The sequence below is a fragment of the Vigna unguiculata genome, chromosome 8 (assembly GCF_004118075.2).
Source record: "Vigna unguiculata cultivar IT97K-499-35 chromosome 8, ASM411807v1, whole genome shotgun sequence".
In the NCBI taxonomy this organism is placed as follows: Eukaryota; Viridiplantae; Streptophyta; class Magnoliopsida; order Fabales; family Fabaceae; genus Vigna; species Vigna unguiculata.
The window spans coordinates 9,000,882-9,072,970 of record NC_040286.1 but is presented as its reverse complement, the minus strand read 5'-3'; the positions used below and the strand labels follow the sequence as shown (position 1 = coordinate 9,072,970).

General features: G+C 32.3%; 4 protein-coding genes across 5 annotated transcripts in view; 3 read left to right on the top strand and 1 right to left on the bottom strand.

Moving 5' to 3' along the window:
* The window catches only part of LOC114194081 (rust resistance kinase Lr10-like), a 5,699-nt gene extending 4,177 nt beyond the window's left edge, over positions 1-1,522 (top strand). The window contains exon 2 of the mRNA XM_028084131.1: positions 297-1,522. Coding sequence (XP_027939932.1) covers positions 297-1,395 — 1,099 coding nt within the window. The 3' untranslated portion in view covers positions 1,396-1,522. The remainder of the gene's footprint in view (positions 1-296) is intronic.
* A 22,715-nt stretch (positions 1,523-24,237) lies between these two features.
* Positions 24,238-24,673, top strand: LOC114195624. Its single transcript, XM_028086152.1, has one exon. It carries the CDS (start codon positions 24,306-24,308, stop codon positions 24,510-24,512), a length of 207 nt encoding a protein of 68 aa, XP_027941953.1. The 5' UTR covers positions 24,238-24,305; the 3' UTR covers positions 24,513-24,673.
* Positions 24,674-28,595: 3,922 nt separating this feature from the next.
* Positions 28,596-44,003, top strand: LOC114193460 (pentatricopeptide repeat-containing protein At5g10690). 2 transcript variants are annotated; one of them, XM_028083270.1, is made up of 12 exons: positions 28,596-28,877; positions 28,974-29,156; positions 30,360-30,492; positions 30,753-30,850; positions 30,976-31,137; positions 31,228-31,296; positions 31,601-31,736; positions 36,181-36,413; positions 37,358-37,435; positions 37,803-37,871; positions 38,005-38,181; positions 43,728-44,003. In XM_028083270.1, exons 1-12 carry the CDS (start codon positions 28,680-28,682, stop codon positions 43,974-43,976), a joined length of 1,785 nt encoding a protein of 594 aa, XP_027939071.1. In that variant the 5' UTR covers positions 28,596-28,679; the 3' UTR covers positions 43,977-44,003. The 2 variants fall into 2 exon arrangements, with proteins under 2 accessions (XP_027939071.1, XP_027939072.1); XM_028083271.1 differs by lacking the exon at positions 37,358-37,435.
* Positions 44,004-45,334: 1,331 nt separating this feature from the next.
* Positions 45,335-48,614, bottom strand: LOC114193915 (general transcriptional corepressor trfA-like). Its single transcript, XM_028083903.1, has 2 exons — positions 48,495-48,614; positions 45,335-46,909 (listed from the first exon to the last, which is right to left on the bottom strand). Exon 2 carries the CDS (start codon positions 46,860-46,862, stop codon positions 45,597-45,599), a length of 1,266 nt encoding a protein of 421 aa, XP_027939704.1. The 5' UTR covers positions 46,863-46,909; positions 48,495-48,614; the 3' UTR covers positions 45,335-45,596.
* Positions 48,615-72,089: the final 23,475 nt, after the last annotated feature.

Here is a 72,089-nt window from a genome sequence, read left to right as displayed (position 1 = left end):
CCCTAGTTTGGGTATAAGGATGAATTTTTTTCTCTCGTGATAAGTATGTAATAGCGATACTCGTCCCCACCCTGCCCCATTGGCATCCCTACTTAGGACACATCAATGTTACTCACAAAGTTATTTATAGATAATAGTGTCAAAAATGGAATTTATTGATAGTTTTTATGCTATAATTTTATTTTATGAATGCAAATTTTCTTTTAACAAATACCTTATTATATAATGATGGTTATATATTTGAACTTTACATTATTAATGTAATTACTGAATTAAAAATTTATTACAGGTATCAGTTTTTATACTTCTCTCGCATGTTCTCTCGCATGGGCTTACAAAATTTTGTTCGGATTGCCATTCTTAATTGTGATTTTTATATGTAAATGGAGGAAAAGACATGCATCAACATATGCAAATATTGAAAACTACCTTGAACAAAATCATTTGGCACCTATTAGATATTCATACAAGGAAATTAAGAAGATGACCGGAGGTTTTAAAGAGAAGTTAGGTGAAGGAGGATTTGGCTTTGTCTTTAAGGCAAAGTTGCGGAGCGGACCTTTTGTGGCAATCAAAATGTTAGGTAAATCTAAAGGAAATGGACAAGATTTTATAAACGAAGTTGCAACCATTGGAAGGATACATCATCAAAATGTGGTACAATTAATTGGATTTTGTGCTAGTGGCTCAAAGCGTGCTCTTGTTTATGAATTCATGTCCAATGGATCTCTTGATAAACTTATATTTTCAAGGGCTGGAAGTATAGATTTAAGCTATAAGAAAATACATAATATATCAATTGGAGTGGCTCGTGGGATTGCTTATCTCCATCATGGGTGTGAGATGCAGATTTTGCATTTCGATATCAAACCCCATAACATCTTACTCGATGAAAACTTTATCCCAAAGGTTTCTGACTTTGGATTAGCAAAGCTATATCCAATAGATAGTAGCATTGTCACAATGACGACAACAAGAGGAACTATTGGATATATGGCTCCAGAATTGTTTTACAATAATGTTGGAGGAATATCTCATAAAGCTGATGTCTATAGCTTCGGAATGTTATTGATGGAGATGGCAAGCAAAAGGAATAATCTAAATCCCCATGTAGAATACTCAAGTCAACTTTACTTTCCCCTTTGGATCTATAATCATATTAGAGAAGAGGAAGATATAGATATAAAAGATTTGACTAAAGAGGAAAAGATAATAGCAAAAAAACTTATCATAGTTGCTCTTTGGTGCATACAATTGAAACCAAACGATCGTCCTTCAATGAACAAAGTAGTGGAAATGCTTGAGGGAGGCGTTGAGGACTTGGAAATTCCTCCAAAACCTACTTTATTTCCTGATGAAACGAGTTTAGAGGATCAAACAACTAGCTCTATCTAAATGGTTTTGAATGAATTCATCTAGTAGTGATTGAAATTAAGGTAGTTGAAGGTTATAGGATTGCAAGGAGAAGAAGGTTGCATGAAGAAATGGAGAGAATTCACATTGCATTGGTGGAAAAGAGAAAAAGAGGAACAAGGTGAATTAAAATGAAATTTTATATTTGTTGTTCATTTAAGCAATATCTATTGTTGCATTTTTATTGTACTTGTTATTTAAATAATAAATGTAAATGTATTTCAATGTAAAATTAACACGTTAAAAAATTTAACATAATTGAGTTAAAAGGAATTTATCTATTTATTTTTAAGATTTTGGGGACCAAAATGTATCAAAGTTTCAGACAGGAAAGAATTTCAATTTTGCCTCAAAGTTCAGGGACTACAAACATATCTAACTCATCATCCTATTTTATACCTTGAAGAGGATTATAGTATCTCTTTAATTTTTCTGAATATTTGAAATAGGAATTTATTCTCTTACATGTATCCATATTACTCAAAAGGTACAAAAGGTTAGTTGAAGATACCACCTAGCATAAAAAAAGAATGTATGTTAGTTGTTTCTACCACGCTCAATAACCCCACGTCGTTAAATACTCCTTCCTCTTTCCACTTGTCGAGGAGCCTTTTAAAGACAAAACTGTAACAGAGCATAGCTCCAAAGTGGACAATATCTCAGATGTAGGGTGATTAACGACGATTCTATCATCAAAAAGAACACAGGGAATACAAGTTACCAACGTGATTGTTGGTTGCAATCATGTAAGAGGAGTTTCCTCATTCTCTACATTGGAGTCAATAACATTGAGTATCGTTGGCACAATAGTCAAAATCGACTGGTTAGTAGGTTGAGGAGTTTGTGAGGGTTTTTCACTTGTGGTTGAAGTGTCAATTTCTATCAAAATATAATTTTCATCTCCCAAACCTAAGCATAACATATTCAACCAATTACACACCTAAGCAAAGCATATTCAACCAAAGCAAACTTTTACAACTAAAAACGAAATTGGGTATGATGCAAGAATGGACTAAAAATGCACAAAAGCAACAACCCAAAACGCGATACAAAAAGAAGAAAACACAAGAAAATATTGTATAAAGAGGGAGGTTCAATGGTGGACAACAACCGCAGCACAATGAAAGTCGATTGGTGGCGTAACTACGACAAAACTTGTGCGAAAGCGGAAATGGTAGCGCATCTCGTCGAAGGAAGAAGGAAGTTGAAGAAGAGAACAAACGTGCAGATGAAGAATAGTTAAATATGAATCTGATTTAAGGATATTTAACCTAGATTTTGCCTTGGTTATTTACTTACTTGAGGTATAAACCCTTTCATACCTCGGTTATTTACTTACTCGAGGTATAAAACCTCTTTCTGCCTCAGTTCTAAGAAAAATCGAAACATATACACCATTATGCCTTGGTTTCAAGATAAACTGAATCCATTTAACGAATAAAGTAATTAAAAAAATGCTAGTTTTCTAAATTAAAGCAATTTATCAACTTTAGGTACGAAGAAACTGAAGTAGAAAACTTTTTATACCTCAGTTTTATGGGAACCGAAGCCCAAAACTATGCATTCAAATTAAAAAAATTCAAAATAGCATGAACTTTATAAAATTGGAAGACTTTATGCTCCAGTTGTATTAGAACTGAGTCAAAAAGGCTTTACGCATCGGTTAGTTAGACAACCGAGGGTTAAAAGTTTGCTAAAATTGCAAAATTTCCATTGTGTTTGAATACGCTTTTATTTCCTATAGCCAAGGCATAAAGGGCAATTTAAAAGCCCAAATCTGCATTAGTGTGAATCTAATTCAAACAAAAAATCATGCTATATGTGATAGGGGAAATGATCATGATATATAAATATTGTTTGAAATCTTATATATGTTGGTTTTTGTCAGTATTTTTCAGATCCTCAAGCTTGATAGTTAATAGTACAACAATAAAACAATGGATGTTGGCATCATGAAATCAATGGATGTTGACTTCATCAAATCAAGGGGAGATTGTTAGCATAAAATTATTTTGGTGCATAGAAATTTGATGAAGATATGAAAGAATGATAAAAGTTTGATGAAGATATGAAGAATTGATGAAGGTTGATTGATCTGATCAAGCTTCAAGTGCACATTGAACTAGACTAAATGCAAAGTTCTTGAAGCTTGAAAATGGAGCTTCACTTGAAGACTATTTGACATAAAATAGGTGTCTTGTATCTGGTTGCAGCCCTTCAATTTGTTAAAATAATTTTTAATAGGTTAAATGTGTAAGACTCGTGGAAATTAATTAATTAAATAAATAAATAAATAAATAATAAATGCAGGTAGTGGGAGCCTTTATGACATTAATTATTGATTGATATGATGTGGAAAAGTACTAGATCAAATGGTTGAGAGTACTTGATTGTGTGAGGGGACTTGGTTCAAGTCCTATGTATGTCATTTATGTGTTATTTAATTTATTATTATTTTAGCAATATGTTTGATCATGTTGAATGATAAAATTATAGAATTATATGAAATATCATGAAACATTAATTGGTTGAATGGTTGTGTATTGATTTGACATTGGCATGATTGTGGGTTTAAACCTTATAAGAGAATAGAGAGGTTTTGAGGCTGGATTTTTTAGAGCATTGTAAGGTGCACGAAATTAAGGAAAAACAGTGATTAGAGAGTGAATTAGAGGAGCTAAATTGAGGTGGTGCTAAGGAGACCATTTGGTGATCAAAGGGGGAGCTCTAACATTGCGTTTTAAGCAAGGAAACTAGGTTTGGGGAGCTTTACGCGTTAATTTTATAATTAAGTCTGATTGGCATGCTAAATTTAGTATGATTATGTTTGAGATTTTATTCTGTTTAAAGCTAGTATTTCTGGAAATTTCCAGAAACTGTCTGGCCGACTATGAACTACAACCAGACGACTCTTTCCTTTCTAGTTCATTCTGGGTTCCTGTAGAGGAACTGTCTGCCAAAAATTATCGCTAAATAGCCTGTTTGACCAATGTTGACCCGCCCTTGCCCAGAGTTGACTCTTTGACAGTCCATTGAGAGGTTGCCATGTATCAGATTAGTCTCTCTCTCCAATAGGGTTTGATTGTTGGGAGTGGTTGCGCGAAGGTTACGGTGGTTGACGCGGTGGCGACGGAAACGCTGGAGGGGCTGGGTCCACGGAACTGTTGCGGATGTGCAAGCGCGGACTATTACGTCCAGCTTAATGTGGTGCAACGATGGTGCAGTCATGGTGATTCAAGCAGGAGAACGACAGTGGTGGCAGCTTATGCAGGCGCTGTCAGAGTTTCTAGGGGCCATTCCGGCCAGTACAAGTGCGGAGGTGGTGGTTTCGTGTGGCGGCAGCGTCGAGCACGATGGTTCCTGCGAGGAAGAAGGTGAGGTGCGAGTGCAGGTGCTGATGCGCGTTTCAAGACTCGTGCTCCATCAGTGGAGGTTGTCGTAGGTGCTGGTGCGCGTTGGTGCGGTGCTGGTGGTGGTTTTGGGTTGCTTCGGCGAGTGCAGTCACGGCGCACACAAGCACGAGCGCGACAGTGGTGGTTACGTTTTCCGGTATGAGCGCGACAGGGTGGTTGTTGTTTCGAGGAGTTGCAACGGTGGTCGGACGTAGCGGTGGCTGTTGTTGAGGGTGGCGGTTGTGGCATGGTGATGGTGAGAGAGAAGAAAAAAATTAGGGTTAGGGTTTCTGATATTATGGAGAAGAGAAGGTGATAAGGTGTCATTCTATGATTGGGTATTTTAGTGAGTGGAGGATTGATAACGTGGCAAGTTTTAAGTGGTTATTTTAGTGAGTGGAGGAATGAGGACCTGGCAAACTTTAATTGGTTATTTTAGTGAGTGGAGGATTGCCACGTGGCGTAATCTGGTTGAGTAGTTTAAGTGATATTAGGGTGCAAATTAGTAAAAAGAAGGGGTGCAGAATAGAGTTAGAAGACCCAATATCAAGAGGGGTGTGGAAAATAAAAACTGGAGTTGCATTTAGCTCCATAAATATTCTTTTTCATAATTAGATGGCCCAATTGCAGAAGGGGGTATAAAAATGAAAACTAGGGGTGCATATAGCTCCTGAATTATCCCTCTCCAAAATTCTGATTTTTGGACTTATTTTATGACTTGAAAGAAATATTCCCAATTTACACTCTTAAGGACCTAAATTAAATTCCAGTTGCATTATTAAACTTAAGAATTTCCAATAGTATATTATGCAACTAAAATCAATCCTTAAGAGCAAAAATGATATTAAATTCCCAAATTTTAAACACTTAATGAGGGCAAAGGTTGGAACTCATCATACCGCTAGGCGGTCTAGAAGTGGAAAGTGCCTAGCGTCTCGTGAGCAGTGTTAGGCGATATTGTCACAGCAAAATCATATTTTGCTCGTTTGATTTGCGTGGTCTACAAGGCTTCTAGGATATCTTAAAGGTCGGCTTGTTGGTGTTCCTTGAGTTGTGGCTTGGAATGTATCCCTTGAGTTGTGGCTCAGGATAGGGGTTAAGCACGTGGTATTCCTTGAGTTGTGGCTCATAATAACATTTCTTGAGTTGTGGCTCGGGATGACGGATGAACATGAGGAACTCTTGAGTTGTGGCTCGAGTTGGCGAGTGTTGCCATTATGAGTGTGCACGTAGTGGTGTGTACGGATGGGTCCAGCTGGAGTGTACTGACGAGTTTGGCGGTCTTGGGACGTTACGAATGTAATTCGTATTGAGAACTCCACCTGGCGCTACGATGTGTGATCCGTAGCATGGTTTCCCGCACGTGCTCTATCAGTTGTGGTTGATAGGTGTGGTAACAAGACATCTTAAGGTACTCCCTAGAAAACAATTATAATATTTTATATCATTAAACTTGGTTTTTATTATGGATTTAATGTTTGAGTTATAGTAGAGGTTTTGAGAATAATTATTGCTATTATAAAAATATAAATTTTCCCGCGTTTTTTGGAATATAAGTTATAATAAATGAAGTTTTATTATTTATTTCTTTATTCTATTATTTAAATCCGTAATATCCGGTCGGGATGTTACGAAATGACTTGTTGTTATAGTTTTTCAAGTAACATATTTGATTGACTGAAATATTATTTAATCGACTGAAATATTATTTGATCGACTGAAATATTATTCAACCAGCTGATTTCACTTAGGTTAAGTGAAATCAACAAATTGAACAAAGGGGAGCATTCTATTTGAAAATGCATAATAAAGTTGATAAGTTTGATAAATACTTAGTATTTGTGTTTATTAATCTTTATTATTTGTCTTTATTCATGTGGTTTGTGCTCATTCTATAGAGAGATGTTGTAGTTATGTGTTCTTTTAAGTTTGGTATATTTTCCATTTTCTTTGAGATTATTGTGTAGGAAAATGGAAAATTTGAGAAGATTAGAGTTGTCTGCTAGGACCATCTTGTTCAGCCAGATTGTCAACACTCGTCCAACGGCTAGATTCGTCTCACTCAATGAGATAGAGCAGTTGAAAGGGAATCATAAGTTATTTCTCTGTGTAACTTTTCTAATGCAATATATTCTTTTTTCGTATTCAAATGTTCTATCTTAGTTATTAATGTGTATAATGGAATATCATGCTATTTGTTAGTACTGAATAATTGGAAAATGGATTGGAACTTAGACATGGATATAACACCTAAATAGCTTGTACTTATAGTTTTGTGAACAACATATTTGATGGCTGAAATAACAATCAATTAGTTGATTTCAGTTAAAAGAATGTTAGTTGACTAGCTATAAAGCTTGTCTTTTTCTGTTAGAAAAAGAGATATATTTTTAGCACTTGGGAAAGTTTGAAGAACTCTTTCTCTCTAAAGAAGTCAGTGTTGTTGCAGTTCGTGATCAACTCATAGGTGTTTGAGTTGTGATTTCTCTCGATTTGTGCATTGAAGAAAAATTCTTGGTTGGTTAGGGGAGTCACGTTTGAGGTTTGATATTTCTTGTCTACTTGTGGCGTTCCTAGTGTGAGTCCAGCTCTGCAAGAGTGTTTCTTGGTATATATTTTAGTGTTTCTTGTGTGATTCAAGAAACTAGATAGTGTGATTTGTGTTTACAAGAATTCAAGTATAAGAATTATTGTAGATTCCTCTTGTTTAGTGGAAGATCAAGCTAAGATTGTCTTGATCATCTAGATATAGTTCCATTGGAGTGAATCAGTAACAAAATTTGTGTGCATTGAAATAGTTGTACTTACATTTGTCACTAACATCAGTTATTAAAACAATTTGTCTCTAATTAGGAAATTGGTCTCCAAATATATTTTCGATCACTAAAATTAATTATTATTTAAGTGTTTATAATGTCCTAAGTCGTCTTATGTATAAATCAATCGTTTAATTCTATGACGAATTATCATGGTCAAGGTCTAACCATACAATTAATGATATTTTAACATTGTATTTTGGAGATCTTTGTTAAATTCTTCGAAACACACTTCTAGTTTTTGAATTTTCCCAACCCACAACTTAAAAAGTGTGGTGGAATTTTTGTTTACGTGTGTGGAGTTGCTTCCGTAAATTTTTCCATTTTTTCTATTTTCACACATAATAGTACATAGAAAAGGTCAGTCAACGACTGATACATATCAGTTAGACAATAATTAAAGTTCATTTAACGTAACCATCTTTGCTTCTCCCATGTCGATGTAGCGTAAAGAAATCAAAATATATTTCAAAATGAAAATAAATTTTCGGCTAGATGCGTTATATGTCTAAGTGAAAAAGATGATATGCCTTTATTTATTTAACTATATTATTTATAATACATATTTTAATATGTCAGAATTATGCTTCAATTCAATAATATTGATGGGTGGTATTATCTTTTTGCTTTTATTAAAATTTTAAATAACTTTCCTGTTACATTCTTGTTCCTGTAGAACAAATAAGATAAGTTAGGCACAAGCGTCACCTTACCAAGTAGTCCGTTATTTTTTCGGTTGGCCTCTCTCTGGTCGACACATGTCAGCTTGAACCCAGGAGGGGTTACCTTTAAATGATGAGGTCCACGTGTATTTATAGAGCATTAATGGCGTTTGACCATCCCATGGGCTGGGCCTTGACTTGGGCTCTAACTAGGGCTTGTGAGTGGGCCAGGGCCCTAACCCAGGCCCTTAAGGTTTATTGGACGCGGACGCTTCCGTTATATTGAGTTCATTAGAGTGGTCGGCCTAGATTCTAAACTTATCGGATATGCTGGAGTAGTCGGTCTAGGCCGGCTATTTGTCTTGATAGCTTATGCTGACTTATGCTGGTGTAGGTTGTCCCTTTAGATGCTTAGTTTAGGTCAAAACTGGTATAAGTTAGGCTAAGTCGGCCTAGGCTGGATACTTGACTACCTTGATATGCACATTGTTTACTTATTTGGTCGAGTTTGGCTAGGTGTGGTACAATTCTAAATATTAAATTCATTTTGCTTTATTTACAATGTCTAATATATATTAGAGAATATATATTATTTTATTTTATTTTGAATTTAAATTTAAATCTTAAATATATGTTTTATCAATAAAAAATAACATTAATATGATATATTTATATATATATATATATATATATTTAGTTGTACCATCTACAATTATAAACTATTTTAATTACTGATAATTTAATAAAATTCCAAATTATTTATTAAAATTGTATTTGGTTTTTACTTTAAAATATATATCAAATTAGTCTTAGAAAAAAAAGTGAAAAATATGATCATCAATAAATTACAATTAAGAATATTAGAGTCGTCTTCTTCCGCAATTCTCTCTTTCTTTTTCTCATCATGGTAACTCTCTTTCTAGTGGAGGCGGTGGTTATGGAAGTTGCTGGTAGTAATTAATTTTTTTCTAAATTTAAATCTCATATATGTTATAATACAATAATATGATATTTTGATAAAATTTTGTTATAAAGTTTCATAAAGTTTAATTTTTAATATCTATCAAACATTTTTTTTAAGTCACATCAATTTTTTTATCTATTAAATTATCCCGTATAAATAGTTAAAATAAAGTTTGTCGAATAAAACTTCGTAAAAAAAATAATTTTCCTAAAATATAATCCCTTCCATTCATGACTTTGGCTTTCTCATCATGTCTTCCTCCTTCTTCCCATTTTCACTTGTCCCATCAATCTCTCTGCCACAACCTTCCCTCTCCCCCACCTCTTCCCTGACTGTAGACCCACACAGCATTTGCATTAGTATACTTAGACCATCCCTGTTAGACGAACATCCTCCACTTCTTCCAACAATTGTTGCAAAATCAAATCCAACTCGAGTACTACTTCACCAACTGCACTGTTGCTCCTAGAAGAACTCGTTGCTTTATTTCCACTTCTACTCCCAATCTAAGCTCTCCCTACATATGGTTATGGTGTCGTTGGAAGCACACGACGCCTCAAACCCTAAATCCTTGCCTCCATGTCCACCTGCACCACCTTCAACTACTACCCCAAGCTCGTCACCTGTAGCTCCACATCTAGGTCTGTTGCCACCAAAAAAGAAGTTGCAATGAGAAGATACAGAATTACAATGAAGAGAGGGAGGGAGACTCTAATGTCCTCAACTTCCATTGTTCAAGATATTTTATATTATTTTTATGAAGGGCATCAGCTAAATTGATATATACTTTAAAATAAGGACGAAATATAATTGTACTCAATAAATGTAATATACATCTAGTTTTCTTAACATAATATATTATAAATGTATAATTTCTTATAATAAGTTTGCCTTCTATAATTATCTTACATTTATTACACTTTTAATTAAGAAAAAAAAAACGATAAATAATAAATACACTCTAAACTAAGAAGATTAATTGCTTTGAAATCAATTACAAATATATTTTGGAACAGAGGTAATACAATTTAGATTTAACTTTCTACTTAACTCACGCCCTTGAATAATTTGCAAATATTTAAAGTAGAAAAAGAAAATCAAATGCATTATGTAAATATTGTTTTTCAATCAGTATTAGAAAAATTATTTCGATAATTTTTAAATTATTTATTATAATATATTTAAGTTTAATTTCGGTAACCTTGATCTATATGCACAGGATCATATGGCGGCGGACAACATTGTTGGTGGAAATTTAAACCAGCATTGATTGCATCAACCTACATATCAAGTGTAGACAAATCTGCGAAATTCTATTACAATTTCTGGTTCTATAAAAGCTTATGAAGAAGGATATTAACAGAAGAATATTCTTTTCACAACAAGTCTATATAAATGTGGTTTGCCGTCCTAAAAATCACAGTTCAACATTCATTTGGCTTTGAGAGCGACCGACTATATCAAAGAAGCAAGGTAATGGTGATTCTGTCATCCCAAGTGAATCTTGTATTGCTTTTGTTTTCTTCTAGTTGTTTACTCCACTTATTATATGGAGGTTGATGTAAAAGTTTGAAGTGGTAGAATTAATTTAGTTATTAAGGAATAGACTTAATCTTTGGTTGCAGGTCATAACAGAACGAAAGTATCTTATTACAGTTGCGTTCCGTAGGATGAACTGGAAGGCGAACAGAATGCGGAAAGAAAAGGTCTGAAAAAGGTAGGGAAGTGGGTGGCACATAAGGACAATGATAAATGGTTGGATGACATTAGGGGTAACCTGAGTTTGGCGGCTACGGTAATCGCAACAATAACCTTTCAAAGTCGCTCTTGTCCATTGCCTGCGCCTGTTCATTTGGATTCTCACTCGCAAACCTAAACAATGAGATATTCAATCTAGGTTTATCCAAGTGTTCTACCCAAAGGTCATGTGAAATTTAAAGATAAAAGTATGTAGTGTCATGTTTATTTCATTTCACAATCATAAAGGGCCTAATGTAAATGAGATTTTAAAATATTGTTTACGACTTTTCTTTCTCACTTTTCTCCAAATATTTAAGCTCCCGACTTCTTTCTCATACACCCATAACCGTAAATGTGGTGGAGGCTCCCTTGTAACCAAAATAGCTTCTTTCTTCATCTTTTATTTGTGATTTGTCCTGAAAAGTGGTTTTGTCCCATTGTTTTGTGTTTTTGTATAAGTTTAGTTGTCTAGAACTCTACTTGTTTATATTGAAATCGTGATTGTATTTTAGGAAACTCATTAATGTCTCATTTGTTGTCGACGGCTTTTCTTGGTGGTTGTAGGTGTTTGATGGTGACTGTTCTAATTGCGTTGGAGTTTTTGTTGGTGAATTGCGCAATCGAAATGTATGTTTTATATTTTCACGGTTGTTTTTGGAATATTAATAACACGAATATATGAATATTTCTATTGCGAATATCTCTTTGCCTATTATTATTATTATTATTATTATTTATGTTTAATCTATATTACTAGGGTTTTTCATATTTCATGGGATGTTTTTTCAAATTTATTATAAAATTTTGAAAGAATTTTTTTTTTATTATTTTTCTCAGAGTTTTAATTGACGGATAATTTATTTATAAATAATTATTTCCTACAAAATTATAAAATTTATAAATATTTTTTATAAAATTTTTATAAATTTATTTTCTGCAAAATATTTTTCAAATAAATTGATAGCAATTTTTTGTAAATTATTTTCAGAAAAAAATTTGTAAATATTTCCTATAAAAAATTTCAAAACAAATTTGACAAAAAATATTAAATTATTAATAAATGCAAAAACCTAAAAATATTAGACTTAAAATGTTTTTTTTTTCGTGTGATAGTAACGTAATTGGCATCCAAAATGCTTTGAAACCAGTTTGATATGTTAAAGTCAATAACATGGAAGAATTATTCAAAAATGTAAAAAATTAAAAACATTAGACATAAAAAGTCTTTTTCGTGTTTGTAGTAATGTAATTGACATCCAAAATGCTTTGAAATAAGTTTGGATGTTAAAGTCAATGACGAGGAAGAATATAATGGATTTTATATATGTCAATGTCAATAAATTGGTATTTTTTTTCAGGTAATAATGAAAATAGTTAAACTACTATACGATATGTAAGATAACTTTTTAATATATATGAAATTAGAACTGTCAAAATGGATAATCCGGCCTAACCTGGCTCAATCCACCACAAATTGATGATTTAGTGAGCTAACCCAATCCGACTCATTTTTTTAGCGAGCCAAACAAATTCGAACCCGATCCGGTCACCACGGGTTAGTGGGTTAAACGAACTATTATAAGATAATTTTTTAATATATATGAAATTAGAGCTGTCAAAACGGGTAATCCGGCCTGACTCGACTCGACCCACCACGGGTTGATGATTTAATGAACTAACCCAACCAGACTCACTTTTTAGCGAGCCAAAAAAATTCGAACCCGGTCGGGCCACCACGGGTTGGCGGGTTAAACGGGTTGACTCACGGGTTCACTTAATTAAAAAAATATATTATTTTTTTATTTTTTTTCAATCAAAACTAAATTGTAATTCTAATTAAAATCTAAATAAACTTTAATACAATTCAAATACAAACCAAAATAAAAAATATATACAAATTATTTATGTGTTGGATAAAAAAACAACTTAACATGATCCAAATGTAAAGCCCAACTTAATAAAAATAAAATAAAAACACTTGTGTGACCCTTTTATCTGCGGGTTGGTGAGCCAACCTAGCTCACCACGGGTTCAACCCGGATGAGCCGGGTTCTAAATGAGCTGGGTCAAAAATCAACCCGTATTGAAATTTGTAAAAAAATTTCAACCCAACCCGATCCGGACCCGTGGTGAGCTGGGTTGGCTCGCGAATTCTAACCCATTTTGACATATCTATATGAAATGATTGATTAAATGCAAAATAAGAAAAACATATTTTGATCAACATAATCAATTGTTACTTCAAATAATTAATTATTTGTGATCTTAACGATACTAATTTTGATTCGGTTGGAGATAGCTAATTATGATCTTAACATAATCCATTATATGTTAATAAAAGGTAGCATCACAATTTTTAGAAAAAGTTTTGATTAAGAATGTTATCTTTATATTTTTCTATAATTATTAATTTTATGTAACTTTTTATAATTTACAAGTAAACTTTTATTTTATTTTTACTAATTTAGTGATTCAACAGTTAGAAAATATTACTCAAATAATACTAATAATAATAAAATATAAAATAATATAATAATAATTAGAGCAATAATAATATTGACATGTATATAAATAAATGAATATTAATAAGAGATCAACAATTATAATAACAATAAGAGATAAAAAGTAGATGAGGAAAGGAGTATAAACAGCCTGGGTTGAGACACAATAACGCTATCCTTAGAGAGAAAATGTCCCTACTGCACATGACTAAACAAATACACAATCATATGTGTTTCAAATCATATGCGTTTCTCTCCTAAGATACAACAACCCGTTAGATTGATCGAGTGCAGCGAAGGATCTCTGAACCTTATGAACACCACTGTCTTAAAAATAATATAGAGAAGAAAAGAAGAACAGTTCGAAGAAAACTCTAGTGTTTGTTGTCTCTGTTGTTGTGTTGTTGTATTTTTCCCATGTACCTAGGTGGTATTTATAGGTAGAGAAGGAAGACAAAGGAGTAAATAATAATAAGAATATAGCCCGTTAGCCATAAAAAACATTAACCCATAAATTAAAGATTTATAAACACATGAGTAACAGTAAGTTTTTTATTTTAATTATTTATTTTTTAAATTATATTAAAATATTTCTAACAATCCCCCACATAATTTAAAATATAAAATAAAACAAAAATATGTTATCTTTTAAAACAAAATATTGTAGTTCAAGGTAAGAGAAATGCAGAGACTTAATTGCCTTGAGCTACATCCCATGTGATTGGGTTTTAGTAAATAACACTTACAATATCGGTGTTCATTATAGGTTCTAATCAGTGGGTGCACGTTACGGCCTTGTGCATGTATTTTGTTTCATGAGTGTCACTTAGAGACTTGCCCATGTCTCACAATGGCGGCCCCACCATCACACTCACTAGGTAAACCCTCAAAAGGGTGGTTTGTGACTCACACCCCTACAATAATTGTCATTGGGTTTATTAAGAGGTATTTTATAAAATAAGCATAATAATGCATATACCTCAACCTACTTATTACCACAATTTATAGTACACCTCGCCATAGGAATGAGACATAAAATTTAATCAAATTATTTGGTGTACTTTAGTCAACAACATCTTCTTTGTTACCCATTGAACTTCATTCCATGGGATCGCCATTCATGTGGAGATGGGTGTCCATTGTTGCAACTAATTTATAGGCTATAGTCTCATTTCCCTTGACGACTTAAGTTCTTGTTGTTGATGCATCCAGTTTTTGATAAGCATATCTGCAATATTTTTTTCCAACCTGACAAAGTCAAGAGAGACAATACCATGAGTAATTAAGTTTCTAATATATTTGCCTCTCATTTTCATATGTCAATTTCATTACATTTTCACTAAAAATTTTAAATATAACAATTTAATTGTCAGGATGCATTAGAAAAAGAAATAATTTATGCTTGCATAGTAGATTATGACAACAATTTTTTAACATATTTCCATGATAGAACACCTTCATCCAAGGTTAAAACATAACCATAACTAATAGTTGATATTGTGCCACCAGAATCAATATCCAATTCACATTAATATATATCATTCAATAATCTCAAAAACTTGGACATATTTCCATAACTATAAGAAACACAAATAATATTATCACTAGATGACAAAACAGTACTAAAGGTATCACAAACAAATTTAGTTAATTATCATTTAAAGGAAACATCTCTAGAGATTTATCGGTATAAATAACCAAGGATTTTTTTTTCTCATTAAAAGGTATATTAACCTTTACAAGACACCCCACACTTTGAAATATTTTAAATGTGGTTCTTTTTTCTTTCATAACTCATAAAAGTTTTATCACAATCTTTTATGTTCAAAATATGGTAAGCAAGATATAAAATTTCATTAATACAATGTTAGGCAAGCTAGAACTTGAAGCATAACATTTACCATATCAAACAAAAGCATTTTTTTTTTGTTGCACCATTACATTAACACCATATGAGTATGATACTTAATGAATAATACCATGAATTTCACAAAAAACACTCATTTATAAAGACATGTATCATCACTTCTCTATTTAATTAATTTTGTACCTCAAAATTTCATAATTTGAATGGTCTCTAACCAAAATTCTCAACAATTATAATAATAGCATGTCATATATCAATACTTCCAACATTTGTGATAATCAAAGAAGAACTGCTAAATATTTTATTACAAGATAAAAACACTTAACTCAAACAAGCCATCACAACTATATCATTTATTAACCAAAACACATGTCTTGAATAAATAATCTTATTACATTCAAGAAACACTTTATAACTATGTTGAGCAGCAAAGAAGTTTCTAAATTCATAAACATGAAAAACATTTAGAAAAAATCTAGAACACAATTTTAATTTTTACTTGACTATCCCTTCAATTTATCATATGAATTTTTTTTTTTATCATCACACACATGATCATAAGCATGATATCAAATAAAATAATTCATTTTAATGTCATATCATAAACAATAATTTTAAATTCATAAATTTGATAAAGATTATATTTATTATTAGTCATTTTTTGTGTTTTCCATAACACAATAATAGTTTTAGTAAGACAAATTATTTTATAATTATTTTCATACAAAACACTTAAAATATATACATGATATAGAACATCTTTATCAATGGTAAGAATAGACAATATTAAAGCATAAATCAATATAACAACAAAACATTAGCTATAAATATCACAAAAATATTATTCAATGAGCAAGAATTTCATTTATCCATAATTTCATTTATTGTTACCAATAGAAATAGAAACAATTATGCACATCAATTTTTAGGCTTAGTTCAAACTGATTAAATTATAGCCATAAGAAACACATTATTTCATAAAATGTGTTTTCAGTCTTCAGTTTTATATTGTTTTTAATTTTAGAAATGAATACAAACGAGTAATCAAAAATAAAAATAACTAGAATTTTTCTCTCTAAGAATGTTAGAAAATGATTACTCAAATAATACTAATAACAATAAAAATATGAAATAATATAATAATAATAATAATAATAATAATAATTAGAGCAATAATAATACTAACATGTATATAAATAAATGAATATTAATAAGAGATCAACAATTATAATAACAATAAGAGATGAAAAGTAGATGAGGAAAGGAGTAGAAATAGCCTGGGTTGAGACACATATAGCGCTATCCTTAGAGAGAGAAAGCTCCTACTGCACAGGGCTAAACAAATACACAATCATATGTGTTTCAAATCATATGCATTTCTCTCCCAAGATACAACAACCCGTTAGATCGATTGAGTGCAGCGAAGGATCTCCAAACCTTATGAACACCATTGTCTTAAAGATAATGTAAAGAAAAAAAGAAGAACATTTCGATGAAAACTCAAGTGTTTATTGTCTCTGTTGTTGTTGTTGTTGTATTTTTCCCATGCACCTAGGTGGTATTTATAGGAAGAAAAGGGAGACAAATAAGTAAATGGTAATAAAAATATAGTCGTTAGCCATAAAAAAAATATTAACACATAAATTAAAGGTTTATCAACACATGAGTAACAGTAAATTTTTTATTTTAATTATTTATTTTTTAAATTATATTAAAATATTTCTAACATCAACTTATAAATTATAATAATATATCATTTTAATACTATAGTGAGCAATTTAGATACTACTTTATAAACTAAAAATTATTAGTAACTAAAATAATTTTAAAAAATTATTGGTCACTAACATTAGCTAGCACCATAGAGAGTGGAAGGAAGAAGAGATATTTGGATCCCAAGTTCAATGATAGAATCGTTGTCAATTAACATACATCTGAGGTATCATCCGTTTTGGAGTTTGTCCGTCACAGTTTTATTCTTACAAGGCACTCCTGTGACTGGAAGCAGGAAGATGTATTTAAACCGCCTTAGGTCTCGACTTCTAAGCGATATGTGGAACTATTGGTGTGGTTAGGAATGTCAAAAAAATTCGTACACGTGGGTATCCGCGGATAAAACCCGCAACAGATAGGAAATGAATATTGTAAATGGATACACACGGGTAATGGGTATGGGTATTTTTAATACCTGCATGTTAACGGGGCGTGTACGGGTATCATAATATCTGTACCAATGGATACCCGTATCCGCTATAGTATAATTTAAATTAAAAAAAAATAAAAAAACATGATTAAAATATTAACATATTGATTTTGAATGAGTTTTTTTTTATTAATTAGTTTTAAAAGAAATTCATTTTTTTGTAAACTGTCATTCAACACTATTTAAATGAGTTATTTGGACTTTGTTTAAAATTTATGAATGTTATGTATTCTATTTTATTTGAATTTACGATTAAAATATGTTGTTAAATATTTATTTTTCTTTTTCTTTTGTAAATACCTGTGGATATACGTGAATATTAAAAGATTATGCGAGTACCCGACGGCTATGAGTACGGGTACGAGACAAATATTTATCCAACGGGTAGGGTACATGGAAGCTACTAGCCGTACCTTACCCACCCCGTTGACATCCCTATGTGTGGTAGATCATAATATTTTGCTACCAAAGAAATTGATCTCTAAATTCATATTTAATTAGGAGATCGATCTCTAAATTGACATCTAAACATATTTTTTGTCACTAAAATTAATTATTATTTAAATTTTTTTTTGTAATGTAATTACTTATTTAACATTTTATACATCTTTACATATATAACCAGATTTCTACCCATAATTATTTATTATTAGTATAGATATACATTCCTACGTATACATATATGTATAAAACTTTTTTTAGCATGATTATAACTTTATTTCATATTCTAAAGATAGACTAGTGTAATGATACAATGTACAATATGTTAATATGAGTAAACATTATTGAGATATTTGAATGTGATAGTTATGGACCCATCATATATATTGTAGTCGAGTTATTACGAAGTGTTATGAGCTATGATGCACCGATACTTCAACTTGGGTCACGTATCTGTATTTGATATTTTAGGATACTTTATCAATACTTATTATTGAAGTATCTAATTTATAAAGTTGTAGTACACTCCAAGAAAATATTTGAATAATGACCAATTTTATGACAAAAAATAACTAGTCATTATATATTGACCAATTTAGGTACCAATATAAAAACTAAAAATTATTGGCAACTAAAATAGTTCCAAAAAATTATAATTGGTCTCTAAATTGATATATTGTGTATCTATCAGTATCGTATCCTATTATTTTCAAAACAAACGTATCAATGTATCAGATACATGTCATATCTGATACACATACCATCTTCGTGCATCATAGGTAATTACAACAAAAGCATGAAAAAAATGTCATAGAAAAACGCTCCCAAATGGATGAAAGTCGTCTCTTACATCTCTTTGAGCATCGAATTAGTGTGATAATTGAGCCCATCCTTATACTAAGGCGACTAATTGGCTGGAGCAAGGGCTGACACAACTATCTCACAAAAACAACGGTCAAATCCACTCTTCAATCCCTAGTGTGGGTTGGACCCTCGATACACAATTAAATAATTTAAATTTTAATATATGATTTATAGTAGCTTGGGTTAAGCCCTCTCTTTAATAGAAAATTTTCAAGTCCAATTATACGTAGTGTGACCTTAGCCCTCTCTTTCAATTAAAATTTAAATAAATTCATCTTATAGCGTAGGTGTGGCCGGCGTTTGCTTGAAGGAAAAATTGAAATGTTTCATTTATTTACTACTCAAAACCATAATTAGCAAAGTTGATTCAAAAAACACTTATTTCAATATATATTTCAATTTCAATGTCCAGATAAACTCATATCAATTAAAACTTATATCCAAATATAAATCACATTTTGAAATACTAATAAATTAGTAATATATACAATTTAAGTTTTGTCTAAAACTGAAATTGGAACAAAGATGCATTGTCATTGTCTCCATACCTACATTTCATTTACATGAAATAACCAAGAAGTAAATCTCAAACAACAGAGCAAAAGAAACATAACATTTCATTACATAAAATAAGTAAAACAAATGGATCCTCCATGACAAAAACAAGTGGGTCCTCCATGGCAAAACAAGTGGATCTTCCATTGCAAAAGAAGTTGATCTTCCACGACAAAAAAAGTTGATCCTCCACGGCAAAACGACATCATAGTTCTTTCTTTATAAGGTTAAATAGCTGCAAAAACAATAGAAATAATTAGATTAAATACAATAGACAAAATATAATATAATATCCAAATTCTTAACAAAATTATCTAAATAAAGAATAATTTATCTTACATTGAAGATGAACTTTAAAAAAGTGACTAGTCATCGACGTCGTCAGCATAGTCCAGGGTGGACCTAACTCATGCTTGTTGAAGTATCACGAAGATTTCACTTCATCATGTTGGCCATTTGTTGTTGCATCAACTTCAATGTTTGCTCCACTTGGGAGTACTTTTTAATTGTAACATCATATTTTTTATTAGCCTGATGAGCTTGTTCTTTGCTTCTTTGACCTCTTGACAAAGTTGTTCATTCTCAACACCATAGTCAATGTAGCTAGTGACAGCATCTAATAAGGAGGGTTAAGTGAGGGATGACACTCCAGGCCGAATGTTGGCAGCCAAGTCTGTAGTTCCATAAACTCTACCTTTGCTCTTGCCTTCGACAACATCCTTCCAACACTAAATCTTTGTTGTTGATGGAATTTGCTGGAGCTCAGAACTTGATCCTTTGGAAGCTTCTTCTTGGATGACCCTCAACTGCTCATGATACTTTTCCAAATAAATTAGTAGAAATACTAATTGTTATCAATTAAAATTAAAGAAATAAGTAAAGTAACTAAATTATAACACCCAACCACCGTCCTTCTTGGTGTGAGTGGCAAGAAATAGTTCATCCAGCTCAACAGGTCAACCATATTTACGTTCCTGGAAAAAGTTGTATAGTTAAGAATAATATATCTTGAAAGACATAATTTCTTTAAACGACAAATGTAATCTCCTGGTCGAATATTTCTAATTTAAATAGAAAAAAAATAATATGAAAATAAATTTCGCATTTATTATAAACTTTTTCCCAAAGCGCGGGAAAATTGAAAATTTATTACATGCCTCGAAGTTCAAAACCGTAAAATTTCAATTCAAAGTTTACATAATTTCAAACTGATAATAAAACCTTGTTTACAAAAGAGTAAACCAAAACAGTTCAAAACACCTCTCCAACTCTAAACATTATTAGTTCCACCTGCAACATCATTTTTTCCCGTGTAACGAATTACCCGGTCATCGCAACCACAAATAGATAGGGTGAGCTAACAATACAAAATAATTCATAACCCAGATAAAAATGCACACACACTGGTTGGAGAACCACCATTATCCAATTTCTGACAATATGGCCACCACCATGTCCCTCCTAGTTCTATATCCTCAGATGATGACCTTAAGATAACCTTTGCTGTCACAAGCCACAACTCGTGGTTCCACCATCTACAAGCCACTACTTGTAGATTCACATGTAGGACTATCATGTTATGAACCACCATCCGTAACGCCAGGTGGAGTTCTCAATACGAACCATAATTCGTACTCTCAACACAATATTAGCAAAATCATTGTCCACAACCCGCGATTGCCCAATCAAGTGGAGACCATCCGTATGAGCCACAACTCGTACACTCACACCAATACTCACTTACCAGGCCACAACCTGGGATCGCCATGTGTGCACCCTCCATTCTGAGCCACAACTCAAGGAATGTCATTCCGAGTCACAACTCAAGGAATGTCATTCCGAGCCATAACTCAAGGAATGCTCCAGCAAAGTTCATTCTTAAGGTATCATCCAAAGCCTTGTAGAGCATGCATCATCTAAAGAAAACAAACCCCTACCCCTGCATTACCGCCTCTACCTTGCCTATGCCATTCCTAAGAGTGAGTTATATTTGTTCACATACATACTAATCAATAATTATTAATTAGTTATATGTACATTTGACTTTTTCAATGTATTTGCATATATAGTGTGTTTATGTAAGACAATGCATTTGCATATGTACATTTGATTAAAGATCGAATTTGGCTGAAAGGACCTAACCAAAATTGTGAGTTTCTTCCTGCACCTCTAACTTTTCTTCTACACCCCCAAAATTTTACTGTGATACCAAATATGTCCCTCAATGAGTGCAGTTATATTTACCTCAATGAGTGAATGTTGTAACTACTCCAAACCTTAATGCAACAGTAACATCTCCAAATTTCAATTGATGTTGAGCCTTTGAGTTTTTGGGCCTATATGTTACTTCTCCCAGTATTGGAAAGATTCTCACCTTTGCATCGCTAATTCAGGATGTACCCGACCCTTTAGGCCGAGATGTACATGCGACCTCATTAGGCCAAGGGGTGCATACTGTCCACAGTGTACCTTTCGACACTGAGCCGAGATGTACGCGGCCATTCACACCAAGTTGGATCTAGCCTCTTCTCTCCCTACCCTCTAGAGATGGCAAATAAACTCGCCCTCGTGGGTATTGCCCGAACCTGTCCCCGTTTTGACGGGGAATCCCCGCATTGACTGGGTATGGGTATGGGTATGGGGAATCCCCGACTTTTTCAATTGGGTATAGGGATGGTTATGGGGATGTACATATCCCCGCCATATCTTCGTCATCATTTAAATTATTAAAATATTCACAATTAATTAAGTAACCATATATATATATATATATATATATATTCAATTTTTTATTTCTTCTAGTTATTTGGTTTGTCATGAAACTCATTCACATCTCCAATATATTTTTCATCTTATCATAACATTTATGTAATTATGTTAAAATGATGTATGTCAATTAAATTTTTTTATGTCTCATATTTAAATATTTCTATTATTTTTTAATATTTTTATTTATTGTATATTTTCTTTTCACATGAGTACGTTTAATACTCTCAATTTAAGTGTTTAATAGCATAAACATTTCATTTACTAGGTAATATAAAAAAAAATTACTTATTTTTATTAATTTTTGTTTCATTTGAAGAACTTTTTTATTTCGCTAAAACAATTATTTTTCAACCATTGATTATATATGTTGATATTTGAAAAGTGTTCTTAGATGTCTAAGGTATTTTTCATCTTATCATACCCTTAATTATATATTCGTTTTCCTTTGTGCAATTTCTTTCAATAGTTTCTCAAATTGTTTCCAAGACATACATTTGTTAATTTTTTAATATTTTATTTGTTATTTATTTTCATCATATAGAATACTATTTCAGTATATTTTATCTAATTATTTTTTATTTTTTAACTCATTATATCAATTGTACTGTAATTTTTCACTATAATTGTATAAATAACTTTTATTTACTACAATATCAAAATTTAATGTAATTGCCATGAATATTTTATTATTATTATGTTTATTATTTGTTATTTACGTCATTTTGAGTAAGTGATGTATTATCATTTTTATTAGTGTATAAAAAAAGAGATTCATTACAATTTAAAAAATTGAAGTAAACAAACATTTAAAATATATTTTAATTTGAATATTGTTTTCCTTTAAATTTTTTTAAAAATATTTTTAAATTTTATCAATTAGGTTTCATTAATGTTTGCAGTTTAAAAATTTAATAAATGTTTTAGTTCTCATAAAATTTTATTTGGTATTTTAATCTAAAATTTAAACAATTATAATTTATTTCAAAGTATTTGATATCGAAAAAATAATCATCATCCTAATATTGAATATTTGATAATATTATATTTCCTTTACCGTAATTTTTATTATTTTATAAAAATTAATTAAAATTTATATTAAAGTAGTAAGGAAACGGGTATGTGTACGAGATTATACCCGTTATCCGGTGGGGATGTGGATGGGATAAAACTTTGATACCCGTTGGGTTTGGGTATGTGGATGAATTTTTTTTATTGGGATGGGTATGAGATAGCGAAACTCGTCCCCGCCCCATCCCATTACCATCCCTACTATCCTCCTTTGATAAACACGCCTAAATTCGAACAACGTCTTCTCCTGTTCTGCACTTGGCCGAGTACATCTCTCACACGCTTTGCTATTGTACTAATTCGTGAGACATACATGAAGACTCTACACACTAAAAAAGTCATATAATAACTATGGGATAAAAAGAATATATTTTTTGAGGGAAATGATATAGATAAAATAATATGACTATAAAATCTAGAAGAACTAATTTACGTAAACACAATAAATAAAGTTACAGTATCACAAATATCAAATAAAAAAATAATCAAACAATCAAACAATAAAGCCATTGTGATAACAAATCTTATATGAAGAATCAAATAAATCACTTCTGTTTTGCCTCAATAGAACATGTTTGAAATATACTGCTGAAGAGTACATTTTTAACCTTTAATTAATTAAATTTCCAATAAATGTAATTAAAATAATAATTATTAAAATTAACTAATTATCATTAACCGTAATTTTTAATCACACTATTCCTACTATTCAAATCTCGCTGGCAGAAAAAAAAAACGTCTAATTTTTACCCAAAAATTTCTAATTCTAGAAAAAGTTAATAATAATAAACGCGCTTCCACGAACACGTCAAACACTTGAGTTTAAGCTGAAAAAGAACGTTCTAGAACGCGCTTGGTGGGAAGCAACCACAAGTTTCTTACGTTTTCTAATCACTTCTTCGTGCTTCTAGAACATTCCCCATGGAACGTTGTTTGCCCCATTCTATATATAAGCAACTCCACGATCTGAAAACGCAAAACATATTGAGAAAGCAAACGGTACCTAGAAACGCAACCTAGAATTATTGTTTAGTACTTGACAGAAGTGTGATGTGTTTGGTTTTTGTGTGTGACAAGGAGGAAAAGGTGTTGGGGAAGCAAATGGCACCAGGGGCATGCCCTTATTGTGGAGGGATGGTTGAGGCCATTGATGTAGAGAGCCAGTGGAGATTTTGTTTTCTACCCTTATGTTTTAAGACCAAAACAAAATACTATTGTACCATGTGCACAAGGAGATTAGAGGTATTGTCATCATAACTGATTTTGTAAGACACTGTCTGTAAAACCTTCTGTAATAATTACATAGAAGAAAGATATCTATTTTTTTTATTTTTTTTACTTTTTTTTTCTATTTATTTTTTCAAATGTTGGTGCATTTATTACCGATTAATACTTTCTTTGATGACCATTTTTCACTATGATACTTACCCAAGCATGTGTTCTTTTTCAAATGAGGTTTAAATGTAAAGGTATATGTCGATTGTGTAATAAACTATTGGTTCTAAAAATTGGGGCTTCATTAAAACTTCAAATATAATTTACATTTTCTTATTTTACAAATTGATATTATATTATACATAGACGAAGTCTTATTTAATTGCATTAAAATATTTTTATAAATATCTTTACACATGTTTAATAAAAGCAAGAAAATATTATAAAATTTTTACTATGTTTTTCTATTAAATTAATTAGTTAAAGAAAAAAATGTCAAGAATATTTTATTACTATTATAGTTTTATCGAATTAATTATAAATTTATATGTGAGAATAAAATTTAATTAAATTATTATTAAAATCTTATTTTGATAAATTATAATTTTATTTATGAGGAAGAGAATGGATTAATTATCTTTACTTTCTTATAATCAATCTTGATTCTATTTTCTTTTTTATCTCTTTGTGACTTCTTATTTCTCCTTGTTTTTCTTTTATTCTAGAGTCTTTTTTTAAGGTTTTGACAAATTACGTTTTTTGAATTTCATGTATCCTGTGCGTATTAATCTTTTCATCCATTATGGGTAGTATGTTTTTTTTTATTTGTGTTGTTATGGCTTTTATTCTATTTGTTGCATTTGTATTAAAATTATAAATGTGTTTCTTTTGTCTAGTTTTATTTTTCGATACCTTTTATTTTTCGATATCTTTATACTTACAGGTTTCGAGAGTTTTTTTTTTTTACATATATCTTAACGAGGAATTGAAACTTTTTATAAAACAATTAATTATATTAATCTTTAGTCTTTTTTTTGTGGATAATAGACTAATTTGAACATAATTCAAAATTGGGTCAAGTTTAGGAAAAAAGAAGAACAATATTTTTTTAATTATTTTTATTAATGATTAATCTTAAAATAAAATCTACAGTTTGTGAGAAAGTTGAGACTTGAGAAGATGAAAGAAACTTGAGACTTAAAATACTACAAGTCTACTAAAGAAACTTGAGACTCAAGATACTAAAAGTCTATTATTGAGTTTACTTTTCTGATAATTAGAACCATGTTTGATTGTTTTAACTCATTCATTTTATATATTTATCTTTAGTAGTGTTTTATATATTATAATTTTTATTTTATATAAAAATAAATAAACATGTCAACTAGAAAAATTGAATCAAACTATTCAAAAACCCAAAAGAAGAGGAGAATTGAAACTTTAATCGTATCACAAAAAAGAGTTATGAATAAATTTATACAAATAGATAAGAATGAATTAAAATATACAAGTGGGTACTCTTTGGATAAACAAGATAATAACAATATAGATATAGGTGAAAACAACAATAGAAAAAGAGAAGTAGTTACGGATGATGATAGTTATGATTCTCAAACCTAGGATAACAAGGAGAAGATTGAGAGACTATATGATGATTTTACTCTTTATAAAAATATATGTATAATTTAAGTCAATAGAAGAATATTGATACAAATTTGAGAGATTTGTTGATAGAAAATGGTTATATTAAAATCATTGATTTAAATTTTCCTAAGGATATACATTATAGACACTTTTCTTCATCAAATTATATTCAAAGGCCTCATTGCATAAAAAAAAAGTTTGAAAATAAATTTTAAATAAAAGACCTTATTTTTTAAGTCTTTTTTAGGCCTCCCAAAGTCGTCCCTAATTACCTATATGTCTATTCGGAAGTCTAAAATTTTTATCATGATTTTGTCTTTAAAAGATATATTAGAAGAAAATATAAAGTTGTAGTTAAATTATTTTTAGTTTCAACTTCTAAGTAAGATGAAACTATTGAGATTCTCAATAGTAAACAATAACAATTTTTTATTTATTTATATTTATTCACTTCGATTCATGTTACTTTGTGTTGCACTACAAATATTATTGTTGTCACTTTTGAGTTATGCAAGTATATAAGAAATTGAAATACGTAGTATTTAAATTACTTATAATTGAATTCCTTTTATTTCTTAAATAGTTTTTTTTTGGATGGAGTAACTGAAATATCTTAAATTTTAATTTTCTTGTTTAGATAAAATTATTTAATTTCTATTTTAAGGCAAACTCAACTTTATTATTAAGCTCGAGTTGAGTAGCTCAACCTTCGAGCTAGGATGAGTCGTCTTGACTTTTTGTTAGGGTTGACTTACGAAGATTCAAGCACGAGTCGACTTGGCTCCACCTTCGGCCGGGGCCAACTCGGCACGTCTATCAGCTTGCTCGAATTTCAGCTTAGGTCGACTTGATTTGACTTTCAGTCCGGACTGACTTGGTTCGACCTTTAACTCAACTTTAGCTTGGGTGGACTTGGCTCGACTTCGGCCCGACCAGACTCAGATTAACTTCGACCCAGGTCGACTTAGCTTAACTTCGGCTTAGGTTAACTCAACTCATCTTTGAACTCGACTTGACCTTCAACTCAGGCTCATTCGACTCGCCCATCAACTTGGGCCAACTAGGCTTGACCTTTAGCACGTGTTGACTCATATCGACCTTTGGCACGAGTCGACTCCGCTCAACCTTCAACACAACTTAACTCGATTTGACCATAGACCTAAGCCTTCAATCTGGGCTGACTCGGCTCGACTTTAGGCCGAGCCAACGTAACTTGACTTCGGCTTAGATCGACTTGGCTCGACCTTCGATCCGGATCGACTCGGCTCAACCATCAGCCTGTGTCGACTTAACTCGACCTTCGATCTAGGCCGACTCGACTCAACCTTCAGCCTAGGTTGACTCGGCTCGACCTTCGCCTTGGGCTGACTCAACTTGACCTTCATAACGGGTTGACTCGGCTCAACCTTCGTAAGTGGAGTAAAAATGATTGAAATTTCAATTTCCTTTTTTGTAGTGAATTTTAAATTCTTCTATTTTAGTTATTTGAAATACCTTCTTAAAATTCTTCAATTTCAATTTCCTTTTAACTTTTTCATCCAAACAAGTCATTTTACTTCAAAGAATTTCAAATTCTCCAAACAAATGAATTGCTCTATTAAATTGCCTTATCCAAAACACATTAATTTTTTTTTTATCCTCAATTTAGTTCCTATTTTATTTAAAAGGAGTCAATATAGTTATTTTCCTTAAGTTGATGTTGACATTATTTGGATGGTGACTATGTGTTAGTTACTCTAGGCAAAAGAACTTGAGCTTTTGAAAACTTAATTTGTGACCTTAGACGCCCTTATTAAAAAAGTAGGTTAATGACCTATACAACTTTAGTGAAACCTAGACCCATCTCCTCTAAAGCCAACCGAAGCCTCTTAGGCCCAAAAAAATTTGGAAATTGGGCCTTCTTCCCATTTCACATTACAGAACCGACCCTACAAGCTTCCAGAGAACAAATATGTAATATAAAATGTTTCATTGAATTTATGGGTATTAAAATTAATGTTAAAATATGTATATTATTGGATTAAAATACAATATTAATATATTATATATGAATTATAATAGATTTTGATGTATCATAATTAATAGTAAATATTTTTATAAATAATAAATATCATACTAAGTAATGAAATTATGTAATATTATATAGTGTTATAGATTATTATAAATAATATACTATACATTATCAAATCATATATTTATTAAAATTAACAATTTATATTTCACAAAGTAATACAATTGTTTCTATTTATTAAAAATAAAATAATGTAATTTGAAAAATGAAAAGAACCAGTTATTAAAAATACCATTTATTTATGGAAATCTAGATAATGTTGTTTATAGTGGAGAAAAGGACCTACCTACCCATTGTATTGTCTTTACTCTTTGGGCCAGATAAAGTATGGCCTACAACATTAGAAAGCCCAAAACCTCAATGGACCCAACCCAATGTCCACCACACGCCCTTCCCAAGCTACTCGCTGAGCTCACTATTACAGAGTTTGTTCCATTTCCACATTCCAATTCCATGGCAAAACCTTAGCCATAACGATAACCATAGCTCTGAAAATGCTTCAGACTCACATTAACATTTTTTCACCTTTCACCGCCACACTCCACTCCAAGCAACTCCGTTCCTCGCGTGTCTGTTCCTCTTCCGCTCCGGCACGCCGTCGTGTTGCAACCACCACAACTCCTGGCGAGGCCAATCTCCGGCGCCTCACTTCGCGCATTGTACAACTCACCCGCCGGAAACAGCTTCGGCAGGTTAATTGAAAACCAAACTGAAAAAGAATAATGCGGATTGCTTTTTTTTTTCTTTTTAATTTTATTTAATTTCATTTGTGCAATGCTTTGGTTCAGATTTTGAATGAGGTTGAGGTTGCGAGGAGGCAGTTCGGGAAGCTGAACACGATTGTGATGAACGCCGTGCTGGAGGCTTGTGTCCGTTGCGGTGATATCGATTCAGCTATTAGGATATTCGTAGAGATGAAAAAGGGCGATGGCTGTGGTGTGGATACTGTCACCTATGCCACACTTTTGAAGGTACTATATTGGAGTTCATACTTTAGGCTTTTCCTTTTTTCCTTTTCGAAATTTGCTTTGCCTCATTTGTTTATGGGTAGGACGCTGTTAGTTTTACTTTAAGAATTCTGGTTGTTCAAAACTATAAATGATCATTTGAATGATATACCGGGTAAATATGTTGTGCTCAACATAAGATGAAATAAAGGTATCTCAAGTATTTCTATTTTTGTTTCTTTTTTCATTTTCTTATTAAAATAGTTTTCAAGCATAATTATTTATTTGGTCCTACTATCTTTTTTGTTTGGTTCAATTTAGTCTCATTATTAGTAACTGGTTCAATTTGATCTCTTATTTTTAAACTGATCCACTTTGTCCCTAACTGTCATTAAAAAACTGCTGCAGTTATAGTTTTTTCAGTGACATCGTCACTGACCGAGACAATTTAGACGGGAGGTACGAAATGACATTGATCTTAAAGAATTAGATTCTGCCTAGTCCTTCGCGTTTATGTGATATATTTTTACCGTAAATTGTATGCATACTTCAGTGAGACAAATCCAGAGCTAAGGCCAGAGATGAGTCATTCTACAATAGTTGAGAAATTTAGAGATGAAAAAATAAAGTTTATCCTTGAAAATTTTTCTTGTAAATGAAGACCAAATCATAACAAATCTCTATCATTACATAAAGCCAACTAAAGTATTTTTCTACAAGAGAGCCAAATAAATGACAAAAGCACAAAATGTGTGTTTGTGTCTAAGTGGGTGTGATGAGGTTGAACCTTGATGTGTGGAGCACAATCGACAGTGGGTGAAATCACTCTGAAAGAGAAACATAGACAAAAGGGCTTAGCATTTTGAAATCACTGATGCAATCTGCTTTGGTTCATTTTGGTGCAATTCAGTGTTTTTACTGCGTCCACATTACATGTTCATGGACACATTGTAGAACCCCTTAATTAAATATTCTCTCTGTGAGAATATTTTTTAACAAAAGGATTCTTTCAGTTATAGCTTAGTTTAGTTTTATAATTATTTTTTTAATTCATTTTGAAATTGAAAAATTTGCTGCCACTTTCATTTCCCTCTAAACCCCTTCAAATGTACCCTTATAGTCTCACTGATAGTCTGTTTTTCAATTTAACAATTCAGTGTTGCATGCTCTTTAATTATTTGTTCTTTCTGAGCTTGATTGGAATTTTAATTTAAATACAACATAAAGGGGTTAGGTGAGGCACGGAGGGTCGACGAGGCTTTTGAAATGCTTGAAACTGTAGAAAATGGCACTGCCATGGGAAGTCCAAACTTGTCAGCTCCATTGATATTTGGTCTGCTAAATGCCTTAATCAAAGGAGGTTAGTCAGACAGTCTGGTTTGACATGTATGTTTTTGTGCGTGGAAATTTTGCTTTCAATGTTTTTAGTTTGCACTTGCATATTGCATCATACTGTGCAACTGTATGTAGTAACTAACTATATAAGGTGACGCCTTGATTGAAATTTTGTTGATTTTTAATTTTGAAGTGCTATTTGTTTGCTTTTGGTTTGAGTCTATCAAGATATTTTCAAAACTTCATGTTGACTGCTGATGTTTTACTTGCAATGCTATAGTGCAGGAGACTTGCGTCGTGCACATGGTCTCCTTGCCCGATATGGTTTTGTGTTTCAAGAAGGTGGCAAATTTTCAGTCTCAGTATACAACATACTAATTAAGGTTTTGTTCTAATCTGTAATCTTGAAATAAAAAAAGCATCGTTCTGAATCACATGTTTTGTTGGGATTGCAAGTAGATGTTTTAATGAAATTTGATCTTGAATGTTTCCTTTTTTCAAAATTTAGGGCTACGTAAACTCAGGTTTTCCGCACACTGCAATAAACATGCTGAATGAAATTTTACGTCAAGGTATAATGCCAGACAGGCTCACATATAACACTCTAATTCTAGCATGTGTTGAGAGTGGAAAGTTGGACACTGCGATGCAATTTTTTGAGGAAATGAAGGTAATTGTAAGGATTTGAAATTTGATTTCAATCTTCCTTTGGTAGGGAAATACGAAAATGTTTTGAATTTTCAATATTTGATATTTACAGGGCAGAGCACAGAAATTTGTCAATGATGATATGTTTCCAGATATTGTTACATATACGACATTGCTTAAGGTGAGATTTCAATAATTTGTTCACTTGCTATTTGTTATTTTTATAATATACAACTATTAAGTTGGTCAGTTCAAATTTTGCTTTATTCTGAAGAAGTTTTTGATGTGTTGTGTGCGTAGTTTTTTTCAGTTACCTCCAGGTATCTTATTTTGATTGATATTAATGTTCAGTTACAAGTAGTCATATAACCAATGCGCATCAAATATTTGTATTAGTTCTGTCCCATTGTTTGCTTGTCTGGGTGTGGGAGGGCTCTCCAGCATCTCTCTTTAATTTTCTCTCTCTTTCACTCTCTTTATTGCAGGGTTTTGGGATGGCAAAGGATCTTGCTTCAGTTCTGAAAATAGTTCTTGAAATGAAATCTCGTTGGGAATTATACATTGATAGAACTGCTTACACTGCAATAGTTGATGCTTTTCTAACATGTGGCTCAGTTAAAGGTATGCTTTCATCAGTTATAGTTTCTTTAGTGGCAAAGTGATAGTTTTCAGGAATGAGTAAACAAATAGATGTTTATGGTAGTTCCTTTACTGTTGACAAGCGGAGTATGATATTCATAATCCTAAAGTGTCCTAATAATTGAAATTATGCCCATTTAATTAATTGATTTTCATTGTCTCATGATTTGAAGTGTCAAATATTATTTGAGTGCCGCATTCGTCTAGTTTAAATTTTTAGGGAAAAATGTAACTTGTAGTAGTCTTGTTTACTGGGGTCATATGTTTTTATTAAAATAAGTCAAACTCATAGGGAACTGAAGCACAAAGCTACTTAAGAATTAAAGTTTTCTCGTTTATAAGTATCTTTTCGGCACAAAGAAAGAACAATTAAATTGTAAGAAAGAAAAAGAAGAAAAATCTGCAGTTTTTCTTCATATCTGAAATGTCTACTGGTTCTGATTCCTGAATGAATTTCAAATTCTGGTTTGTGCTACTTGAGAATGAAAACTGAGAAAAAAACTTAAGAGATTGATATATCTCTCAGCTCATTCATGTGTGTGTGTATAGAACTAGCATCAGATCGGAAGTTAACACTGTTGCCCACTGCCTATTTCTTAAGGAAAAATATATTCCATCCAATTCATTTCTTCCTCTATCTCCAAATATAATAGCCCAAGGATAATCCAACTGCCCATCTGCCCTAGCTTACATTTGAGGTAATTTACCTGCACCCACTCAAATTGGTTTCAACAAATCTAATTGAAACTGCCCCACGGTTCCACAAAGAGATATATCCTCTCCTAATTTATCACTTTATCTTTATTCAAATCCATGACACGAGCAGTGACAGCAGCGGCTGGCAGTGGCTGTTGGTGGTAATAAGTAGCAAGGGAAAGGGGGCTGAAGAAGAATAAGAGAGACTAATTGATAAAGAATCTTCAAGTAAGACAAATTTAAGGACAAATTCTCTTCAAGAAGGAGGGAATGATAGAGGACTATCTCAAGATTCCATACAAGAAGAATTTGAAGATGAACCTTTACAATTTAAAGGACCTATGACAAAGGCAAGGAGCAAGAGATTCAAAGATCAAAACTATTCAAGGCTCCTAATGCTACAAGCAATATGAAATTCAAAGAATATGAAGATCATGGCTTGAAGCACATTTGAAAATAGTTTTTAGGAAACTTATTTTATGTTTTTAGACTTTGGGTTTCCTCTTGGAAATTAGTTATGTTCTATGTTTTTGGGCTTTGGGTTTTCTTTTATAAATTAGTTTATGTTTTGATGTTTTGGGCTTGGGCCATCTTGTAGAGTTCTCAGGTTTTCTTAAACTTATGTGCCTATATATAGAGGTACCAAATATAATGTAGGGACTTTTAGTCATATATTGAATTTGATTTCATTAAAGAGAGATTTCTCTTTGTTCTTGGTTTAGACCTTCAGTTCTTATCAAAGATTAACATTTTTGTGGCGAATCTTCACTTGACTTATCAATCTGTGTTAGGTTTCTTAGAGCTAGAAACCCAAGCTACTCGGGCAGAACTCACTCACACCAACACAGAAAGAAACAGAAATAGACTTTTATTATTCTCTCAAAGAATGCGTCCAGGGAAAGACAACAATTCCCCCCTCACAGGATCTGTTATGACTCCTGTTTACACTTACAGAAACAAAACGAATACCCCCCTTTTACAACACTACCCCCCTTCTTATTTATACTTTTCCTAAAACAAACTTTCATTCCCAAACAACCTACTAACAGACTAACTAACTAACTAACTCAGTTCTTATTTCTTCTCACATACACCTTTAATATTCTATCAATCTGCTAGATTGTGGCATCTTCCATCTCTGTCTTATCCGCGTTCTTCTCTGATTTATTCGTGTCGTGCCTCTTAAGGATTCAAATTCAGAAACGATCATACTCTTTTCTGGATAGGATCGTATCACTGGTGGTTAAAGTTGTGTGTATTAAGTTAAATTAAATTTTACTGGGCCTGACCCAAGGGAGGCTGAAGAAGAATAAGAGGAAGGGGTTGTTAAAGCTGTTTTTTAAGTTAAATTAAATTTTATTGGGCCTGGTCCAATTCTTAAACATTCAGAATAAAATTATAATGTTGCTCCCTAGGTTTCTCTTCTCCACACAATTGGGGTTTTATAATGTTGCGTTGCTGCTGCCTAGGTTTCTTCTCTTGCTGGTCTCTCTTCCCCATGCCGTGTCTTCTTCTTTCTCCTTCTTCCCCATGCCTTGTCTTCTTCTTTCTCCACCTCGTTTTTTCTGTCATTACCGTTCCGTGTTTGTCAGCCACAATGAAAAAAGCGGCCACCATAGCCAAAATTTGATAACACTGCCACGCATGATAATGAATGGTCTAAAATACACAATATTGTAACTAAGAGTATCTAATGGTATCTTAACAATATCTAACAAGTCCAAACTCATTTTCTGTTGCCAAAATTTGTTTTTAATTATAATTATAATATTTTTTTAAATATTTATAATCCTACACATGATACCGAAGTGTTAAAAGACAATAACATTGCTACTGGGAGTTGAACCCTTCCATACAAAGTACTCTAACCAAAATAAGCTATATAACTAGTTGGTCATTTTACTCATTCTTAAAATTATAATTTAAACTTAATTCATCATTTTCGTTATTCTACTAAATTTAAATTATCTAGGGTCTTATGGAACCCATATGGTTGACATTGACTGGGCTGGGTGGGGGTAGCATGAGGATATGGTGGTCATGGGGTGGAATTTTGTGAGGCTTGTCAAAAACAGAGGCAAAGTTGTTGAGTAAGGTCTGAAATTCTGGTGGTACAAGGTGTAGGTAGGGGAGTCTGTGATAAGTGTGTGGGGGTGGTGGGACGTGAGCTGTGTTGTGACTGAATGCTGTGTAATTATTTTGCCATCATCAAGATCTTTGGTGGTTTTTGGAGGAATAGAAGTATAAATGAAGGCACTAATGATATGAGTAAGGTCATCCTGTTAGGAGGCCAGAGTATTCCTTGGGCTATGCTAAGGCTACTACTAAATTAGGCTATGTGATAAATAAAATATTCTCTACTCATTTCATTTTATAAGAAAATTTATCTACAGTAGAATGGAGTCATGGGCTCATGACTGCAGTACAAGTGTCTAAAGCCTATGTGCTAGGAAGCTTCCGCAATTCCTTCATTACAAACTGACACTGACTAGAAAAGAAGAGACATAATGAAAGAGACACTTGGAGCTAGAAGGTTGACCTAGTGGTAAAAGTTGGAAGGAAGGGTGAGAGAGGTTGTGGATTAAACTTCCCTACTAACATTTAAGAGATATAAAGTTGGTTTGAAGGATACGGTTGGGGGTTCAACTCTTCCACTAACAAAATTAACAACTAATATTTGCCGATAAAAAATGAAAAAAATTGAAAGAGATGCTTAGGTTTGGAACCCTTTGAGCCAATTGAGTTTTTCTTTGGGCTGGGTGACTTTGGACATCTATCAGAGAGAAATATTTTAGTCTAGGGCAGGCCAAATTTTACGCTCTTCCCTGTAGAGATTTCTCAGTTCTTTCCTTTCGTGGTCCCTTGCAATACTACTTTTCTATCATCCATTTTCTTCCATTCTTTTCTACATAAAGGACAAACTGTATCTTCTGTTTCTTTCTATTCACCCTTCCACTCATCCAAACAAAGTATGGAGACAGTTCTATGGGGAGGGTTTGGGGTTCTCTCGGTATCAGCCCATGTACTCGGATTTTTTGACTGTCATAGCCTTTGTTCTTAGTAACAGTTGTTGGGTAATTTTTGCCCAATTTCTTGATTTTTTTGTCAAATAATGCATAACAGTTTTCATTTTTGTGTTCCCCTTACTACTATTTACATTCTTATCACCCATTTCTCCCATTCTTCCCTTCGTGACGGCAAAACTGTATGTCTATTCTGTTTCTTTCTGTTCACTCTTCCACTTATCCAAACAGAGCACAGAGAAATTTCTGATTTCTATCCATCCAAATATATTCTCACCATATTTCTCTTATATCTTTCTTTCATTCAAACAAAACGATATTCTGCTTGTGACCATTTATAATATGTGCAATAGTTAAGATGGTTTGGTTAACCCAAGATAATTAGTATAAGGGTAACTAATTCTAGATGTAATTTAGATATTATAAATAGGTGGACTCAACTAGTAGTTAGAAAAGAACTAGTAGTGAGGCAAGAGACAATTCTGTTGGGAGGATTTGGGGTTTTCTTGGATATCATCCCTTGTACTTGGATTTCTTGGCTTCATAGCTTTTGCTCTTAATAATAGGTTTTTGGCCAATATTTCCCAATGTATTAATTTTTTCTTTCTTCTACACTAGTTGAATGTATCACCAACTTTTTTTTTACTAAATAATTGATAAATTTGCATTTTGTTCTTTATCTAATTAAATCATCTTTTGGCATTTAGGTGCTCTTTGTATTTTTGGAGAAATATTGAAGCAGGCTGGTTCGAATCCAGAGTTGAGGCCAAAGCCTCACCTCTATCTATCCATGATGCGTGCATTCGCATTTCTTGGAGATTATGATCTAGTTAAAATTTTGCATAAACGGATTTGGCCAGATTCATCAGGAACCATATTATTAGTAGCTCAAGAAGAAGCTGATCACCTTCTAATGGAAGCAGCACTGAATGCTGGCCAGGTATTTCCCCCTTGCTATTTGCATTGACATTGAAGTGGAAAAGCCAATTTTATTGTGGTGTATGTCTTAGTTTTGTGGCAAGCTATTCCTTCATTTATGCAAAACTCATCAAACTCCCTGTTGCATAATTCCTATACATCATTTTGAGTTGTTTTATCTTCGTTGTTTGTTTCTTTCTCCTCTTCAAATTTCTATTGCTTGAACGGAAGAAATACATTAGTTTTATTTTTTTCAAGACATAAATCCAAAATTTTCCATGAATAGTCACCTACGGAAGTTAAAATTTATCATGCTCCACGTTGAGAAGAAAAGGAATACGTGATGGGCCCCATAGTTATGAATGGAAATAATCGTTAGTCCCTCACATCTTGTGAGTTTTCCATAGATACAATCAATGCTCACAAAAATCTAGCTTTCCATTCTGAAGTAAGCCACTCTTGATAAGCTCATCTGTTTCATGCTTAATCTAGTGGTCTAATCTCATATACCACAAACGAGTTTGGTTAAGATCAGACATGGAAGAAGGTGCAGCTGCAGACACCGCTGTTCTGCCTTGCAGAATCTATAGTCTATTCTGCAGTTTTTCCTTTCATAATTACTAAGGTATCTCTAGAAACTGCCACGACTCTACCTTCAACTTGATATGAACATCGAAAAGAGTCTAAAGTGCTCAAAGAAATTAAATTTTTTCTGGTTTTGAACATATACCTCAAATTGGTTTTCTTGTATGTGAAGTTAAATTTTTAGGTATTATGCTTGAACATTTGATTGGTTACGGTTGAAATTGGTTTCTGACATTAGTCTTCATTTGTTGCTTCACTTTCTTTATAGAAAGAAAATTCTTTCACTTACCTTCTTTTATTTTAATTTTCAACCTTTTGATTGTCTTCGGAAAGTTATTTCTTAGTATCTTTATGTTATCTGCATCTGTGTTTCTTGGCCAGATTAATGTTGCCATTAAAACACTTGCTGAGATAATTTCTAGATGGAAGGGCATATCCTGGAAAAGTCGCGGGGGCATGGTATGTAATATATGGTATACAACGCCTTTTTGAATAGATCCCACCATTAGATATTAAAATTCCTAACCTTGATTTGTATGTCTAGTGTTTTCTCATCATAGTATATTTCTGGACCAAATTTTCGATGACTCAGTGACGTCCTTTTCAGAATCCAAATAATTTTCCTTCAGCAAAGTTGTAGCTCATTGCAAGCTTATGATCTATCACCATGTTTCTTTTATGTGTAATATTACTGTGGATCACATGTAATACAATAGTCAAATATTGTATGAAGAAAGACATTTTTAAACAGGATATTCATTTATATGATTTTTTTTTTCTTAAATGTTAAAACTGTCAAGCTTATGGCCATGCTTCTGTGATATAGGTAGCTTACCGCATTGAGGCCATGTTGGGATTCTCAAAGTCTCTGTTCAGTCCCTACTTACTTCCTCAGGTACTGATTATATCTCTGCATGTATGTTTGTTATGTCCTTAGCTTGACTGTTTGATCTACACCACATTTTATTTATGGTTGTTTATGCATGGAGAACTTGTATTTTGTCTAATTGTGGACCCTCTTGGTGTAGGTTTTGCCTTCTGAACCGATTGAGAACTATATGATTCGATTTGATGCGACACGGCCACTACAAGGTACCATAAAGCTGAGGAAGGTGGTTATGCGTTTTTTTGATGAAATAGTTGTTCCTGTTGTGGATGAGTGGGGTAGCTGTATAGGGCTGTTACACCGTGAAGACTGCAACCAGGTAATTTTAGTTTGTTTAGAATATCTGATTTGTGAGATTACTATTTCATTAAATGGTGTTCTATCAAGGTATACAGCAAAATCCTACAATATTTAATCGATGTATTGTCATTTTGCATGGAGAGAAGTTAATAAATTTGTGTAAAGACTGTCTATCTTCTCTGTCTTGGGCAGCTGAATATGCCTCTTGAATTATAACATATAACTGAAGTACTATCTGTATATATGGAAGAATGTAGTTTTTATTTTGGCCTTTTCCCATGATTTGGGGTACTTTGACAATATTACTGAATTCTTTCAATTAATGTGAATTGGAAGGATTAGGTTGCATGTGTGTTGTCATTTCACTCCTCACTCAACAACTCAACCGTAAGCCTTTAAATATTTTTGAAAATGTTTTCCTCTTATTAGTGATACCACACTCTAGATTACTCACACCCCTTGAAAACACCTCAACTAGGCTCATCCAGTGAGTTATTCATTTAGTGAAGGTATTGTTTGGAACTTCTTTGCAAGTACTTTAAAACACTACTTTTCGCTCAACAGATAGATGACTCATCTTGTGAGTTGTTAACACTTTGGCAAGTGTACCAAATTGTGCAAGTTACATTGATTCGGTCTTCGGGGGACGAGACGACGTGACATACTACGATCACGTACAGAAGTGCTGCCCTTCGGCTCGGTAATATGGAACCTCTCAACAGACGAACCAGAGAGATGAGCCTGATTACATTCAATAGAAGCCTAATGGAAAGAAGCAGCTTTCAACCACCGGTTTCTTATTCAAAACTATGCCAGAGACTCCTCCAATCAGATACTTAACTGGTCACTCAGGGGGTTTAAGAAGGAGGCATTGGAGAGAAGTAGGCATGGTGGCCAACCAAGGCAGTGAAATCGAGACAATCAATCGGAAGGAATCCCCTTTTTTTTAGCGTTATATCTTATCTGCTCTCTTAGTGGCCTTTGTTCACATCCTGATTGGGTTCCATCGAGGTATCTTCTTCTCCTCTTGTTGCGACAAATCGAGTTGCAGGACATAGACAGGTGGGACTACTTTGGTAATAAGAAAATATCTTAGCCTTGCTAGCATGCCCAAACACAGACCCGCGTTCCAATCGATCCGCCTCCATCCTCCACTATGCAAGAGTGCATCAGGTTCATTTTCTTTTGGTCGGGGATTTACAAGTCTAATGGGAGAGGAATGGCTGACACGTTGACTGCCCCGCAGAATAGAACTGGCAGCTTTCTTGACTGACCCGCTGTCACATCTCGAATCGTTATGACTAACTTTAATTGCTCACTCGGGCGCAATACCCATCCTTCTTGAGCTTCCCATTAACCCATTTAATGCGGATGAAAGGATGAGCTAGCCCAGCTGTATGATAAGAGTCCTTATCCTACCCACCCCATTTTTTTAGTTTATGGGAGTAGCAAGAACATGCTTGCTTCCCGTCTATTCCCTCTTAGTCCGTCTAGTAGATCGAGTTCATGTGCTTTATGGTATATCTTCATCCCCCCTATCATCCTTTGACCCACTCAAACTTCATAATGTAGAAAAAAGAAACACTATGTGATAATGGTATCAACTATGATTCTCCCTCTCTTCGGGAAGCTAACAAATAAAGAAAGCTCGGTAAGACCAGAATATCGTTTCCTAAGAGACTCATGCAATACCAAATAATCATGCAATTAATATCTAATCTAAACTAAAGAATATTTTCATAATTTGAGGTTATGTTCGAGAAAGTAAATTTGTGCATAAACAAGTAAAGTTGAAGTTTGGTAGTTAAAACCCTTAGACAGTGGAAAAGACGAGAAATGATATGGAATAATATATCAATGTCAATCCACAAGTCTACTCAAACCCTAATCCCTTAGTAGAGTGAGCATAGGTTTCGTTATTAAGAGTCAATCACTTGAACCCTTAATAAACAAACCCACTTTATGAACTAGGGTTTTAGACAACTAATGGGTCAAACTCCATTCCTAGATACAAGTTCCATTAGGTATCTTGTTTCATTTCTAGGTTTCAAAAAATATTTCCAACACCTAATGAACCAAGTATCAAACCATGCAAGCATTAAGTAAAGAAACAAGAATACTATCATTTAATGGAAGAGGCATATATATATTCAAAGCATTTACAAAATACAAGAGTTTAGTAGTTACATTTACCCCAACAAAATGGGTTTAGCTCTCCATCGTCATGAAGAGCCCAAGCTTATAAAATGGAAGATGAAAGAAGAAGGAGATACAAAAAGGAAGAAGAGATGCTTCCCACAAGCTCTAGCAGACCCCCAAGCTCTCCCAATGAGTGTTTTCGTGTCTCCAACCACCTAAGATAGCTTTCCTTCAAGCAACCAAGTAGAAATAGGGTAAAATTGCCATGTCAGCATAAGTGGTGCCTGACGCTGACCAAACTTGAAGTGGCCTGGGCTCTCTGACTTGCTGGCACCCTGCCTTGTGTAGCTGGTGCCCGGCGCTGGCCACCTCTGGAACATAATTAGTTTTTGACTTTGTGGCATTGGGCCTAGCTTCTCTAGTGCCTAACCCCTGCATTTCTTTTAATTTAGGTTCTTGATTGCTTCTTCATGCTTCTCAGGATTGCGGTTTGAGACAAAAGCTTTCTGACACAATTTACATAAAAGAATGGAGATTAGTGATAAAATTATATTAGTGTGACCCAAAATGTAAATATTTACAAAAGCAAGCTAAAATTGGAGATACCAATGTTTAAAAGCTAGAGAAGAGTTGATTTTGTTAATAAAAGATGACTAAGATAATGGTAAAAATTACCATTATCTCAAGTGCATTGTCTCACGAATACATCCTCTCTTGGTACATCATGTGACGAGTACTTCATCAAGCTAGCACTTCATCCAATGAGTACTCATCTAGAGAGTATTCGTCTACTCAACTCTTGTCAACTTTTGAATATATCAGTTTGGTATTATTGGCTTCTACTTATCTTAACTTTGCAAAATATCCTCGTTGTCTTAAAAGAATTGCCCTAGCCAAATAATTCCAAACTCACTCATTCTATAGTCTAGAGTCTCTTCTATCATATCACTCTAAACTACATCAACCGACTCCCTTGGTCTATTTAGGTATTCTTACTCGTTTTCTTAAGATCAAAAAGATAGTTTTAAAATTATACTTACAATACAACAACTTGACTCAGCTGACATACTTAAGAATCCATTTTCCTTCGTGCCTCTCAAAACTTGATACAACAGCCGATTTTGATAGGAAGCATTCAACTCCAATTCATCACCTTTAAGCAACCACATAACACAATATTTCAATGAATCAAATCATACAACCAACATACAAAATCATTAAAATACTCATGCCATATCACCTTTCATCAACTAAAATACACATATTTCAATGAAATCAATCACATATCCAACAAACAACAACATAAAAATACTCAAACTCCTTTAAACCGACAAACAACCAATAACTTCACCTTTCATTATCAACTCGTGGCTTATACCATGGCACTGTTAGTTTTGAAATGGTTGAAAAGCCAAGAAGGGGGGGTTGAATTGGCTAGTTAAAACTTTAGGCTATCTTTGCAAGCTAAAAACCACTTTTTATTGAATCAAATAGATCACCAAGTTAAGATGCAAACAGTACTGAACTGTACACTTTCAGTCAGTCAAAAACAGAGTTAACAGATTGATTTTACTAAACAGATTCTGTTCTGGTATAATCAATCAATTGAAACAGAAAAACAATCGACTGAAATACTGGGAAAAATGCAAAAATGCGAATTTGAATTTTAAACCAGAAACAATGCTCAAGAATGATCAAGATCAGTTCCAAATGATTATACAAACATGCTCAATGCTTCAGATGCTATGAAAACATACAAGAACATGAAAAAGATGATTAAAGCACAAGTTCTTGAAACTTTAAAATGAGAATGCAAGAGAGAAAGGTTAGAGAAGAGAGGACACCACGAATTTTTATACTAATTCACTCAAACCTGAGTTACATCCAGTTTGTCAAGGCAACCTTAGCTTGACTTTGCACTATTTCAAAAGTTTTACAAAGTATCCACCCTTACACTTCCAAAATATGCAAAAACACCACAAAAGACTCTTGAATCACACAAGAGTCACACCAGCACAGCAAGAACCCTCTTGTCGATCTGGAAAACCACCAGGTACACACTCAAAGCTTGAGAAAGATCAAACCTCAGTGGTAGCACAACCTTGCCTACCACAAACCACTTTCTTCAAGATTCAAACCAAGCCAAAAGCTTCAAAAATTGATCCAAGATCAATCTTTAACAGCTGCAACACCTATGATCACGAAGGAGAGTTTCCACACGTTTCCAGAATCAAATCGTGCTCTAAAATGATCAACAGACCTCTCTTTCGAAAATCACAGCTTTTATAGTCAAACTGTTACGAAATTCAACCGGTTGATTTTCAAATCGGTTGATTTCACTTGACTTAAGTGAAATTAGTCGATTAAAAACTAAATCAACTGATTGAATTTGTTGCAGTTTAAGACTACTGCAGCCAACCTTTTAATCTGTTAAAAAAAATCATTCAACAAATTAAAAAAGACATTTTAACCTGTTGAAAAACCATTCAACAGATTAAAAACAAACAAAAGACCAAACTACATCTAATTAATGCTTTAAGGTCTACAACATGAATTACAAACTTAAAGTACACTCTCTAAATGATGTAACTACATGGAGAGCACACATTCCAGCCTTGATCACCATGGATATCATCAAATCTCCTTCCTTCATCAATGTAGACTTCATTCCAATGTTTATGGCTTCAAGATAGTTCAAAAGAGCTTCATTCAATCTTCATCAAATCTTTAAGAAGCAAACCACCTTGGCATCTCATGTCAACAGGCACGACCATCAACTCAGAAATAAAAGTGACTAGTTAGCTTCCCTTGTACGTAAAGCTCTTTTCTTCTCAAGTTCTACTACTAGCACTTTCTCTTCTACCCAACTCTACACAAAAGAAACTTTAGATCAATGATCTGAACATAACTTAGATATCTCGATACACAGATTCTCGTCTTGAACGCAAAAGAAGATGAACTTGCAAGCACATCGCCAAACTAACTCAAATAGAAGGTTTAAAGATGAACTTGCTCAACTTTAACTTCTAATCGGTTGAAAGGATATCCTCTAACACCACAACTCCTACAACTAATAATTCCGTATTTATTTTCAGGTAAGATGTAAAATTTGATATTTTGTTATAATTTCTTTTAGTGTACATTACTGTGTATGTTCCGGTTCATCTTAACTGTGTATTCATCATTTTATATGGCCGTAATTATTATTGTTAGTGTTATGATGAATTGTTACCGAAAATTCACTCTTGGCTACACAACTCGGATCATTTTACGTTTTGGTTCCCTTGTTGTGTGCTACTGATTGTACATATATGCACATGCCTAACATGAACACAATGCTTCGACCTCAATACAAATTGAGTCATACCCGTTCATTACATTTGAGTTTGTGTTTTATATTGATATTGGGATGAATTTACGATGCAGTTGGATGCCCCAGTTTCAAGTATGATGAGAAGCCCTCCTCCCAGTGTTACGAGTTCAACATCTGTAGGTCATGTAGTTGATTTAATTTTAGAGAAGCGATACCCTATGATTGTCATTGTAAATTACACGAACTCATTTGCTACTCCTCCATATAACTCTAGAGCAGTTGGTGTTTTTACACCAGAACAATTAAGTAGGTTTATCTCTCCAGTATCTCGAGTAAAATGGACAGACCTTTGTGAAAGGTAAATATAACATGCTTAGCTTTTACGGAAATTTCTTATTTAAATAAGTTTTTCGTAGTACAAGTACATACGAACTGAAATTGCCTCATGATGTTTTTCCCTGCATGTCTGCGTATATATGATTTATGTGAGAGGCTGTTTCTTGAGTGGGTAAAGCTGATTCAGGTAAGTAGTAATCTCAGGCTATTGCGCATTTTGGAACGGGCGATAGGGTGAAGGACTTTCTTGGATTGGGATAAAATATTACAATATTAAAGTTGTATTTATAATGCTATGTAGTTTAGTTTTAGTTTCATAAAATATTAGACGATGATACTTTTAGGATTGTTAAGGTTGTTATTTAATGCAAAGTTCACATTGTATAGAGTCGGCATTGTCGTTTCATTTAAGAACTAAAGTTCCAGAGGAGTTTCTTGCCATTGCCATTAATCTAATGGTAGCTCTTCTTTTATAACTCTTACTCATTTATAAAGATTTGATTTGCATCTTAATCTATTTTATAGACGTGTTGTGCATAATGCATTTGGAATCTATTTTTTATTCAATTGTAGCACGTGGAGCAATGTAACCACTATGAGAAGTAGAAGGGATTTTTATGTAGGGTAGTATAAATGTCAAATGTGCAAGGTGGTGGTTATAGGATGCATATAAGAATAGAAAGTATATGGGACAAATAATATTAATAAGGATTGATTCTCCTCAGGTGATAATGTTACGAAATATTTTTATGATTAACGTAGTTGATGATTTCAATCACAAGTTGAGATTAAATAAGAACATTGAACTTGAATAAGAATAGAACTAGTTATGGATGGTTGAAATATAACAAAGGATGAGAAGGCTTATGAATGAAAGGATAATGGTGGTTCATTTGTAGAAGAATAGAATTCTATATTTTTCAAACTTCCAAGTGTTGAATAATCACTTGAACACTTGATTTGTAGGAACAAAAATAAAATTCTATGAATTTTTCTTCATATTAGTTGTCAAAAGTTAACTACCAAATTGTTGTATATTGAAAGTGATTTCACAAAAGATGATGACTATTTATAATCTATGGGGTCTGAAAATTCAAAATTTTAGGACTTCACAATAGACATATAGTTTGCTAAATTTGGAATTTTATTCTAATTTTTATAATTATTGAGATCGGAAGTAAATTTGTTCCATTTTAGTAGAAGACATACGGGTTTAATTTTTCTTGTCTAGATATAATTGTCTTTTCCTCTACATTTTTTTCTCATTTTTGAATTGTTTCTTCCTGTTTTTTCATTTGTGTTTTTCACTCTTCATTCATGGACATCTCTATTTAACAGAGGTATTAAAATGAGCAAATACATAAGAATCTATGCATTTAACAGTTTTAATTACAGATGTTAATGAACATGAAATCCATTTAACAAATCAACTAGTCATAAAAATTAACAAAGTTTGAAGGCAACACTTGCTTTCAAGTTTTGCAAGAGGAAGCCATGTACACATATGAGAGTAACCTCTTTACACTCCTGAACTGATATTTTCTTTCTTTTTCTACTTTTTTTCCTTTTCTCCCTACAGATGCATAGAGTGTGTGAACAAAGAAGTTCCTCGCATGAAATACATATAATCATTATTATTAAATGATTCATTTTGTTGTGGCTTGGTGATCAATCACAGTTTGAAATGCACCAGCCATTGCCCTCACTTTGCTCTTCCTTGCCTCCATAAGCTTGCTTGTAGTTTCTTCAATCACATCATTGGATATCTGAGCCACCTTCTTTCCATTTTTCCTTTCTTCTAACTGCTCCTTTGATGCTTCTTCTGTTTCCTCAACCTTCACCACCTCTTCTTCATTTTCCACTCCCACCTTCTCTTTCTCCACTTCCTCTTCTTCTTCATCATTATTCTTCTTCTTCTCCTCCTCTTCACTTTTCTCATCTTCCATTTCATTCTCCACCCCACCTTCATCTTTCTCATTTTCAATAACTTCATTTTCAACAACTCCATCTTTGTTCTCTTTATCCTCCTCCACTTCCTGCTCCTCATCTTTTTCTTTCTCTTCTTCTGCTTCTGCTTCTGACACTGTAGAGATCACCCTCTCATCATCAACTTGACAATGAGACGGATCAGAATTATCATTATCAGGCACCATAACATGTTCAATCTCATGTTCAGATTCAACATCAGGTAATAATGAGATTTCAGGCACATGTTCAACCTCATGCACACTGTGTTCTTCATCCTCCACCTTTACCACTTCAACTTCTTGGCTTGTAACTTCCTTAACCTCCTCAGTTTCAACACTCAAAGCCTTCTTAGTTTGCTTAGGAGCGCTCTTTGCTGACTTCACAGAACCATGATGATCCCTATTGGCCACTACCTTCCTAGTGCTTGTAGAGGCAATAGTAGAAGTTGAAGGGGTGGTTTTCTTTGTGACCCTTGTGTGTAATGGCTTAGTTTTTGCATCAGTTGTGGCCTTTATGGTCCTATCTGAAATGGGTTTGGAAGGGACAGTGGTTTTGGAAAGTGGACCAATGGAGGACCTACGTAAGGAAGGTTTTGTGATGTGTGAAGAAGAAAGTGGTTTGTCCAAAGATCTTCTTCTCACTGCTTCAGAAGTCTTGTTGTTACTGTTGTTGTTGTTGTTGAGAGTGTTAGTTTTGGGGTGTTTGGAAGAGAGAGATTCATGGCGTGAGGTTAAAGTGGGTTTGAGATAGTTGGGGATGTTTTTGTCTGAAGAGGTTGTGTTAGGTTTCTTAATGGAGGTAGTAGTTGTTGTTGATGATCTTGTTGATGTTGATGTTGATATGGATGGTTTGGTGGTTCTTTTTGTGGTTGTTGTGTGAGAAATTGAAGTTGTGGCCTTCTTCTCCTTTCCAACAACAGAACTTTCCTTTGCTTTTGTTGCCATCTATATATCTTTGGTTGTCTCTTAGTTAAACAAATTCTTGAATGAACCTACACATTGTGAAAACCAAGGCTAGAAGGTTAAGGGTTTTACGTTTTACGTTTTACGTGATTTTCATCAAGTTTAGAGACTAAATAAGTATATGATTTACTTTAAAAATATAACACGATTTTTTAAAATAGTTTAGTGACGAAAAGCATGTTTAACTCTAATAAAAAAAAGAAACAAATAAAAAATAAATAAAATTAAATATTTAATTACTTAGTAGAGTAGATACAGAACATAGATCAAAACCAGAGAGTAAATACTTTAAAGTTGTGTAATTTAATTAATTTAGAATGAAATAACGAGACATAGAGAGATGGATAGAAATAAAGGATTCACTATTTTATAAAATTATTCCTCTTAAAAAAAAAAAAATCTCTCTTTCTCTCTATATCTAACAAAAGGTTAGTTCACAAAATTGTAAGTACTTTTAATTCATAGTTTTACTGAAGATAAAATATTCATATAGTTTCTCAAATTTATAGATTTCTTCTTTGTCGAAATAGAATTAGGGTTAGAATTTTATCAAGTAATGTGTTTCATTAGTTTCATGATAAAACTCTCATGATAATTTTGCCGACCAAAAAAAAAAAAAACTCTCATGATAAAGATAAAAAAAAAAACAAATGATTACTTTTTTCTTTTCAGTATTACATAATTTTATGTTACAAAAATTAATTATTGTGTGTCATTCAAGTGCACTACTAGATAATCTTCATAATTCCTAATGCAAATCTTTATTCCATGAATTTATAATGAAATATAATTCTAATTTTGATTGGAAAGCAATAACAAACCATAAATATAGAATATCAAAGTTTTGGTCTTTTACTTAACAATAGAGGAGGTTGAAGTGAACAACATTTTTTCTAATGTAAAATTAAAGTGAATAACGCTAATTATTTTGAGGCTAAAATAAAAAATTTCTTAAATACAATGTATCTTGAAAGCAAACTCATTTTTTTGTAAGACACAAATCCTATCACAATTTTTATTTAAACACAAGTTCAACTGTGCATTATTTTAGTTTCGTTTCACTTTATTTTCCTATGCAAGACCCAAATTTCAAAATAGTTGTTCTTGTAAAGAAATTGTCGCAACATATATACCATAAATGAAAAAAAAAAATGTGATGTATGTATTCATTTAACTAACAAAAAACAAGCTTCACCAAATAAAATGGACATAGCAACTAAACTCAATAATTGTAACAAAACATGCAATTTATCATAAAAATTTTGTTTGAATGTGTTGTAAGGAAAAAAAAGAGGAACACAGAACAAAAATAAAGCATTAAAATGACCTAAAGTGCATAGAGAAATGATTATGATCATCACCCATAAATTCTTTTAAAAACCAAAAACTAATGTCCCTTTTGTGATGCAAAGGTGAATAGAAAAAGAAAGAAAAAAAAAGGCACGAGACACAATGATAAGCACTTCCATTATTCTTTCAAAGGTTTAGGAAAAAGCGATTCCAAAACGCGATTCCAAAATTTTGATACAAAATGAAACTCATAAAAATGGAAAGAAGTAAAAGAAAAATGAAGAAAAGCAAAAGCATGTAAGGAATGGCGTTTAGATAACGTACCTTGATAGAAGAAAGTTCATGGAAGAGTGAATTTGTGGCACAAAAGCAAAGAAAAATTGGCTTGGAAGGAGAAAGAAGACGAAGAAGAAAAGAGAAAAAGGGTTGATTGAAAGAGAAAAATAAATTAAAAATGAAAAATGAAAAGGGTTGAATAAGATAACAAAAGAAGCGAAAATTACGCACAACTAAAAAAAGCTGTATTGCAGGCCATGGAATCAAAACACATATTTTGTTTTTTAACTTTTTATTTCTATCAAATAAGTTGTGGATGTGCTACACATTAGGGATGCACCGTTGACCTTTTCTTGTTTTCTTCTTCACATTGAAAAGACAATAAGAAAGAGAAAAATATTATACTTTTTTCTTTTCTTTTATTATTGGATTATACTTGTAACCATTTGTCTTATTTTAATATTGCTTTGTGCCTTTGTTTTGAGTATGAGAATACCAGTTTTAAGAATAAAAAAATATATTTAACTATGTAGTTAAATTATAAAAATGGGTTTTATAAAACCTCCAACATTGGATCAAAACTTGTAATATTAAGAAGGATCAGGGGAGGATATTAGAGTATTTATTGGGCCTCCTCCAATTTTTGTTTCTTCTAAAAGTAATATATATATATATATATATATATATATATATATATATATATATATAATTTTATATGTGTTATATACATTTGAACTCTTAAAATTTTTATATATTTATCTTTGGTTTAAGTATGTTGTTAGTTTCTGTGCTTAACGAAATTTATCCATGTTTCAAATTTTAATATATTATTATATCTAAATTCTAAAAATTATAAGTGGGATCGTCTGACAAAATCTAGGAGGTGACAAAATAAAGACTTAAATATATTTTTAATTCTTGAACTTTAACATCAAATTGGAATTAATCATTGTTCGAAATCTTGATATATTTTGATCTATACATTTTACAAATTGATAAATATAATCTTTTTAACTCGGTTACATTATCTTTTTAATGTGTCAAACATGTTTTCGAGCTGATATTAAAGTGGAAACATATTAATCAATATAAACAATTTAAATAATAACATGAAACATGTTTAAATTTAAAAAAAAAATTAACGTAATTAAATTTAAAGGAATGAATCTATTCATTTCTCGTACGAAATTATTATATTTATGATTTCCTTTTGTTTCAACATCACCAATTGTGTTTTGTATGACTCATGTAAATGAATTCAGTAATTCAATAAAATAGGATTCTTACTTTAGGTAAACAAGTTTCTTAACAAAAGTAAAACTTGTGTTTCGAGATTGAATTCGATTATGTTTGAGACTGAATAAAGATTCATATTAAAAACGTTGTCAATGAGTTTTAAAATATTTAAGAAGTAAAAATTAGCCCATTTTTTATACATCTTTTAAGAGGAAGAATTAGCCGGAGAAATATGATATTAATAATATCCAAATATAAAAGATTAATATCATTTATACATCAAATCAAAATTTTTAAGATAATAAATTTTTATATTTTGTTTTTATTCGTTACCTAATATTTTTAATTTAAATCAATATAAAACTCAGACTAATATTTAAATTTTTAATAATTTTAATGATTTAAAAAAGTAAAGTAATAAGAACACTATCTAAATATAGAAAAGAACTTTTATGTAGTTTATACAATTTCTTTATAAATCCTTGATCACTATTTATTTATTATTAATTGCTGTTTTATTCTTTCCGTTATCAAAGCCTTTTGATTCTTTATGTTTAAAACTTCTTTTACAGCTGAAACATTTCATTTGCAAAGTATTTCCCTTTTTTTTTCTAGCTTTTAAAGTTTTAGTTTCATTCATGTTTAATTTCATTGGTTCTTTCTCATAATTCAGGAAAAATATTCTTTTTATTTCTAATAAAGTTTTCTTTTCTTGTGATTCAATTTAGAGATTACTTTTAAATCTAAATTGAAAACTTCAAAAATATGTATTGATTTTAGTTTAATATTACCATTTCAAATAATAAATTCCACTTATAAATGTTTTTCTTTGAATTCCATTATTGTGTTTAAGTGCATTGTTTCTTTGTCATTTTTCCAACCCATCCAAATTGAAAATATTATATTGTTAGTTTAAATAAAAATAACTCATAATTGGTATTTGTTTTACTAATTAAATAAATGTACATCATTCATTTTTTCACATTAAACAATCTGGTAAGTCCACTTGAAAGTTTTGTATAATCATATTACTTAATTATAGTTTTATCCGACATACAATTTAGGTGTTACTTGATTGAGAAATATATTTATTTATCCAGCATACAAACACATCAAGTGCTAAATAAATGTATACCAACAAATCAAAAGAAAAATAATAATAATAATAATATGATTATGGAAGATATGTAAAATATTATAGTCATAATTTTGCCCATAACTCAACCAATTTCTTGGACAAATGTGTAGATGATGAGTCTTGTTTTGATGTTTAAAATAATGGTAAGGTAGTTCACAACATTCTTCATCTTCATCTTCTTTATCGGGTGATAAAGATTATGAATTATTTTTAATTTAAGGAGGTTTATTACAGATTGAGCTCATGCTTTGAAATGTTAAAATGGTTTTAAAGAAACTTAAAGAGAAACTATTTTTAGCTCAAGAAACATGAATAAAACTTGTATCCGTATTATTGATGTAGAAAATTGAAGCAATTAAAGATAGCAAATTTTTTTCAAAAATTGTGAAATACAAATCTATATTACTTCAAGTCTATTTAAATGGATTTATTCCAAATTCAATTTTAAAACCATGATTTTAGATTTTAATTCTAGTCTACTTAATTGGATTTGGATTGGATTTAGATTTGGTCATTTTGTGGAGTTTTAAAATCTAAAATCAATATGCGTCTAAGCTGAGGAAAGACGATTCAAAACCAGGTCAAGTCAAGTCAGCCTAAATTTAAGGTCGAGCAAAGTTGGCCTATGTTGAAGGTTGATCCGAGTCGACCCAAGATGAGTATCGAGCCAAATTGGCCTAAGTCGAGTCGAGCTTGCCAGGGTAGAAGGTTTGGCCAAATCGGTCTAAGCTGAATGGTAAGGTCGAGTCTACCGAGGCCAAAGGTCGAGATGAATCGACTTAGGTCGAAGTTCAAGATGAGTCAACTCAGGTCAAAGGTTGATTCGTTTCTACCTAGGCCAAAGGTTAAGTCGTGTCTACTTAGACCAAAAGTCAAGGCGAGTAGACTCGGATCAAAGCCCAAGCCAAGTCTATTGAATAAAGGTTGAGACGAGTAAACTCAGGTTGAAAGTTGAGGCAAGTCGACCCTGCCGAAGTGTAGAGCCAAGTCAATGTTGGCCCAAGATCGAGTCAAATTGACCTAGGCCAAAAATCAAGTTGAGTTAGCCCAAGTCGAGGAATCAAGCCAAGTTAATGCATAATGAAGGTTGAAACATATAGGCCTAGGCCGAAGATTGAGCCTAGTTGGCCAAAGGCGAATTTCAAGCCAAGTTGGCTCTAGCCAAAAACTCAAATCAAGTTGACTCGGTTTGAAAATTTGAGCTAATTCGACCGAGATGTTTTTTGCTTAGGTTAAAGGTCGAACCGAGTCACTTGGGTCTGAAGGTCGAGTCTAGTTGATCAAAGATCAAAGGTAGAGTCAAGTCAGTTTGGGCTAAATAATCGAGTCGAGTTGGCTTGGTATGAATGTTGAGATGTGTTGACTTAGGTTGAAAAATCTAGATCAGTCAACCTAGGCTGAAGAATCAAGTTGAGTCGGCTTGGGCCAAAAAATCAAGTCAATTAAGCAAAGGCTGAAGGTTGATTCGAGCTAGCTGATGAGTGCGTATTTTTGCCCTCATTCAGTATTTAATTCTGGGTATTTAATTGAATTTGTGTGCTTAAAGAGTTATTTAATTGATAATTCTATTAATTAGATTGTTTGAGCATGTGTGATAAAAATGTCTTAAAAAGTGATTTTTAGCTGCATAAATTATTTTTGTATATTTTAAACGTTTGTTGATGCAGCCGAAGTTAAGATTAAGCTCATTATAGGTGGGAAAATAGATTGATTGAAGTTACAAACCACCTTTAAAAGGCTGAAATTAGAAAGTTCTGGAAAATTCACTTTTGTACCCCATACATTACTTACACACTCCTACAAAAACCTGTTCTGCACCCCTAATATATCTATTTACACCCCTCCTACCACTTAAACCCAACTCACTCAGATCATGCCATGTGGCAATCCTCCAAATATTAAATTAACCAATCAGATAAAGACATGTGTCATGATCTAGCAACTCAAAATTCAGCCAATAACATGTTGCCACATCATCACCTTCAACCTCCCAAACCCTAGCCTCCATCTCCATGCCGTCATCCATGTCACGGACCACCACCGTCAACCACCGTGCAGTAGCAACGAGCGCACAACCATGGCCACCGCGACACCATCGTCAATGCACCTGTGAGCCAGAACAGATCCACCGTGACAGCGAACCATCGCTGCAACGCGCAAGCAGCCACGCCGGAAAACGCTGCTGGAGCGAAGCCACCGGGAGCAACCACACTGTATCTGCAACGCACCAGATCTTCACGCAGCACCTCCATCTTCGTCCACATTCGCGGTGCAGTACTAACACCTCTGTTTTCGTGCAGCAGCCGTGCCTATAGCTGACCACTGCAACCTTTCTTCATCTTCCCCGCACATGACGCCGGCCACCGCAGATCTGCAACTCGCCGGAAAACGCGAAACGACGCAACCAAGGAGATGGACCTGTAGCAGCAGAAACGTGAGAGTAGCAGCCATGGAAGCTCATAATTCGTGTTGTGGCAGAAACTCTAGGGGAAGAGAGAGAGAGGTTCATTTGGGAGAGAGAAGACTATGCCACGTGTCATCCTGTCATTGCACAGTCAAATGGTCAAATCTGGTCAAACATTCAAAAGTTGGTCAAACAGTCAACTCTGGTCAAAGACTGGTCAAAGGAGAGGGATTTATTTGCAAATATTGATATTTTTGGATGTCTTTGCAAAATTAGACTACATGATTGAAATGGGTTATTTAGAAAATTAATACAAATATTATTTGGTGATAATTTATCAGATATCTTTAAATAATTAATTTATTTAATTATATCATAAATTATTAACCAACTATATTTGTCAAATAGTTTATATCTCTCCAAATATCTTTGAATATTTATCTTTATCTTTATTTTAAAAGATATTTGAGAGGTTTTAGCAATAGAAAAACCCAGTCCAATTCCTATATAAAGAGACCAAAGGAGAAGCAGAAAAGGACAAGCTGGGGACTTCGGAGTTTTGGAACCCTTAGGGGTGCCTAATTTCGTTTCCTTCCTCTCTCTTTTCTTCTCTCTATTCTTCTTTTGTATTTCATGGATTGCTAAACTTCTTGGGTTGATTCCATTGTAATTTCATTATGGATTTTGAGGTTAGAATGAATTAATTTCTTTGTTCTTTTTATTATTGTTGAGGTTTTAATTCATCTATGTCTTTTATCTTTGAATCTCGTAAAAAGTAATGATTTTAAATCTATATGCATGTTGATCATATGAGTTCAAGGGTTTTTAAATTTAGTTGAGACTTTACTTTGATTTTATTTAGAAACTTTCATGTGATTAAATGAGTTTTTACCAATAATTGAGACTTTACTTTGGTTAAAGGTATTTACTCTAATGAAAATTAATCGAGACTTTACTTTGATTAATTAAGCTTTTTATTTGGTGAAGAGATAAAAGAATAGACATGATTAGGCATAGTAAAATTTGATTGAGACTGTACTTTGATTGAATTTACTATGGATAATCTAAAAGTTCTCACTTTTAATTGAGACTGTACTTTGGTTAAAAGTGAGAACGCCAACAAATTAATTGAGACTTTACATTGATTAATTTGTAAATCTACAACAATAATTAATTGAGCAATAAGCTTTAGATAACCGATGATGAATCTATTTTGAAAAAAGCAATGGAATCAATCTATTTTCTTTACTATTGTTTTTATTTCTTTTTATCTTTTAAATTTTATTTCTATCTTTATTTATCTTAAACCCCTATATTTTTTATTTTATTTGACTAATCGCTTTATATAGTTTTATAAGAACTAATTTGTTAAAAATCAATTCCGTGTTCGTTGGGAGACGACTTTGGGTTACTTTACCCTTACTATTTTGTTGACTACTTTCTTAACAATACTGAAGTTGTTATAGATAAGTAGTATTAATTTGATCGCGTCAACGACAGTGTTATCAAATTTGGCGCCGCTGCCGGGGAACACGGTTAGAATTTTTGTCATTTTAGTTCTTATTTTCATTTTTATTATTTTGATTTTATTTTTTATTTTTATTTTTATTTTTATTTTGTTTATCACTAACATTTTTTTCTCAATTTTGGTTCTAACATTTTTTTTATTTTCTTTAGTTATTTTATTTAGTTATTTTTTTTGGCATAATTTTTGTTTGAGGATTTTTGTTGGGAAATTTATGAAACTAGTTGGGAAACACTTTGGCTAAGGAAAGACAAGGTACTTAAGTTGTCCATTGTGACACACCTCTCTTTCCTGAAAGTCTACTCAACAAGCTTTCAATTTATTTCTTTTCAGAAAACCTCTTTCAAAAATGCAAAATAATTTTTCATACGAAAGTAATCAACATTGTAGTTTTCAAATGGATTACAATTGCTATCCACAACAACCACGTGATTTTCAGCAACAAATTGTCACACCTACTTCTGCACCTGATATAAGTGGGTTAACTTTACGACAATTTAATGATCTATATCCTAGATCATCTTTTTTGGGACATGAGCAACAACCATATTCTGAGTGTCCACCTCAGCAATCATATGTTCCAAATAGTTTTCAGCAACAATATGTACCACCACAGCAATTTGAAGCAACGAATGGAGCATCCTACAAAGAAGTTATGATACTAATGGGTGAAGTTATAGAGAAATTATAGTCCATGGATGAAAGGTTGCGAGTTGATCAAAGATGCAGAAATATTGAGCAAGAGTGGTACGAAAATAAGCAAATATTGTCTGATATGTTGAGGGATGCAAGTAAGAACAACTTCATAGAATTACTTGTAACTGTTAATACGACCCCTCAACCCCATCAAAGATTTCCTGAAAATCCAGATTTTAATGCACTTTGTCATGAAATCCAAGATGTGCTTCTGAAGTTGGCCATCAGAGCTGAACAAATGTCTGAAGATTTGAGTCTGCTAATGAATGATACAGTTAGAAAGGTCACTTTGGAAGATATGATGAAAATGATGACTAAAATGATGAAGATGAATCAGACAGATCAGAAAGAGATGATGAATGCCGCCACACAAAGCTTGCAGAGTCAGTCTGAAAAATCAATAGCGGAATCACATCACATTGATATATCTACTGATGGATATAATGATTGTCATAGTAATATGTCTACTGATGGACATATTAAGGATGTTGCTGAAGTTGATGAAGAAATTGAAGGTTCTCACACAAACATATCTACTGATGGATATGTTGATGATGCTCAATGTGAATATAAAGTTGTACCCATCGATGAGGATATGAGTACAAATGATCATTTTCAAGAGCAAAGTTGTGAGAACAATACAATGGAGGAACCAAGTGCAGTTGAAGAGCCAACAATATTCGAAGATGCAGCTGAAGCATCTACTATTGCAACTGACTTGGTTAATGATGAAGCAGCAAATTCAACTACTTCAAGTGCAGATTTTTGCTCACAAGGTGAGATTATGAGGATTACTGATGATCCTGTTAACAATCTGAATGCACTTAATGATGCTCAAGTTGAGTTGAAGCCACACAATCCACACATCAAGTTTGTTGAAGTGAATGATGCAAATAAGTTTTCAGTGGTTATCTTTGTTGACATGGCTGCAGAAAAAGAAGAAAGGTTGCTGCAACAAGAAAACAGGTTAGATTCAAATTCTTTTGAAAGCATTGTTGATAAAAAATTTAAATTGCATGCATATTTGTTTTTTGTTTTTGATTTTAATAAAAAATATAAAAAAATTTCAAAAATGTGTTTTTGTTTTCTTTAATAAAATTGTACAAGCTGACTTGTACTTTATAAAGTTAAAGAAAATAAATTTTGACATATGGACAGATTGAGCCAAAAGTCATAAATTTTTCGTCTTCTCCCCAAAATAAGTCCATCAAGGACATTTTTTCTAAAATAAGTGTGGGGGAGACAAACTGTAGGTAGGATTTTCCTTTTGATGTTTTTTGTTTTTTTATTTTTTTTATTTTTTTTTATTTTTTTTTATTTTTGTTTTTTGTGTTTTTTTTCATTTAAAAAAATTGTGATTTCGTTTTGAGAAAATTGTGAAAGTATTAACTTTTTACTAAGTGAAACTTTTAAACAATATGTCTCATAAGAAATCCACAAAAATATTTCCCTGCTTTCAATAAAACATATTGACATTGGATTTTGGGATTTGATTCACTAATTGGGATGATCATAATTCTGGAAAAATAAAAGTCATGTTGATATGGGTGGATTGTTTCTATGATTTGCTAATTGGGTTGATTTGAGAATTTCTTGATTAAATCTTTTGTGAAAGAATTTGACCTTGTGAGTCTTGAGCCTTAATGTAAAGGATGAACTGCCATATGTCATTCCTATTTTTTTTCTTGAGTGACTTGCTCATGTTTGTTTATACTCAAATGTTTAGCTTGACTCTTTTGTTTTTCATCTTAGGTGAATATGCATGATTTGATATGATTGAGGCATTTCTTGTTTTTAGCTACTTGGCCAAATAAGCCCACCTTGATATTAATCCATGGGTAGCCCTTTTGAGCTTTTAAACTTTTTTTTCTTGTTTTAAGCCCATTGCATAACCTTGAAAAGAAAAAGACCATATTCTACCTTAGGAAGAAAGAAGGAGCTAATGGATTGTGTTTAGGAATGGTTGAGGAATAAAGTGTGTGGGTGAGTACCTCACCCACAAATTAATAAAAATGGCAAAAGGAAAAATTGTTGATGAAAAAGTGTTGAAATAATTGCTTTCTAAAAAAAAGAGAGAGCAACAAGCAATAAACGAAAAAGACTTGTTTTTGAAATTATGCTCCATTATTCTTCCTACATTACTATTTCAAAAACCCAAGAGTCTTAAAATTTTTCCTACCTTTGCCTTGGCCCTGTTATAACCTGTGAAAAGTCCTCATGATCTTTGAAAGCATGTTTTCTAAAAGTTTTGTGAATATGAGAGTCTTGTTAAGTATTAGGAGTGTTTACTTGCATGGGTATTTTGAGTGAAAACACAAGCCAAAACACTTGAGAGAATTTTGGTGAGAAAATACACATTTAACTTGAGTACTTTCTTTCATAATTGATTGTCTTGTGAATTCAAAAGATTAAGTCATGTGTGAAAAATAGAACCTTTCCGTTTGTATATACATGATAATTTGATCTCTAGAAGATTGATTTGTCTCAAGTAAGATTCATTCCTTTGATCCAGTGTTGATGTTAAATAAAATACCTCAGAAGAAGTTTTGGAATTTCTCAATTTTGCCCAGGAGTGCAAAAGGATAAGTGTGTGGGTATGATGAGTGCGTATTTTTGCCCTCATTCAGTATTTAATTATGGGTATTTAATTGAATTTGTGTGCTTAAAGAGTGATTTAATTGATAATTCTGTTAATTAGACTGTTTGAGCATGTGTGATAAAAATGTCTTAAAAAGTGATTTTTAGCTGCATAAATTATTTTTGTATATTTTAAACGTTTGTTGATGCAGCTGAAGTTAAGATTAAGCTCATTATAGGTGGGAAAATAGATTGATTGAAGTTACAAACCACCTTTAAAAGGCTGAAATTAGAAAGTTCTGGAAAATTCACTTTTGTACCCCATACATTACTTACACACTCCTACAAAAACCTGTTCTGCACCCCTAATATATCTATTTACACCCCTCCTACCACTTAAACCCAACTCACTTAGATCATGCCATGTGGCAATCCTCCAAATATTAAATTAACCAATCAGATAAAGACATGTGTCATGATCTAGCAACTCAAAATTCAGCCAATAACATGTTGCCACATCATCACCTTCAACCTCCCAAACCCTAGCCTCCATCTCCATGCCGTCATCCATGTCACGGACCACCACCGTCAGCCACCGCGCAGCAGCAACGAGCGCACAACCATGGCCACCGCGACACCATCGTCAATGCACCTGTGAGCCAGAACAGATCCACCGTGACAGCGAACCATCGCTGCAACGCGCAAGCAGCCACGCCGGAAAACGCTGCTGGAGCGAAGCCACCGGGAGCAACCACACTGTATCTGCAACGCACCAGATCTTCACGCAGCACCTCCATCTTCGTCCACATTCGCGGTGCAGTACTAACACCTCTGTTTTCGTGCAGCAGCCGTGCCTATAGCTGACCACTGCAACCTTTCTTCATCTTCCCCGCACATGACGCCGGCCACCGCAGATCTGCAACTCGCCGGAAAACGCGAAACGACGCAACCAAGGAGATGGACCTGTAGCAGCAGAAACGTGAGAGTAGCAGCCATGGAAGCTCATAATTCGTGTTGTGGCAGAAACCCTAGGGGAAGAGAGAGAGAGGTTCATTTGGGAGAGAGAAGACTATGCCACGTGTCATCCTGTCATTGCACAGTCAAATGGTCAAATCTGGTCAAACATTCAAAAGTTGGTCAAACAGTCAACTCTGGTCAAAGACTGGTCAAAGGAGAGGGATTTATTTGCAAATATTGATATTTTTGGATGTCTTTGCAAAATTAGACTACATGATTGAAATGGGTTATTTAGAAAATTAATACAAATATTATTTGGTGATAATTTATCAGATATCTTTAAATAATTAATTTATTTAATTATATCATAAATTATTAACCAACTATATTTGTCAAATAGTTTATATCTCTCCAAATATCTTTGAATATTTATCTTTATCTTTATTTTAAAAGATATTTGAGAGGTTTTAGCAATAGAAAAACCCAGTCCAATTCCTATATAAAGAGACCAAAGGAGAAGCAGAAAAGGACAAGCTGGGGACTTCAGAGTTTTGGAACCCTTAGGGGTGCCTAATTTCGTTTCCTTCCTCTCTCTTTTCTTCTCTCTATTCTTCTTTTGTATTTCATGGATTGCTAAACTTCTTGGGTTGATTCCATTGTAATTTCATTATGGATTTTGATGTTAGAATGAATTAATTTCTTTGTTCTTTTTATTATTGTTGAGGTTTTAATTCATCTATGTCTTTTATCTTTGAATCTCGTAAAAAGTAATGATTTTAAATCTATATGCATGTTGATCATATGAGTTCAAGGGTTTTTAAATTTAGTTGAGACTTTACTTTGATTTTATTTAGAAACTTTCATGTGATTAAATGAGTTTTTACCAATAATTGAGACTTTACTTTGGTTAAAGGTATTTACTCTAATGAAAATTAATCGAGACTTTACTTTGATTAATTAAGCTTTTTATTTGGTGAAGAGATAAAAGAATAGACATGATTAGGCATAGTAAAATTTGATTGAGACTGTACTTTGATTGAATTTACTATGGATAATCTAAAAGTTCTCACTTTTAATTGAGACTGTACTTTGGTTAAAAGTGAGAACGCCAACAAATTAATTGAGACTTTACATTGATTAATTTGTAAATCTACAACAATAATTAATTGAGCAATAAGCTTTAGATAACCGATGATGAATCTATTTTGAAACAAGCAATGGAATCAATCTATTTTCTTTACTATTGTTTTTATTTCTTTTTATCTTTTAAATTTTATTTCTATCTTTATTTATCTTAAACCCCTATATTTTTTATTTTATTTGACTAATCGCTTTATATAGTTTTATAAGAACTAATTTGTTAAAAATCAATTCCGTGTTCGTTGGGAGACGACTTTGGGTTACTTTACCCTTACTATTTTGTTGACTACTTTCTTAACAATACTGAAGTTGTTATAGATAAGTAGTATTAATTTGATCGCGTCAACGACAGCGTTATCACTAGCCTAGGTCAAAGTTCGAATATGTTTAAGAAAAAGTAGAGTCGATGTTGACTGAAAGTCAAGCCTAGTCAACCCAGGCCATAAAAGTAGAGTTGGTTAGGTCGAAGGTCGAGTTGAATCGACATAAGCTAAAAGTTTAGGCGAGACAAATCAAGCTAAAGGTTGAGTCAAGTCGTCCTAGGACTTAGGTCAAACCAAGTTGCCCAGGGTTGAAGGTCAAACCAAATCGTCTCGAGCCAGAGGTCAAGTCGAGTTGACTTGACCCGGTGGTCAAGTAAAATTGTCTTGGGTCAGAGGTCATTACAATTTGATCCCGATCGGAGGTCGAAACTAGTTAGTTAGGGTCGAAGGTTGATACGAGTCGGTCTAGACCGAAGTTCGTGGCTAGTTGTCCTAGGCCAAAGGGTCGAACCAAGTCATCCTAGATCCAGCTGAGTCATTATGAGCCTAGGTTCGAGACGACACAATCCAATGTTAAGTCAAATCAAGCCAAGTCACAACCAACACTAAGGTAGGGCCAAGTTAGCATGGGTTAGGTTCGAGCTAGATTAGTACAATCCTAGGTCAAGTCGAGTTAGAGCCGAACTGAGTCAACCTAGACCCAGGTTTAAGTCAAGAAAAAAAAACTTGAGTCATGTTACTATAGGCCTAGGTTGGGTGTAGTCATCTCTAGTTGATTTTAAGGTTAGGTAGCCTAGAGCCAAGTGAACTAGACCTAGGTCAACACGAGTTAACATTAGTCCAAGTCAAGTTGAGTTGACTCACTCTGTATCTAATAGACCAAATAATCAGATATATTAGATCAATCTCACTAGATTTAATCTAGTTAACATAATGGCTTCAATATAAATTTAATCCAATTTAAATTGGATTCAAAATATCTAAGTCTAAATGATCCGGTTAAAATAAATTTGGATTGTAGTTAAGTAAAAAGTTGTTAAATATAAATATTGAAGCTTTAATCTTTGTATTATTAAATTATAGTCAATTTGATTTTTTTTTTTCATTTTTATTTCCAGACCGATCATTTAAGATTATGTAAATAATCTAAGTATCACTATTTATATTTAAATTATAACAACGTTCATGTCAACACAATGAACAGTGTATCAATAGTTTCACTTTGTTTTTGTTGAACATGAAATATTTTTATTATTATAATATCTACTTGAATGACTAGTTATTTTTTTTATAAATGTTGATGCATATAGATATGATACTACAATGTAGTCTAAGATTATGTCGTATTGTATTCATATTCATATGATGATTCTTTATAAATGATCATGTTGGTATCCATGACAACCATTTGCTCGTTGAACGTTAATTGATTTCAACATTGAATTATTCTAAACCTTCAAACACATTTTTCAAAATAATAGAATCAATATAAGAAAGTGTCTCATTAACAACCAATTTTAGTGACTAAAAGTTGTTAATTACTATAGTGACCAATTTAGATACTAATTTTCAAAATAAAAAATTATTGGTTACTAAAATAGTCACTATTATAATAAAAAAATATATTTGGTTGATAAATTGGTTACTAACTAATTAGAAACTAATTTAAAAATAAATTCTTTTGGTAGCAAAAACCTTAGCAAATAATGTTTAGTGCCCAATTTTATTTGGTAGCTAAAATATTGATAGCTAAATTTTAAAAATCAATTTAGAGATCTGTAACACCCCATTTAATCAATAAACATAATTAAAGGAAGCGTCACACAGTATAATACAGAAGCGCAGTCCTGGAGTTAAACATCACTCCTTACAAAAAACCAAGACACACCACGATGCCAAAAAGAACCCAGACATAAAGTTTAACAGAATCAGATGGGAATTTAAAGGACAGACTAGTACATGGGCCATAGCCCTAAAGAAAAGCCCAAATAAAACATGAAGTTCAACCCAGGTAGACTATGCAACGGAATCATCTCTTCCCTGTTGACCTCGAGTACCTCTCGCATCTGCTCTCATCAATAAATTGATGATCATCGCAAAAGTAGAAGAACAACATACAAAGCAATCAAACAAGCAAAGGGTAAGCTAGAGTCAAAAGTAGTTTTCTCATACAATCAGACATACCTCCATAGTCAATTATACATACATCATCCAAGCATGTTATGACTTCCAAATCAATACACTAAGACTCTGACTCGACTCATCCGGATTACATATAATCTAGTTGGATTCAGCGGATGCTTGCACTTATGGTGGATTACCTTACTCACCCCCCGAGCTAAGTGTTACAATGTTTCAATCCCCCCCCCCCACAAGGTTAAGCCTTAATGAGTTTCAGGCCTCCTGCTACTCTCACCACAAGAGTCAGTCTGCTCTAAGTGAGACTAACTGACTCCTTAGAGTGTTAGGATGCAACCTTACCTTGAATCCTTACCAAATTATATAGATGGGGCACCACCATGAATTCCCACTAACAGGGGTCATGGAATTACGTCCCGACCACTGAAGCACGACCCTGGAATCTCAGCTAGAGATTCCAAGGAATTACGTATTGACCACATACCAAACATATCCAAACAACCAAGTAATACATTCATCACGCATATACATCCCATGTCCACCTTTATAATCAACCTCTTTTACATTCCAAGTCAAACCCATACCAACTCCTCATACTCCATCCATGAATATAAAATTTTAACTCATCTCATTACCATGCCACTTTCATAACCAACCATCTCATATTCATTACATGCCAAAAAATATCCAAGTTCGTCATTCACAACCTATACACCCTCCCATTCATGCATATTCATCCCCCTCATGCCATTATACAATAATTCAATCAATTACATGCCAAACATCCAAGAACAAGGAAAAACATCAAACCAGAACGCACTCTCGCCCAGCTCTTCGCTCAGGCTGAAGGGTCTCGCTCAAGCAAGAGGGTCTCTCACTCAGGCGAGCTCCCTTCGCCTAGGCGAGAGCTCGACACACAGGAACAGTGGCCTCTGCGCATTCTCGCTTAGGCGAGACTCCCCTCGCCTGAGCGAGACGCTTGCTTGCTCAAAATTGAGTTGGTCGCCTGAGCGACCCCTTACGTGAAAAGGCCTGGGCGAGCCTCTACTCATCTCGCCTAGGCGAGGCAAGCTCGCTTGGGTGAGTTTATCAGCCCTCGTCACTGTTCACTCGCGTAACAAACCAAGAATCCAATCCAAATAATGTAATAACACATTTCATAAACTCATACTAGTATACAATCCATCAAATCACGAAAATATTATTAAAGCAATCATGGAAACCAACGATTTAGCAAAACCCTAACTTCCCTTACTTGGAAAGGGGTTAGCAGAGGACCTCGACACCAACTACGGAGCGCAGCAGCTCTAGGAACGAACTAAAGAGCTGAAATAAAAAGTGGAATCAAAATGAAACCCTAACTGGAAATATGAAGGGTGATTAATGGGACCAGAATGAGCTAGAAAAAGATACTTACATGGAGTAGAAAATGGGTTTGAGGTAGCTCGAGGAGGACTTAGGGCTAAACCCTAACTGAGCGTTCTGTGAAAAAGAAATGAGGGTGTGAGGGAATTGTTTTTGCAAGAATGGCAGAAGTGGGGGGGTTTTGGCTGCCTTAGGGGCCTTGTATGCCTCATGGGCCAGCCCTTAGGCCCATTAGATTAGGGCAGCCCTTAAAATACAGGGTCAGAATTTAAGTGGGCCTTACAAGATCAATTATAATTTTTTATTCATAATAGTGACTATTTTAGTATCCGATAACTTTTTATTTTGTAAATTGATATCGAATTAGTGACTAGCAACTTTTGGTGACTAAAATTGATTATTAATGAGGTGTTTTCTTGTACTAAATGAGGTTTAAAACTTTTAAATATGTACACATAAAAATTGTTCAAGTGACGGTTCAAATCTTTCATTGATTAATTACTAGAAAATGAAAATAATAAATAAATAAATAAAAGTAGAAGAGAATCACTTACATAATATAAATAGGAAGAGAATAATTAAAATTATAAGAAGTTAATAAAGTGACAATTTAAGAATTGTCTAAAATTTTGCATTAAACTTTAAAATAATGATATTATGACTCTCATTTCTTACTCTCTGATGTGGCTTAGTGTGAGTCATTGATTAATATATCACTATCTTTTCTTTTGAAAGAATCAATGGCTTACACTAAACCACATTAAGAAATAAAGGATAGAAGTCAAAGTATAATTTTCCTAAACTTTATTACTAGTCATAAATCATTTTAAATTGCACCAACCAATACGATGTTGCCACTTCACTTAAATAAAATGGGATTTGTTCCCAGTAATAAAGCAGCTCCCATTTAACATCAACTTTAAAAATCTTTTTATTTAAAATGAGGCACCGATCCACCTATATTTACTATACAAAGTTTTAGAAACACAAATTAAATTTTGCACTCACAAGAATTTGAATATATGTTTATTTTTTGGTTAAATAGGTTTTTATCCCTTAACTTTAAGTGAAAACTAAAATTAGTCCTTTTTTGAAATTTTAGTTTAATTCAGTCCCCAACTTTAGAAATACATGGACTTAGTTCTTTTAACCAACTTTTGTTAAGATTATTTGATGTTTTAAATATGTTTCATGATAGCATTTGAGTTGTTTACACTGTTTGGCATATTTCTACTTTAATGTTAGCTGAGAAACACGTTTAAAACATCAAATAAAATTAACAAAATTTGGTTGAAAGGACTAAATCCACGCATTTGTAAAGTTGAAGGACTAAATTGGGTCAAATTTTTGAAAAGGATTAATTCCAAATTTCACTTAAAGTTAAGAGACCAAAAACATATTTAACCCTTACTTTTTCATTACAATGTATGAATTCAATACAATGGTTTTATGTAAAATACATGAAAACTCAATAAATATATCACTGACAATATATTTTTTCAATTTTGTCTAGATACAAATGACTCATCATGGCCAATAAAGTAACCCAAAAACATCTCATCTTGAGTATAAACTACTCATTTAATCTCCAAGGTTATACCTCCAACTATAATAATCAAATCTTTATTTATCATAAGTTTTATTTTGATAGTAAACCATATAAGTGTATAAATAAATAAATAAATAAGTAGGATTAGTGGATAACTAAAAATAAATATAATAAATAAAGAAGACTGGTACGTGACTGAAGATAAATGTAAATAAATAAATGAGAGTAAATATAAATTGAATAAATAGGACCAGTGCAACTCTGGGGATGAATATAAATTAATAAATAAGAACGGGGAACTAAATATAAATTAGAATGAGGTTAGGGACACCTCACTTAAGGTAAATATAGAAATAAAAATAATTATGAAGAGATAAAATGATAAAATGATAGATGTCTCCTCCCTTACCTTAGTTGTTGTGAAAAATACACCAAGGTTGTATTGGGACTTTGATTATATATACATTTTTTTCTTCTTTGTTGTTACTACATATCCTCACTCTCTCTTTTGCATTATCAACTCTTCTCTATTTTTGTTTTTCCTCTCTCTCATACCTTCACCCTTCATCTTATTTATAGTATCCAAAACAATGATTACTACTAGTTTCCTTTTAACTAAATATTTTCTAATACCGTGTTGATCACATTGGTAACCAATTTCTTATTCTCGATATTTTTCATTGATTGACATTGTGCAGACTCATTCATTTATTGTTGTACTTCAGATTGTTATGTGATTTTATTATAATTATATATATATATATATATATATACATATACTAATTAAACTTTTCTTACTTTCTTGTTTCCCAAACAAAACAAAGATAATATTGGAAACAATTATAGAAATTTTCTGATAAACTCTGGACCTATAATGATGTATATGTTGGAAAATTGGCGAACCAAAACCAAAATAGCACTTCCTGAGGCATGTATATTCACTACCCTTAAGGACTTATCCGTAGTGTTTGTGCAAGTCCCCTAGGATACAAGAGGAACTTCTCGGAATGTCCCGAGGATCTCAGAAGTAGCAAGAAAATACTCCTCTATTGTTGTAAAATCTGTTTATTGCAAAATATACAATTGCATTTTAGCCATTATAGCTAGAGTAGTTTCGATTTGGTATTTATAACAATATGATTGTTGTTGAGCTGTTACAAGATTTTCATCATGAGCCATGAGATTTTAACCCATCACCATCCCTCATTCACACCTATAAATAGGTGGTCCTGTGCTCTCCAAAAACACACCTTCTCAATTCTCTTGGCTATCTTCTCTCTCCTTTATCTTCTTATGTTGTCTTGGTTTACTTCCTCTATAAAGAGGGGTATTTTCTTGCTAGTTCTGAGATCCTCAGGACATTCTGGGAAGTTCCTATTGTATACTGGGAAACTTGCGCAACACACTGCAGATAAGTCTTAAGGGTAGTGAATATGCATGCCTCAAGAAATGTTATTTTGGTTTTGGTTCGTCAGTTTTCCAATAGTATAAATCATGTTTTATAAAAAAGATTTATGGCCACTAAATATTGAATAATATAACTCAAATATTTACCACAAAATTTTGCTTTAGACTCGGACTTTTCTTTTCTTCTCTTCTATTATTATAATAAAATTGATTATACATTATTTCCCATTAACATATATCTACATATAAATTCTAAGTGTTTAATATATTTTCATATAAAATATTCAACTATTTGTATATCTTGAAAATTTATAATCTTTATATTCATATGTTCATAATTTATTAGATTAGATACAACATACATGAAAAGTAATGTATTATTAAATTTTAGGTGTTAAAATATTAAAAACATTGTGGTATAAATTTTGAGATGTTACATTTTCTCCCCAAGATACATAAATTTCGTCCTCAAATTTTATTTTTTATTTACTAAAACAAATAAGGGTAAATGTCTCTTAGTTTCTCTTCCAATTCCCATGTAATATCTCCATTAGTTTCATTCCAAATGACTTTTACTAAAGAGATATGTTTGTCTCTCAGGGATATGTTTGTCTCTTAGTTCTTTGACCTTCTTGTTTATAATCTGTATTGGTGTTGTATTATTCTTTAATTGTATTGTATTAGGTTTTATCACATGAGTTGGATCAGAAATATATTTTCTTAATTGAGACACATGAAAGACATTATGAAGGTTGGAAAGGAAAGGAGGTAAACAAATTTGATAAGCAACAAGACTTATTTTTCTAAGAATTTGGTAAGGACGAATGAACCGAGGAGTGAGTTTCTTTGATTTCATCACTCTACCAATTCCAGTTGTTGGTGTTATTTTTGAAGAATACATTATCAACTTCTCGAGTCAATATTTTATATTCAATTTGATCTTTATACTTGTTATTTTTGTCTAATTTTGTCCAAATTTTGTTTAAAATTGAAGAATTTTGTTCTTCCCGAAATTGATACCAAATTTAATTTTTATATAAAACTTATAATGATATTTTTATTAAAATTCACATATTTATTAAATATTTTTGGTTGAAAGTTACTATTATTTTAAAATTAGAATAAAAAATTTAAGGATGACAACTAACACTATATATTTAAAATTTTAAAATTAGTCATCATCTTTGAAATTTCTGTTCTAATTTAAAACTAGTTGTAACCCTAAACCAAAATAATTAATAAAAATGTGAATTTTATTAAAAACGTCATTATAACATTTATATAAAAATTAAATTTGGTCTCAATTTGAAAAGGATCAAAATTGTTTCCATTTTAAAAAAATTGGGACTAAATTAAATAAAAATAACTAATATAAAGACCAAATTAAATATAAAACATTAACTCTGACACGTGACACACGGTTGATTGACATGTGGGTAATTTTTAAAAAAATTAAAAAATAAAAATAAAAATTAAATAAAAAAATTCAATAATTCAAAAAATATAATGACATGTGACCATCATTGTTCATTACCGTTATTTGTTTAAATGACATTAAAAAAAAAGACTAAATTGAAAAAAATTGACAAAAATTGAAAACTATTTGAAAAAAAATAATATTACAACTAAATGATATAACTGAACGAAAATATGGAGCAAATTAGTATTTTAAACTACAAATTAATGTTAAAAAATGGCATGTACATGGTACTTCATAATAATGAGGTAGATAATGTACCTTTATAGTGTTTGCATTCTAATAAAAGTTTCTTTTGAATTAGACCATGAATGTAAATTTTGACATTAATCACCATACATGCAGTTACCATATCCAATATTTACATGTAATTGATGATTTCAAACAAGTTTGAGTGAAGTCTCCCTGCTCAGAATTCTTTGAGAAACTTTGTTGCATCCTCCATTTAACCCATGCATAGCAGTTGATATGATACCAAAAAATGAAGAGAAAGACATTTCAATGTTGAAAAAGAATTTTAAAACTTATTAGCAAATGAACCATAAATAAGTTTGAATTTTTAGTAAGCACAAAAAACTTTAAAAGAAAAAAAAAACATATTCGAGATTGAGTCCTAAAATGTAAGTTGTTGAAATGAATTTGAAACTTAAATATTAAATCCATAACAGACACTTGAATTAGAAAATATCTTATTTAATCATGTCTTATCTTTATCAAATTCAATTTAAGTAGATATAATTATAATTATCAACTATCTTGTTAAATTATCTACACGATCACCTATTCTCTTTAGAGAGTCATTATTTTTTTGCTTCTAGTGTTTGGCATTGTGTACGTTTACTCATGCTACGAGTGTTTATTCTTTACGTTTACTTATATCAACAGTTCTTGTATTAACTATCTAATCATTATAGTAGTTGTGTTAGTAGATATTAATGTGAACTTACCTAACTTTTGCTTTTTTTATTCAATAATGACTTGTACCCTTATAAAGGAGCATGCTCTTTTATCATGACCAAGCATCAGGTTTTATGCTTGTTGCACATTAGGGAAATATACTGGAGATACATTTTTGTTTGTTATGATCAAAATTTGGTTGTTTGGTTGTCAGAGGGTAACACCTAAAGGATTAAGACCTTCACCTTATAATAGGTTAACATGTCTTTACCTTAACACTAGCAATCTCTTAAGGTGATTTCTTACAAATCTCATCGAATGTCGGTGACTTTTTATCCCTAACTACATGTTGGAAACCTCCATCAACTCTCATCACACGATACTTTCATTTATATTACTTAATGTATTTGTAGAACCTTGGGTAGCTCAAGAGTTTGAGAGACTTAAAAAACCCTTAAAAGATGAAGTCTTTTATTCAAAATTTATTTTTTAAATTTTTTAATGGAAAATTATTTATTAAATTGTCATAATTAATTTCATTTAACTTCATTCGGCTCAATTATTCTCTTCTTTTGAATTTCTGGATAGTCTGATTTAAATTTTGTAGTTGACATATCTCTTATCTACCTATAAAACACTACCATAAAACATGGTTCTTGTTGTCAAGAAAGTAAACTCTTGAGTAGGCTTGTAGTATCTTCAAGTCTCAAATTTGTTTCTCCTTCTCATGTCTTAACTTTTTCACAAACCTTTAGAGTTTATTTAAGATTAATCATTAATAAAAATAATTTAAACAATATTGTTCTTCTCACCTTGATGGTAAGTTTTTTTTCCTAAACTTGAATTATCTTTCTACAAAAAATCAAACTTTGAATTATGCTCCAATTAATCTATCATCTACCAAAAGACTACACTCTAATCTAATTAATAGTTTTGTAGAAAAACTCTAGTTCCTCATCAAGATATATTGAAAAAAACTCTCGAAACCCGTAAATCTAAAAGTACCAAAAAATAAAATTGGGCAAAACAAACACATTTCTAATACTAATACAAATCCAACAAACATAATAAAAACAACAACACAAATAGAATGAAGAAACATACTAACCAGAAATGAGGATAAAAAGATTGGTACACACAGGAAACATGAGAATCAAGGAATGTAATATGTCAAAACTCTAAAAAAAGACTCTAAAATTGAAGAAAGTAAGGAAAGACAAGATAAATCACATAGAGATAAAAGAAGAAAATATAATTCAGCTTGATTATAAGAGAATAAACGTAAATAAAATTATAATTTACTAACAAAAGGTTGTAGCTCATTAAATATTATTTTTAATGCCAATAAAAATAACAAACATTAATAATAATTAAATTAAATTTTATTCTTAAACATAAACTTATAATTAATTTAATAGAGCTATATTAGTAATAAAATATTTTTTAGACCTTTTTTTCTTAAACATAATTTTATAATTAATTTAAGAGATATATTAATACTAAAATTCTTTTGGAGACCTTTTTCCTTAGATATAATTTTATAATTAATTTAATAAAAAAATATTAGTAGTAAAAAAACATTTTGAGACCTTTTTTCTAGAGGCCTAAAATGAGTGTTTTACTTGTTTTACCCTTGAGCCAACCCTGGTAGAGCCTTGAATATTATTGAATCCCCTGGGCGAAATCTTTGTCCCTAAGGGTGTGTTCCTCTAAAGAGATGGATTTGGAGAAAAGTGTGAGGATGAATTTGGGTGAATTTGAGTGGATGAATATGTGTGTTTCTTTGAGTGAATTTGGAGGAAAGATGAGTGGATTTGAAGATGAATTTTATGAAAGTTAGTGAGTGAGTTGAGTGATGTAATAAATTAAAGATAGAATATGAAATAAATTACCCTTGATAGTATATGAAGATAGAATATGAAGATTATTAAATTACCCTTGATAGTAAAAATAATATGAAATAATATTTAGATGAGTTAAAAATATTAAAGTTTTAAAATTGTTATTTAATAAATTTAATAAAAACATAAATTACATTATGTACCACACCAAGCTAACTTAACAACATAATGATAAAATGATCACCACATACCAAGGTAGTCGAGTAGCCGGCCAAAATCGGTAACCTAGACGTCTAGAGGGACTACCTGCCTAAGACGGCACATGAGCAACACAAATCGTCAAGGGAAGTAGTCGGTTGAGGCCGATAACTTCAATATACTTAATAAAATGGAAGTCCCCGTGTTCAAATAGGTCTTGAGGGCCTGGGTTAGGGCCCAGGCCCACTTACAGCCCAAGCTAGAGCCCAAGCCAAGGCCCGGCCCATGGGATAATAAGACATAATTAATGCTCTATAAATACGCGTGGACCCCAGTAATTAAAGGTACGCATTCATTAATCACTGATTTGACCTTTTGAGAGTTTTGACTCACTTGAGCTTCGGAGTCCCTTCTGCAGATAACCCCTCTTGGGTCCAAACCGACATGTACCAACTGGGAAGAAGCCAACTGAAGAGATAGCGGACTACATGGGTAAGGTAAGGTGACGCTTGTGCCTAACTTATCTTGTTTGTTCTCTACAGGAACACATTAAATTATTATTATTATTATTACTATTATTATTACTATTATTTTTAATTATTAGGAATAATTAATAATAATAATATTATTATTATATATTGTTATTTATTGTATATAGTATTTATTATTATTAATTATTACATATAAATATATTATTATTATTTATTATTATTATTATTAAAAAAAATATGTTTTTAGCCCCTAAAATTTGAATTTAATTTGGAAATGACCCATGGTCAAAACATGGTCACTGTTTGATCTCTGCACATTCAAAATCATTATTAATATATAATA

Coding starts and splice junctions, on each gene's coding strand:
- LOC114195624 (XM_028086152.1), top strand. CDS start 24,306: ATGTGTTTGGTTTTTGTGTGTGACAAGGAGGAAAAGGTGTTGGGGAAG.
- LOC114193460 (XM_028083270.1), top strand. CDS start 28,680: ATGCTTCAGACTCACATTAACATTTTTTCACCTTTCACCGCCACACTC. Junction 29,157..30,359: donor CCTATGCCACACTTTTGAAG/GTACTATATTGG, acceptor TACAACATAAAG/GGGTTAGGTGAGGCACGGAG. Junction 38,182..43,727: donor ACCGTGAAGACTGCAACCAG/GTAATTTTAGTT, acceptor TTTACGATGCAG/TTGGATGCCCCAGTTTCAAG.
- LOC114193915 (XM_028083903.1), bottom strand. CDS start 46,862: ATGGCAACAAAAGCAAAGGAAAGTTCTGTTGTTGGAAAGGAGAAGAAG.